Genomic DNA, 72,089 nt, shown 5'->3' with positions numbered 1-72,089 from the left:
AGCACAGGTGGTACATCGGTGGTAGTAGTCGATGCATGTTTGCTAGTCTTATGAAACTATAATCAATTATGGAACTCAGCAGTAACCTGTCTGCGGGTCGGATATTTAGACCGACCATCGTCTACCAGTGCCCAGATCTCCATGTAGCACAGGCGCCGTTGCCTAGAACTTTTCCTTCAACGTGCGGTATGTTCCTCTGCAGCGGCCTCCAGGCACCGCTCGAGAGCCCCTCGGCATGGTGGGCCCGGTCCCCGGAGAGTGTGTATGGCATGAGAAGCGACTACTACGATCCGCCGTCCTACATCACCTGCAATATGTGCCTGCCAAGGTTCGTCTCGGACATTTCTCTGAGTAAGGTTGAGCTATCGAGTCGAAGCAACCACCAGCACGTCGGACTGCCGCCGCCTTTCCACCACCGAGCACCGCCCGGCGGCAAGAACTTACCGCTGTTCGGCTCGGGCCTCTCGCTCGGCGCAGGCAACATGCTACCCAGCGGAGAGAACAAGTCGGACACGCTAGAAAGACTGAAAGAGTTCGTCAGTCACTCACAAAGCTCAGAACCGATATCTATAACAGAAATTGCAGCCGGTGACGCACTCGAAGAAAGCAAGCGGTGCAGAGAAGAGAAGAAATTGACCGAGAAGAAGAGACGTTTTCCCTGTCCTTTGTGTGACGTTTCCTGTTCAAATAATGGCCAACTACGTGGGCATATCAGAGTTCACACAGGTATGTTTCATTCGACACATTTTGTCAACTATATATGTTTCTAATAGGGCAGATGACGGGCGCGTTATCATTATCAATTCTTGTCTGTTGAAAACTCGGAGAAGCGTGTGAACCGACGTCCATGCTCGACCACCTGTTGATTCGCTCCAGCATTAGGCGAACATCGACGACGGTCTATCATAAGAGAAGCTGCAAACCTAAAATTACTAGGGTGCTACAATTTCCTCGATACTTACAAGTTGCCGATGAGATAAAATTGCTAGAGCGTTTAGAAGGTGTTCATCAGATCAGAGTAAGTTGTCCTTGATCTAATGGCAGAAATTGAGCAATAAAAATGTGATCGTTTGAGGAATAAAAATGTTTTTAATGTTTAGTTTTTCAGCTATGAATAAGTGTCGGGATCGGTAAAAACAGATCATTTCATGTAAGATCAGCCATATTATATAAATACAGGCATTTCACTTTTTTCACATTATTTACAAATTGAAATTTAATGCAACGCGACGCGACGCTATAAAATATGCATCACTTGTAAGACATAGAACTGCCATTGTTTAATTAAATTAAATTAAATTAAACTAAATTAAATTAAATTAAACGCTAAGTTCAATTAAAAGCTATCCCCAACACTATGCATGATTTGTGTACATTTCGCTAGATCGGTCAAGTGTTCACCTCCGCTGGTCGCGCAAATGGTGTTATGAAGGCTTCAACACTGAAAACCCGAGTTCGTGAGTCGTCGAGGATACATGGGGTAACAATGGCGACAATGCTGGGAGAGATGGGGGAAAGGTTGCCTGTTATTTTACACCTCCTTGACAATTGATTCCACAAAACAATGTTCAAGGAGGGGCCTCATGGCATGCTGTACGATTTTGCCATGTTTAAATTGTCGGCGAACGCTCTTTAGGCCAAGTGTCACTAACCGTCGTATCGATCAAATTCTCTATGTGGTTTGTGTTCTGCGTCTGTTTCGTCAAACTATGATAGGGCGAGCGCTGCAAATCTCCTCAGACAAACGGATAAATTAACTCACGATTGCACGATAGGCTGTGTATATCAGACCATTGTCTAAATGCGAGGCTTATGCCGGATCGTACGGCTGCTTCAATTCGCACGAGTGCTATACACCTTGTCTTTCAATGAGTTTTGCTTCGCTTGCCCCGCAACCGTGAAGGAACGCCCGACAGCCGGGCTCGATGTCAAGCCATGGCGGCGTTGCAACGGGTGCCGCAGCTATGCGACTGTGTCGTAATCCCAATAATATAATGGTAATATTGTAAATAGGTTTACCAACGCGCAACGACTAAGGACATTCCTCGGCTGGTATAATCAGGCCGTCAATCTCTGATGCTGGGCTGAGCTCTTTCCTCTCGTTGCTGTTTATCTTGCGCACGAGTGGCTGTTTGACCCGCCATTGCCGTACACAAAGTCTATATTTGTGGTCCGAGTTTATAAAGGCACACTCATTGAACGCAAGGCCTCCACATCAAGATTTGAAAAGCAAAGTTGTCCCCTTACCACGTCTTTTTTGTGTGTTCTTTCGGCAAACTCTATCGACTTAAGTGCTGAAAGCGCATTCGGATTTTTTTTCTGGGTTAGAGATATCGCCGACTGATTGGTGTATTCATCAATGTCCTGAACATAGACGCTCTCTAAATCCGATGGTTATGGACAACTGGAAGAGAGAACACGCCCAAAAATTGGATGCGCTTTATCTTCAATCATGGCCTCTTAGGGAACCAAGTACTACCATTCTCAGATGGAGAAACATAAAAAAGCATACTTGACTTTCCATATTCTAGTTACCTTAGAAGATGGGTGATATTTGAAAGGGCACCTGGATTGTTAAGACTGATATTGTTGTATTTTTTTTAGAAAAACGTGATGCAATGTAAGCCTGTATCTTGTATTGTAATGGTATTACTATCATCAGCACCGATTAAAACAACAATTTAGAAAATAACTTTCTTTAAATACACAATCAAGTAAACGCATCTGGAATGAACTTCAAAATTACTAGACAAGGCACCTCCCCCCCCCCCTTCCATCTATAAGTGTAACCGCTGGCATTGTACTCTAATCCCGGGCCAAATGACGTATTTCGGACTCAGTGTAAAACTTTATGTGGGTGTTTTAGGAGCCGTTTGATGTCCGTATAGCTGTTTGCTCTCGTTCGGAAGGCGATGAATGTGCTGGTGTTAGAGCAAACAAACTGTCAATGGTATGTCATCCAATAGTTACTGTTGACCCGCCGCCAGGCCCGGTCCGAAACCGCCGCTCAACCAGCCCGTTCTATGGCAACCACGCCAAGCTATGATACGCAGCAATTTGTAAAAGCCTTGGTTACGACTCGGCATGTATTAAACATCTTTGTGTAAAGTGTGTTTCCAAAACAAAACGAAGGGAACACATCGCCATTCCGCGCAAAGCTTTTTTTTTCTCTGAAAACCTCGGGTATATTATACTTTAATGTGTGTTTGCGATGTATATATGTTATGAAACTTTAATCGAAGCCGTGTTCTGCCCGGCAACGAGTTCTTTTCAACTCCGAAGCACTTTTGTCCGCCGGCGTATAAATGCCTCTTACTAATGCCTGACAGTTTTCGCTCTTCGTTCAACAGGAGAGCGACCTTTCAAGTGTGACCACCCGACCTGTGGCCGAGCTTTTGCCAGGAACGAAGAGTTGACCCGCCATCGGCGCATTCACACGGGCATGAGGCCGCACCGTTGCAGCATATGCGAGAAGAGGTTCGGACGAAAGGACCACCTGACGAAGCACATCAAGACCCACCTCAAGCCGGCCGAGAAAAAGACCTACGTCTGCAGCTTGTTCGGCTGTGGACAAAAATACAGCCGCTCCGACGCCCTGGCCAGGCATCAGTGGACTGCACATTCTATAAAGCCAAAGTCAAACTGTCGAAAGAAAGGCACTTCCCAGGGGTAGTCGATAACACAAGGACGAAATAAACTTTGGGAAAAAAACACGAAGCAATATGACAACTTTTCACAGTTCTGTCCAAGAGGAACTAAAGCGTAAAATTTTGACAACTCTCTGGGACGAGGAGATAAATGCGACTGTTTGTAAATTATCACCAATATATTATATTAACTCAGTCTGTAGCGTCCCCGTGTTTCTTTGACGCTGACAATGACGTAATGCGGGTACGTTCAATGTAAACGATAACCTTTTGGGTAGACTCTTATTCATTCAATCTCCAAGGTCAATCAAATGTGCAAAAATTCACTTTGAATTTGACTAAGTAATTGTTTTTTTCGTTTTAGAGATAATCTGATAAACTTACAGCTTTTCTTTTTGTGAGTTGCGTGCTCTTGGATTTCATGTTGTCGACGAGCGCTGCAAACATCTTTGCAGCTCTATGCGCATTGCAGTTATGAAATGCGGTTTGAACTGATTATACTGTAGGTTTAGCCTATTGGATTGTTGTACTTAATGAAAGAATAGAAAGAGCAATATGGATTCTAGAATATTTCACAATGCAAATGCTCAACACGACGGACTTTGCTTCAAAGTGGGCATCGTAGTGACTCTTTGCCCGTAAGGAGAAAAACACAGTCGTACGCCCACGCGCACGGCGGATGGACATACACAAACATTCTGCGCTTCCATACGGCCATGGACAGGAGGTACTGAGGGTCGTAGGAAGCTGATTCCAAACAGACACTCAGGTTAAAACAAGACTTTTACCCCATTTTATCATTTGTCATTTCGTAAAAATGCTGAAAATGCCTTTGAGAGTTATTCCATTTCGGCGGGGCAACTGATTAAATTTATTTCACTTTGTAACTTTATTATATGCATTTTTTGTACAAATAGATTTTTTTATAAGGATACCTCTCGTGTCAATTTATGTGTTTCAAATATGTTCCGCCGTGATTCATCAAATGATTATATTTTTCCTGTCACGACTTGCTAACTCATAGGTGGTGTATTGATTGTGGCGGATGAGCACACTACAGAGAACGGCACCAAAAGAATTTATAGAAACTTTTTAAGAGCATCGATATTTCACTGGATCGAGAATTCTACTAGTTTCTAGTTCAGTGAGATGAGAGTAGATTTCTCGGGGAAATCAATTCAAAATTTGGTTTTGATTGGACCAAGATTTGTAGTACACGGTCAAATATTCATTAGCCCGGCGATTTCCTCTCGCAAGCAATCTCATGAAAAACAAATCGGTCGGCAACACTGACAGGCAGTCTTTCGGTAGCCAGTGAGACATTTTTATCCACAGAGGATCGCATTCTTTCGGAGAGTCGCCTAAAGTACCGAGCAAAAAAGGCTTGGAATCAAAATGCCTGTGTATCTTTGCCAAAAGCGTCTCTTAAAGTGGGACAAAATCGCTTAGGCGTCCCGAAGTAAGTCTGGGATCACCATTTGCAACATGTTTAGCGCTTTACTCTTAAGTCCGCCGGAGCAACATCAACCTAGTAGAAATGAAAAAAATATTTGCAGCTCGAATGCCACTGACGTCTGCCATTGCCACACTGGTTATTGAGTATTGCGCACCTGGCACACCGTCCAATTGGATAGCTGTTTCAGAAAGGATATTCAATCGAGTGCTCGGGCGTTAGAACAATCGTTCCTTTATTCGACTCCTGTCAGCCAGAGAAGTCTGCCACCAGAATTTATGAAATTCAATACAATTTATGAGCATATGGGTGTAGCGATCTAAATACTTAAGTGCTGACCTTAGAAAAGTTTGAGTTTTAAACAACATGTGGCATTTCTCTAGCTTTTTCGAGATGGTCACTATTGTAACCAAGTATCATGAACCAAGTTACGGTATTTTAAGCCTTAATGTTTTGTATCGTTGGTAAGAACTGGTCGTACACTTGTTCTAAACATCGATGCATACACACTTTCAGAATTTCGAAGTCCGTAACCAACCACTTGTCGTTTGCTTTCAGCTCGAACAATCGTATCCAGCTGTGGGCCGATCATGCACTGCGAAAGACATGCAGTGCGGCGGTGGCCGTCGTTCTCAGTATACCTGCTGGTACATGGTTTCACTCTCCGCGCGGTTCTTCGATGTGGCTGCAGGGCTTTCCGCCCGCCCTGCGTAAAATACCGTGCGTATACGTGCGCACATCCAGTTCTCCATCTGCACCGTACGGGTCATTCATAAGACAGGTCAAAGGTCAGCATATATTTGGGTTTATGTGTCGCCTCGGCGAAAAGAAAAGATGCTTCCAGAAAATTGAAAAAGTTTTGCATTTTCGATCTGTGGGCGGAGAAGACCCTGCTAAACATGACATTTGACAGAGGTGCTTGCAACTTCAAACGTATTAAAATAAAAAACGAGGACGATTGTTGCTGAAAGAAAAGCTACTTAAATTTTCCGAAATAGCCAAAACACAGATATGTCAATAATTTTTTCTGATCACACATTTGTATTTTGAATCTAGATAGACGCTAAATCATAGTGTAGCTTAGTACTGTTTGAAGAATCTAGATATAGATGCTAACCAATTATGTAACTTGGTAGTATATCACAGTAAATTTGATACAGTAACACTCTGTCGGACTCTAGAATGGCCGCGGCATCAGTTGTAACAAATGCAAGCCTAGCGTTAAAGTTTAATCTGGGCAGGCTGAGTGAATGCTGTGAATCAGACACTCAAAGTCACTTTATTGGACTCGATAAGTCATGGCCTACAAACAGCGCGGAGCAAACTGCCATTCAACACTCCGGTCGTCGACAAGTGTCATTCTGTTCATTTGCGTCACCACGCTGCACTAGTAGTAGTTGTATTTTTTGAGGCCATGTTGGAGAGAAACATGGCGGACGTACGAGGAACTGACAAAAACCGATTCTCGTCAAATTTTTTAACAAAAACTCGTTCAACCTGACGCTTATCCGTTGAACATCTCCCGGTCAGATACATGAGTCGACTGAGGGAGTCCTGTGAAACAGCAATTCTGACGAGTTTTGTAATGTTGTCAGCTGTGAATTGTGCGTTGTAAAAATGATACCGTCATGTTGCACCACAATGTTGAGTCTGAACTAACGGTCTGAAAATGTACAAAGCGGTTATGTGAACTATAATGGTCGTAAAGGCAAACTGTGCCATTGCTCTTAAGGAACTGTTTAACCTCGTCCCATAAAAGATTGTTTTCTCGTTTGTAAAAAAAATGCACTAAGCTTGCCAACATCTACTGATGCCGTCGTCATCTACAATTTTAATAGTTGTGTGTATGGTATGCGTGCTCTGCAGGCCGATAAATTATCGGCCGTGAACCGCATTACGCAAACACATATATTCACGTCAATGTCAGCGAGAACTCCACATAAATTAATGGCGATACTGTATAAATATCGTAGGAATTGCGCGTCGACGACCTCCACACTAACGCCATATACGTGACGCACTCCCGGATCCCCCCTCACCCCCTCCACCAAGATAGACAGCACAACACCCCCTCTGTTACCCCTGAACGCCAAAGTACTGACATAAAAATGATGTATTAAATAAAGGAGTCATTTAGCGTGACTTGCACCTGGGTGTAATCCAGACGGGATCGACATATAAAGTTGTCCATAGAAACTATACTCAATAAAATCAAAACAATGACGTGAGCATTCCGTTTTAAATCTTAGAAACGGGCGTGAAGGTCAGGAAAGGTCACTGTTCCCCGGTAAATTATCTCAAATTAGCGTTAATTTGTTAAAAATGTTGACTGCCTGAGCCCCATGCCTTTTATCCGCGTACTTAAAAATCCTGCGATGCTGGGTAAGGGGGGATTAAAGTGAAACAGGTGGGATTCGACCGTGCAAATACTTTATTCACGGTGATAAAATGCGACTGGGGAATTTAAGCGGGAAAGTCGACACACGGGGGAATTTTTTGCTTGCTATTTTGCGTGTGGCATCGTCGAGATAGATATTAACACGCGAAGTGCAGTGGAAGGAATTTGCGAAGCTTAAATGGGGTTTCAACGACCGATACGTGTACAAGCGAGGCTGCCTGGCGAGCGTACAGGCCTTCCGTCGTATCTCGGTAAAATTGGTATTTCTGTTAGTGGTTCAAGTGCCCGGATCATGGAGTCGTTCACACGGCGAGGTCGCCGTCCATCTTCTCAAGTCGCAGCCCCTTTTTTGGTGCTGTAAAACCTGAACCAGCGTGAGCTCATGCGTCAGCCATGTTTTTCTCGGTGAGAATTCATTCAAAATTGAAAGACTGTGATTGTCTCTGTTTTACCTTGGATTTAATAAAAGGATATGTTTTTTAGGGATTTGATTTATCCCGAGGGTGCTTGATAGGCGTAGAGATTTATTGTGACTACCAGCCCGTCAGACTGGCTCCAAAGATAAGACTCGACCACAGGCGTTGCCCTGGCAACATCGACAGCATCGCTAACATTGCATATTCAAATCATGTACCCTGGTTACTCGCTATCCCAAAGCTTGGCTAGACTCTAGTGATAATACGCAATACTGAAAAATACATGTTTAAATTTATGTCTTTACGAGTATAAAAAGTGTGAAAAGGGGAAACGTTAGGTCTTCGGTCACGAAACCCGCAAAAATATATCTGCAAAATAAGTAGTGCGGTATCTGCAAACTTGCCACAAGACACATACGTTCTGACAGTCCTGACAGCCGTGAGCAAGTTTTGTGGCGACTGCATCATCAAAAATGGCTGAATGTTTCCAAGCGCTTTATTCCGTATCCGTCCCTTATATTAGGCACGTGTGTAACTGTGTAGGTGTGAATGCGTGTGATGTTCTGTGACCTGCCGTGCGTCAAACCGCACAGGTGGGCAGAAAATGGTGATATAGTTACAATTTCCGTAGATATGAAAAATGGCGGGAATGAGTCTCGCCCTACCGTGTGGTATCGTCCGCTATCAGCTGTACTTGCAATAATCATTTCTGTGGCGCAATCGCAGTTTGCGTCATTTTGTTGAGAACTGATTCGTCACCCTTTAATACGCGAAGCTGAACATTGTTTTGCTCATGGTTGCCAATCGAGCTGTCGCCGTCCATGGTACACGCTCTACCAACGCGCTACCTGATGCGCCAAATATCGATCGTGAATAAGGTTTGGGATGGCGATCTCAGATTTGTTCGATTTTGAGGTAGCTTGATGATGTCAGACACAGAAGCGACAATGTATACATGCACGGGGTGTGGTTGTGTACGTACTTCGGGGGCCAAGTGCTCCTGATAAGATGCTGTGCGGTGTGGTGTGGTACCATTCGTGAGCTCAAAATGTCAGTCATTTGAAGAGTTGACCGTGTTGATTGATGGCGTTAAGTTACTATTGGAGTTGATGATAAGTTGGTTAAGGGGAAGTTGTGATGCTGTTGATTGATGGAGTCGTCTTTTTCTAGTGTTGAAGTTAATAATAATTGGAGCTTGGGGAAGTTTATGAAAAGTATCTCTGGGAAATTCCATCGGTACTATAGATATCACAAGTAAACACGGAATGACTGTTTTAAAGCTCGATTCCAACGTGTCACAAGTTTGCATGAATGAGTGATATCAATGAAGCCGCGATGTGACCTCGTTCAAGGCAGTAATATTCATATTCTTATTTCCCGCGGCCGGGTTTCACATGTTGGTATTATGTTTACGACGTTTCTGTAATAATTGCCGTCGTCTAAATCATCATCATCATCATCATCATCATCATCATCATCATCATCATCGTCAGACAGACAACAGGGACAGGGACAGAGAGACAAACAGAGAGACATGACAGAGAGAGACACAGTGACAGAGACGGAGGCAGACAACAGACACAGAAAGGCAGAGAGAGACAGAAACAGACAGACGGACAGACAGATAGACAGAGACAAAGACAGACAGACAAAGAGAGAAAGAACGACAGACGAGACAGAGACAGAGAGGGAGACAATTTACTTCGTCTTTTGTTTCCCTGTTCGGGTTTCAATCGGTTTTTTGTTTGTTTTTGTTTGCAAATGCTGCCGTAGCATAATAATATGTTACAATATTTTCTAAGCATCTGAGGTCATCATTTCATAGAGACTTTCAGAAAAAAATAATGATTAAAGTCTCTATCATCATCATCATCATCATCATCGCCATCATCACCACAACCACCACCATCTTCGTCATCCCACTGACGTCATCCCATCGACATTCTGGTCGTCTTTTAAGACCGGTCTCTGTAACCCACATTCTTCCGTAAAATTTATCACTTTATCGTTTCTTTCGTTTGCACTGTGCGTATCACTCATTGCGTTTAATAAAGCTATAAACATCAACTGAATAAACAGATAAACCAAAAAGCAATATCACGCCCGCTTTCATAGGAAGAAAAGAAGACCTGTTTTGTAATCCAACTTTATTGAGGAAGTTCCGTTAAAAGACCGATTACCTGCCTTCTGATAACACCGATGGGGGTCTGGCCGCTTACAGGTCGCGATGATAGCCCCTAGCTGTCGACCTCCGATTCAGAGTACCTTGGTGGAACTAATGCTGATAAGAATCCAGACATAAAATGGAAATAAAACTCTGACAAAGGAGGCACGATTCTCCGACGTCACTTAAATGAAACCGATCTTGTCAAAGACCGAGAATATACGACGGTCAACGAGTCGGCGGCCGGCATGGCAGTGCCTCTGGCGGCAACAGAGCGATAGGCGAATCGGCTGACGAAAATTTACGAGTAAATACTGTTGCCCAACGTATTGACTCTTCAATGAGTAATCTGATTTCGGCTTCTCTTATCTCTCCAAATATTCGCTGTTGTTATTTTGGTCGGTAGGTGATGTAGCGGTATTGGTATGTCTCAGGGATTGAGCCTGTAATCGTAAAGGAGGCGCGATGTGCCTGTATAAGTTGTTTTTTTTTAAACGAATGGTTTCTTCAAGTAAGGTGTAGACAATCTTGACAAACCTGCGTCTGTATTCTACATCTGTTGTAATAAATGTTTATATTTCGAGAGGTTGATTTGTTTTGTGGTGTTTTTTTTTAATTAGCCTCATTCCAGCTCTTTCCTTACAATATTTTCGTACTGCCAATATAAAGAAAGTTAATATGTTTGAAAACAATAAAACAAAAATGAATGCTTGTTTATGTAATTGCTTGTTTATATTGGCAATACTCCAGTCGAGTTAAAATTGATATGTTTATTTGTTTATCTTATTTACTGTAAAGAAAAGGCTGAATATCTCACAATCATGACAAAATAATATATACGATAACTGTTCATTCTGAGTTTATAATTAACTGACAGACCGCGCAAGCTGACCAGCTGCGCAGGTCATCATTGGAATGGCCTCACGCCCTTAGGGGCAAAGACATTGTCTCGTCACCGAGAGTGGCTAAAATGGCGAACATGACTGGTTTGTGCATCCATGACCCGCGACCTGACGGTGATTCGAACTTTTTGATGAAACCTTTAAAAAATCCGGACACTTGGAGGTTTGGTATGTCGTTGGTATATCGAGATCTTGAAAAGGTTCAGTGCGGGTCACCGTTATCATGTTGTGACCATTAAGGCAAATACCAAATTGCAGTTTCGAGACTGATCATGATAGCAGCTTACAATGAATAATTAATCACAGTGAGAGCTTTGGCCGTTCAGTTTATGAAGCAAGAATCATTTCCATGACGCAATGTCAGAAAATAAACAACTGGGACGACTCGAAGAAATGAAGGGAACTTGAAAAGTACCCGGTGTGCTCAGAAAAAAGAGACTGGCGTTGGAAGATTGGTACCTTGCGTATGTCATGTGTGTGACACCTGCTTCAGACGACCTCAAATGTCACAATCAGTCCCCAGGGCTCGTTGACGTGTCATAACGATATCTCAGTATTTAACATCACAGTGATCAGGGATTTCCCATGGTCATATTAATGAATATATACCTAAAATGTGGATGCATGTTTTGCTCACTTTTCGTCGCTAACATATTTTGATTTGAACCGCCCTCCATTCGTGATTTGATAAAGAATTCCAAGATGATAAGTAGTTCATAGGGTCGCATAGTTTCCATACCTAAAAATATATAATATAATAGAGCTACTGTGTAGCTGTAACTCTGAAGATCTTTTCACCAATTTTGGGGGTGTTTTGTTTTTGTTTTTATGTCAACAATAGTTTCTTGTTCTACTCCCTGCAGCATGAATCCGGCTTGTTAATCCAGTGAATGTGTAAACTGCGTTGTTACTTTTGACATGTGAATTCTAATTCTGACTACATTCCATATGTCTACAACTGCTTTTACTCGCATACACGCTGCGTTTACGAGCTTAATAGCTAGTGTTCGAACATGCTTTGGGGAGTAGCTAGACTTGATTCAAGTCGGCGAATTTTTAAAAAATAAAACTCATTTGCAAAAGTTTCTCGTGCACCTTGCGATTGAACGCGTTACCTTTGAGTCTGCGCAGAAGTGAGTTAGTTTCTGCCGGATTCACATATTGCTCTCGTGAAGGAGCAAGCGCCTAGAAAGAGGACTGAAAGCTGTGTACATCAGCGATCAGAAAATTGATTCGACCTGGGCGTAGTGGAAGACTGGTTCAATTACTTTTTCGGTGATGAAAAGGGGTTGTGCTGACTTTGGTGGGAGTGGTGGCACTCAACATTTTATCAACAATACCATGTGAGTTTTATGCACATCTCTTGGGGAATCGAGAGGTAACTCCTCCCGGTATGCAAAATACGATGATGTCATCTTATGAATAATAGATCAGTCAATACAAACGTCATCTCATCAAGAATTTATAGCAATGCAGATCACACAAGACAGCTAAGTCTGTGATTCCGGGACAAACTCTCCTGTATAGCGTTCACCCAACTCATTGCGTTCACCCCACTCACCCGTTTCATATGAAAACAGAACACAAATCATCGCGTTTACCCCACTCAAACATTCACAAATCACAGACTTGAACCAAGTCTATAGGGAGTAGTAGCATACGATTGTGACAAGACCGTGACCAAAATTGTCGGGAGAAAAATTATAAAAGTTATAGCTTCGCACAATTTTAAGCCGGCCAGTGTTGGCCGTTAGTTTGTATAGAACACAAACAACACTGAAGAAATGAACGGACACACTTGAAATTGTTCTTAAAATCTTACAACATAGTACCTAGCTGTCATCTTACCTCGGATAATTTTGTTCCCACGGGCGCGATATTGTCAGTATTTCAGAAACCACCACATAAAATATCGATAAGCATTAGGTTTTTCAATATTCTGTATGATATTCGAGATTTGACAGAATGAACGATATTATAAAGTGTAAATTTCCTTCTTTATAGTAAGCTATTACTGAGACGAGCGTCCAAATCAGTGTTTGATTCGTAATATTATCTCTTTTGCGCAAACTATTTTATTTTCAGGTGTTTTTTGCTAAACTCAGTGTTCCTTGAGCATTGTAGAGTGAATTATTTCCAAGGCAAATCCATGGCAAGCATTCCGGCCTCAAGTCAAATTATACTTGTACTCAAGTTCGCTGACAAAAGGAATCACAAAAAATTCGTCGACGTTTAGTAATGTTCGTCCTCTAAATCGTTGCTTGGCAACTTGAATCTTTCGGTGTCTCATAAGGGAATTACGCTTGTCCACACATACATACATACATACATACATACATACATACATACATACATACATACATACATACATACATACATACATACATACATACATACATACATACATACATACATACATACATACATACATACATACACACACACATACATACATACATACATACATACATACATACATACATACATACATACATACATACATACAACAACATACATACATACACACACACACACACACACACACATACATACATACATACATACATACATACATACATACATACATACATACATACATACATACATACATACATACATACATATACATACATACGCATTGTAAATATTGACTTCATGAATAAGCTAATATTGAAATTGGAAGTTTACTTCAATGCCAGTTTCGCAAAGCGTGCATCACAAAGAAATACAATATTTTATGCCAGACTGCAAAGTAACTGTCCTGTAAAGGAATCCTTTAGCTAAGCCTGGGTACGAGAAAAAGTCTATATTCCTTTTTCTTACCATTCTGTAAGTGTTTAGCAATGAACGTCGATGAACGTTGTATGTCTATATCAATGACAAGATCGTTGTCAACTGTTGACCTTCCGATGCGACAGGTTCCTTCATATGACCCTGCAGTCTCTGCGCTGTTAGTTCAGCCATTTTCGAGGAAGTTGGAATGGGCGCGAGCAAGTGTTCAGAGCTTATAATCCAGATAGTATAGATAAGCTAATTGGAGCTGTCAAGTCGGATGATAGGGACGACTCGAAGATCAAATAATAATAGCGCTGTATGTTTTTTCCTGACTATTGCTAACACACATGCTGTCTATAGAGAATGCGGAATTGCACGCACTGTCGTAGTAAAAGCTGTAACTTTTGATAACACCTTCGATGGTTTTTCTACTGTACATGTACATTGTCTCGCAGTTCTTCTCACTGGGGTATGTTCAAACAAAAAGTTTAGACCTCGCTCACACGGCACTCTCTAGATTATGAATCTTTGTCCGGATTGAATTTTATCATCGAAAATAATCGGACCTATATGGGCAACTTGAACCTATGCTGACAAGCTGAAAACTGGGCAATATAATAAATTGAAAAAAGAAGCTGGTGTGAAATTAGAAGCAAAATCAAGAAATATACAGAAAAAGTCACAGGTAAAATTGAACTTTAAGAACTTGTTTTCCAGACGTACTTAGCTTGTACTAAGTGTTTAACATTCTATCAGTTAGAAGTTCACCAACAGTTAAGGCGGTGAATTCTATCGGGCAGAACTAACTTGTTTGGTAACTATTTGCCCTGGCAAAACTCACTATGTTTTGTCACAAACATGTCAGCGTCCTACGTCCGTGTGCCTGGTGTCAATCAATTTTCGTGTCATCTCGAGCACTGACCAAGTGGTGTCAGCTTGGTTGAACTTTGACCTAAGTTGATATCCATAATATCTGGACATAGTCCGGTTCTCATTTCAACATGTTGTGATCTTCCAGTGAGTACTTCCCTTTAATGAAGGGGTATGAATCTGAATAATACGCCAATTAAATGTCTAAGATAGCCACAGACACAGGTAGTTTCAACTATGAGGCTCTCTTTCCATGCGGCATTACTTTAAGCTGACTGTGATGTTGTTTAATGAGTGTTGTAAACGGAGGGATAAACTTTTATTCTGAGAAGAGTGTGTGGATAAAATCCCTCTCTCTCTCTCTCTCTCTCTCTCTCTCTCTCTCTCTCTCTCTCTGGAGGAGATGGCTTAAAGTATAATCCTGGCTTTGTCGATCAAGTGTATTTTTATGTTTTCACGTTTTTACTTCTACGTGCTAACTTAGGCAAAAAACCCCACTGGCTGGATACTTGAACAGGGGTGTGACAATAAATTAGACGCGCGCGCTCTCTCTCTCTCTCTCTCTCTCTCTCTCTCTCTCTCTCTCTCTCTCTCTCTCTCTCTCTCTCTCTCTCTCTCTCTCTCTCTCTCTCTCTCTGGAGGAGAGGGCTTAAAGTAAAATCCTGGCTTTGTCGATCAAGTGTATTTTTATGTTTTCACGTTTTTACTTGTACGTGCCAACTTAGGCAAAAAAACCACTGGCTGGACACTTGAACAGGGGTGTAACGATAAATTAGACGCGCGCTCTCTCTCTCTCTCTCTCTCTCTCTCTCTCTCTCTCTCTCTCTCTCTCTCTCTCTCTCTCTCTCTCTGTACAAAAGTGTGAAATTGTGTGTTTACAAGCCGTAATATACGTATTACTCTTTCTAATGCACAAATAATTTTGCTTCGAAACTATTTCTTAAGTAATATTAAGCTTTGTTGTTGACAAAATGTTGCAGAGAAGTTCAAATAACCGCCATAAACGTGTTTAAAGTTTTTTCATTTCTTTCAGGGAAACACGGACAGAGTCATGGTCAACTGTTTGTCTCTTTGTCTCATATTTATTATAATATCTGGGCCTGTCCAGCAGTTGTCTGGGATGATATGGATCTTGCGAGTCACGGTCATGCACGAACACATAAAAAAAAAGAGAACATTTGTCATCCACTCTGTGGAGGAGATGGCTTAAAGTATAATCCTGGCTTTGTCGATCAAGTGTATTTATATATTTTCACGTTTTTACTTGTACGTGCCAACTCGGGCAAAAAAAAAACACTCGCTTGACACTTGAACAGGTGTGTGACGATAAATTAGACGCAGGAAAAGCAGTGTTATATGTTATGGGGCATGATTCAACGCGCCGTACACATCGGGATTTACGCTGATCCGAGCAACAGGGTGATCGATATCGAAGCAAGCCCAAGGTCTCCGCTGAAGTTCAGCAACAGCTGACAACAATGGCCCATTGTTGCGAATTGGGGCCGAGCGCTCATCGCTATGGGCACTATCACATATTTTGACAGTATGAGTGGGGAAGCTGATCCCCGTCCAAGCCACGCTCTCTACCATCTCCGGGCAGGCCCTACCCTCACGACGGGGTATCCCAGAGATGCCGAGATTCGGACGAGTGGTGCCGCGTTTTGGCACAAGTGCATGTCATGTACCAACGGGACAACGGGGCTCATCTGTCAATCTCACACGTCAACGTCAAGTTGACGATGGAACTCATAACAATGGCAGTTAGCGGTGAAATTCCACGGCGCGGACCTGTTACCTTTCAACGCCACTTCATCCGCACGATTGCTTCGCAAACAATGCCATTGTTTACCGCCCTTGTTGCCGAAGAACCGTTACTCTTGCCCGGATACCTGTTCGAGAACTGATTTGATCGATTTGATAGTCTCTGTATTTCATACCATGGTAGTCTGTTCTTCCTGATTGACCGTACTTAATGGCAATTTCATGCAGCCTATCTATTGACAGGGAATACGAAAATGAAGATGTGAGTCTGTTAAGGTATATACATGTGCCTCGGGGCCAGATATTTGGACTCTCAAAACTTTTACAATATTATTTTGGTCTACCGCTTGCGGGGCTTATTTTAAAGTTTAAAGGATAATAAAAAATTTCACTGGCTTACTTTTGCGAAAATCGAAAATTTTCTCATATTCCATACAGTTAAAACAGGGATGGTGGCCATTTTGAATTTCAAGAGACGGTTAATGTTGGGTAATTTTTTTCTCTGGTATCAAATTTTGTGCGACGACCTCTATTTTTGAAAGGCAATGGTTTAAAGTTTCCTTACAGAAAGTTTGAGCAAAATTTTAAGTAATGCCTTAAAAAACTATTTCACCATGCCTATCTTGTATTGTGTTTAATGTTGTGACATGACTTTAAATATCGCACTAGAAGAAAAACAAACATCATGATCGTGGATTGCACTTTAATGAACGAGCAAATGTAAAAATTTGTGCAACTCTCGAACCACAGTGACTATCGGTTTGGTCCGTCAATTTTCTGTTATGTCAACAGCCTACAGAAAATAGGGTGGTGGTCTTGTCGTCTTAAATGGTTAAAAGACGCGGTAGAGGGGTCTGAGGTGCAAGTAAAAACACAACCACTGAGTCGGTGAGAACACTTAAACTTGGCCTCTGTGTAGATAGTATAATCACCTTTAGGGCGAAAATGAGGTCATTATGTGGAAAGAATGTTGCAACGTTCATAGTCTTGAAGTCTGGGAGTTACATTAATTTAGCATGGACCCAATTTTTAAGAAAATATTTTACAGATCTCGACAGTCTATGTGGATATAGCAACTGACAATTGCTACCTACCTATTTAGGGTTATGGGGTAAATCGCCAACGTATCTGAAAAGATGAACATTGTCAGAAAAAGTTGCGCCTGAGTATGTAAAAAAGACATACAAAAAGCACTCTAGCTCGGCGGCTTTCATGACATTTCCAGGACAAAAAAGATAGGCACTGCGTGTATTGAAAGGTCCCGGTCAGCCAAGGCATGTGCTTCGTGTGAAATCAGAGAGGGACCAACCGCGTGTGATACCTTTCGTTTATAGACCCTAGGCGGCTTCGTTTTCCCAGCTGGGACGATCAACAACCCGATGTACTGCCGCTGAACACGCTTGTAAAAAGGCGGCAAATCGGTTCGAAACGATTGGAGAAGATGAAGTGAAAAATCGGTTGGTCATTTCAAGGGGATAATGGAAAACCCCGATAGAATACCATTCCATGGTCATTTCACATACGGATCTGTTTTTCACAGATGAATTGTTATGTCAAATTCCCCTATTAAAAGAGAAATTTATAATATTTTCTTTTACTCAGATAAACAGTCAACCAAAGACATGCTTTTATTAAATTTAGCAGAATATTATGTCAATCTAACCTGCATACCTTCGTTATCCATTAAATTATACCATGCGCAAACAAGTACATTTTATACTTAATACTTCCTTTTCTCGTCAACGCTACCCTTGAAACATTTATTTTTACATCCTCAATTAATACAAAGTGGTATGGTCTAAAAGGACTATACACCAGGACTGGAGCGGAAATCAGTATTGACCGTACATTTCAAGGATTTCTTGACTTTTTGCTGTATCCGGTATTACTGGTCAAAAGTAGAATACCTGACTCGGAGATTCACGTTTCGTTTAGTTAAGGACGTAATATTGTTGTGATGGTTGATGTCGCTGCTGCTCTGTCGACGGTAGGGGTGGTGTAGTAATGCTATCGATGATGATGATGTAGATGCCAATGCGATATGACGATGATGATGATGATGATGATGATGATGATGATGATGATGATGATGATGATGATGATGCCGATGATGATGGTGGTGGTGGTGATGGCGGTGATGATGATGATGATGATGATGATTATGATGATGATGATGGTGATGGCGGTGATGATGATGATGATGATGATGATTATGATGATGATGATGATTGTGGTGATTGTTTTATAGATAAATCGGCAAGACAATTCGTATTAAATATATCGTGAGTAGGCGTCAATACGTTTATAGGGAACAAACATAACCTTATCTCTTAGGAAGAGATCTTATTATAATTTTAGACAGTTCCACACAACGCCTCCAGTCTGCTTGTTATCTTTTCAAAGGCGGCATACAATTTTTGCAGAGTGAACAGTTTTCTACGTCTGGACATTTGCGCACAGACGTGACGTCACGCTCATTATTTCGAAATTTCGAGCTTGTTTCGGCTCCTCGGTTTTGGCTTTTCAAGGTCATGTTAGCTATAAAAGAAACTAGCGTCTATCGTAGGGATTAGTCGAAATCCCTGGCTACCAAGGCCGTCGCAAGACTCTGTTGTTCAAATTAACCCCCTTCGCCGCTGCCACGATTTCGTTGAACCCCATTATGTTTCTAGTGTTGTGGTCGAAATGGGCGCTTTTGATGAGAACTTGGAACCCACGGATTAAAGAAAACGATTTGTTATACGATCAATCAAGTTTATATAGTACGGTCGGCAGACACTTATCTCGCCTCCTTAAGGTAAATCACAGAAACGGTGAGGTACCCTTGCCTTAAAGTTGTCAATTAAACAATGTGACATCAGTCTTTATGGATAGTTTCATTGATATGGACTGATTGTAGATGGTTCCCTGGGAAAATCTGGCTGTCATCCAATCCAATCGAGAAGGTGACTCGGCGGATCGTCTCCTTATGTTGTTTTTGTATTTAAGCGACGTAATACGACTTTTGAATTTTTGTCGGTTATATATCATGAGTGTCTGAGCCTGCTATCGTTTGGGTGATGTTTCTCTTGCCGACGACGACCTAAATATGGGAATTCTTTGGGGAAAACACGGGGACAGTGCAGTCGTCTTAGTGGTATCATGTTAAGGGAAACAAAATGTGGAAATCCGCGGTTAAATTTATGATAGAAAGAAGGAAGAAATCTTGCAATAGAAAGAGGACAAAGTTGCGTGTAGCCACATGTGTATGTTTGCCATCAACTAATTCTTTTTTAATTGCATGATTGTGTCTATGACTTTTATCGAATCAAAACTTTGAGCTTATCAGTTGTTTGTGTTTTAGGAGGTCAGGTTACACAATTATTTAGTACACTCCCTTCAACTCGTGCGATCATTGCCAACTTTTAAAAAGCTATTTGGTACGCTATACTCTCAGTCAACTTAAGCTTAGACTGCATAATTAGAGGGACAGAGGTCCCTTACCATTCTTAATCGTTTAAAGAAATCTTCTTATTCACTGTAGCGATGCATACTATGACAAGACTGACTTGACCTCGAAATGGCCAAGTGTGGCGGTGTCTTTTACATGTAAAAAACGCTGACTGTAGCAAGCAGTATCATGTCAGTAATAAATTCATACAATGACGATTACGGCCATTAAAAGGTCCAAGAATACGAATCACCGACACACACTATGCACTTATCCCGAGAAAGACCAGACTTTTATAGGTAAACTCGGTCACTAAAAGTGCTCCGCCATCTCGGCAACACGCTGCGATCAACTGTGAACGATCGCATTCTGACAATTGAAACTATATACAGGTATTACCGAAAGCTCTCGGAATCGCCATTCCTGCAGCCACAGTTCTGTTGAGATTTTTCTGTGATATAATCTACAGTAAAAGAGCGTCAATGTAACTTAGATTAAGATTTTTATTTATGAGTATATAAAACTAGAGTAATTTGCAGATCAAGCGAGTTCTACAGTGAATATATCTTTAGGTTATGAACTTCATTTGATAACCTATTGACCGATAATTGGCTATGACGAGAGCCGGGGAAAGGGTAAGACAGAAAAAAAAACGTATTTCCACATACAGTGACTATAGTTTTAACTGTTATGGATCATGCTTGTCGTTCGCCTTACTCTTCAAGTTCTCGTTTGGTGGATTCTTTCATAGATTGTCCATGACCTGTTTGCTTGATTGTGCATGTGTGATTTCACTTCAAATTCTCAGTTGTCAGTGGTGTAGCCAGCAGGTCACAACGATGGCGCCACCAACGTTCACAGCGAAACATTGAGCTCAACATCTATACTGTATTGTCCTGCGAGAGTTGGTACATTTTCAATGCGACATTTAATGGAAACTGTTCACTTTTTGGCTCGTCTCAACCATTTAGCGACCACTGCGCATTCATCGTTGTACAGAATGGCATAAAGATCTACACATAGGAAGAGATTTGAGCGGAGAGTGTGGACCGCGACGAGCATATTGGCCGCCCCGACCGCAGGTTTTAAACTCCCACCCTCTTTTCGCCTCGTAGGCTTTTGACCGAGAAATGGTTAATAAAATATAAATCTTTTGACCACTGTTGTTGTTACTGCTGCTGCTGCTGTTGTTGTTGTTGTTTTACCCATGAAGTACTTTTTACCCAAAATAAGCACTTTGGCCTATAATTATTCAGATAATGTAGTTCTGGTCAGACTCAATGTATTCGGCCAAAAATCATGTAAAATTTAGACGCCCCATTCGAGAAAATTGTAGAGTTTGAGCTTCGAAATTTGAACTCCCCAGGGTACATCTGTAACCATATCTGATATTATGAGTGCCCATCGGGAATTGGCCACTGATTATCTTTTCTCTCTTCAATTGCCTTTATTTAAAGACATACACCACAGACCAGACTGAAAGATCCGTCGCTCGAGGGCGCTCTCTACGCTCTCAGAAGAGGGGGGTCGGCGTAGGTTCTAGGACAGTTACCACCCGGACAAATACCCTCCAGACAATCACTACCAGACCTTACCATAGACCTAACCTTGACCCTAACACCAGGTAACTAATAATATTTGTCACTTTTTCCATATTTGTATTTTCTTAGTCAAAACCGGGTCGCTTCGAAAGTAACACCCAAGTTCAGTTTCATGTTTTACGGGTAGAATGTGTGTTAGATGTTTCATAAAATATTTTCTAATTCCTCCATCACCATCATATAAAATACACTCCATAAGGTTGTTTGAATCATAGACAGTGCCTATGCTATGTCAAACAAAGTTGAAACTGTTGGAAAATAAAGATAATGAATCAGACATCATTTAAAATTAATTTTTAAGAAAGATGGTAATTGTCCAGGTGGTAAATGTCTTGTGTGGTAAGTGTCCGAGTGGTAAGTGTCCGGTGGTAAATAGCCGGGGGGGGGGTAAATGGTACATGGTAGGTGACAAATGTCCGGGGACTAAATGTCCGGGGGGGTAACTGTCCTGTTACCGCGTAAAGAGCGCCCTCGAGCGACGGATCTTTCGGTCTAACCACATACCTCTCTTCCAATCGCGACATTTAAAGCCCTTTAAATTTACTTCTTCGACGTCAAAAGATCGGAAAAGGAACATAGGAAAATGTGATTACTGAAGGAAATGAGTCAGGAATGTGTCATGATTGTCGCAATGACATGTGTCATTGTGTGCGAAGTTCTCAGGTACTCTACATGCGCAAAGATAATGTTCCATGAAAGGTGAGAAATTACAAAAAGGGTAGATGAAGTCGGCAACATATTAAAGAAGTATACGTGTAGTCTTGCATGAATCCTGTTTAAAAATAGGAAAACATCTTTAATATTTGACAGATGGAAAGGGTATCCTCAGGCTTGCTTGTTATCTGTTCTAAGACCCCTGGTTCCCTCAGGACAGAAAGTGTTACAGCTAGGACCAAAGTTGCTGTATAACATCCGTTTTCTGTGCCTGAGAATCGACCATGGACCGAAACATGTTGACCAGACATGACGTTAGTATCAAGTGATACCGAGTTCTATATACTGTCAGAGCTGATCAGTTCGAAATCAGCTGCAAAGATGTACCCTTGGAAGAGTCACTCAGCTTCACTGTGCTGCAGTTTCTGGATTCTCTACTACCGATGCCGTCTGTCCCAGTCAAACAAGGTTGGTAGTATAAATCTTTATTGGCAATACATATCCTAGTCAAACAATAGCAACAAGAAAACTGTGCTGGGATCAAGACAACCGTACCCCCACCCCTGGGGACGGACTTTTCACCTGCCCCTATGATGACTCCCATGGTTAGACCACGCCAGGGGGCTACACATCAATACACTCGTAACATGTCCAGTTTTATTTGTTTTTCGTCGTTCGGCGTACTAGGTAATTTTGTATTCAAACTGCAAAATAATGATAAACATACAACTTTGTGATTTATCTTAGAGGTTAAATCAATGTAAATGTACAACTTTTAAACAGGGTAAAGCGACGGGGGTCACGTATGACAGCGTTCGAAAATGGTGTGAGGCAGTAAATGGTAGTCTAGTACCAATTTCTACCGCTGGCTGCGCTGAGAGACCCATTAGCCAGCGGTAGAAATGAGTCAGGGAACAAGACTAAGCAAAATGGAAGAGCGTCACGTGATTCGCTCGACAGTCCACAAAAATACACAAAATAATCATTAAATCTATAATTCCAGTTAGTAACCAACTGTCAGCAACCGCCGTGCAGGGATTCTCGAGTTTAAAATAGAACGCGCCTCGGGGGAAGATATTCAGACTCTCAAAGTTTTACAATTCTTTTCTGATATACCACTTGCAGGAGTTCACCTTTAAGCTCTTGATGTAAGAAAACTTTTTACTGGCTTAGTGTTTCAAAATTCTCCATAGAGTTAACACAGGGATGGCGGCCAATTTGAATTTTAAATATCTGTTTATCTTGAATTGGGCTATTTGTTTCTCTAGTACCAAAATTTGAACGGTGATCCGGATTTTTATTCTTGATTTTGAAAGAGAATGATTGAAAGATTCCTTACTTAAGGACAGTTTGAGCAAAAGTTGAAGTCTTTCACTTTTGAGGCGCATACTACCTTAAACGGTTTGCAGACCCGGACACAGTTTGGTGTTCTCTATCGATTTATCTATCTATCTATCTATCTATCTATCTATCTATCTATCTATCTATCTATCTATCTATCTATCTATCTATCTATCTATCTATCTATCTATCTATCTATCTATCTATCTATCTATCTATCTATCTATCCACACTAGTCTATAGACACACCCGATGCCTATAGCACTGTCATTCGTGCTTAAAACATTGAATCTTTTATCTACAAATACATGCCAATATATGAAATGTAAAAGATTTGATGAACAAATACTAAAATCTAGTGTAATACAATCAGGAAGTTACCGAATATTGTGATTTCTAAATCTCAGAAAGTTATGTGATTGAATGTATAAAGGTTGTAAATGATTTAGAAAAAAAATGACAAACAGTTTTTGTAGTCTAGAAATCTATGAACCAAAGTGCAAACTTGATTCATATAGAGGCTTAGTATGTGAAATCTGAAAATTGTTAACTGTCCACAACACAAAGGTTTCTGAATTAGCTGGGGATGAGCAGCCCTCTTTACATAGAGCCTGCAGAGCCTGCATGGCTCTTTTCATGAAGATGAATTCTGAAATACAGTGGTGTTTAAAATTTAATGGTGTTACAACATTGATGATGGACTTATGTGTCGTTTACAGTGAGAAACAAAAACCTTTGATCTACCAATTTATTTTTAGCATACGTCGTCATTACATGGTGCAACTGAATACTGTGAGAGGGTACTATTCAGCCTAGTGCATCAGAGTTCTATTGCAGCATCCAAAATGTAGCTTTCTCTGGAGTATGTAAGTTAAATCAGGAACTTTATGATCACTATTTTCTTATTTTACCTGTTAAATCATTGATAATGCACGGGATTCGGAAAACATTGAAAAGTTTACACATCAGAAATACTAGCGCTGTCAGATTATATCTTCTGTTATTCAACAATTAATGACGGTATATTTAATGGCATGTTTAACGCCAATTCGCTGATGCCATGCAATACTACTAGATGAAATCATTGCAAAAATATCAGAAACTTTATTAGCACACCACAATGTTTCTCAACTAATTGCCATTTCCAAGAAGCCACATCAAGTCAGAAATCTCTTCCATAAAACAAAATATCTGTGAAAATAAATCAAAAATCGATAAAGAGAACTACATTTCCAGCAGGATTCCTGCTTGGAAATGTAAAAGATTCCAATCCAACTTTGAAAATATAAAACTCATTGCAATTGATGAAGTTACATCACAAGGGGCTTTGATGCCTAGGAGGACCTGTTCATTTCAACAATTCTATATCTGTGTAACAAGAACAGTGGCAGATAGAAAATGAAGAATGTTTAGTTACTTCTTTATCATTAGTCTGAGTAGACAAGAAAGCCGTTAAAAATATTGCATTGAGATTTATAACAATAGTCAAAACGATTATCTGAACCTGAAATCAGCGCTAATTTGACTTGATCATCTTGGTTTAAATGTACCATACCACTCTGTGAAGCCATGAGATGTGACTGATAATAAGCAGGTGACTGATAATAAATTTTAAAAATTTGCTCATCATTTTTCTTTAGTGCGATATGCAACTAAGTTGGCCTCATCAGGTTGGGACAGGAATGCGAAGGAGAAGTAATAGATGCCAGGAACTTCACAAGTGAAGATACCGGTGTCGAGACTGATATTGGCATTAACATTGACTATGACGTCAGTATATGTGATAGTTTGTTCTGATCCGCTCCCGTACATATTTGACTTCCTTCCCACAGTGAATGCCACTTTGACTTGTTCATACTTTTCACCTTTCTGACCTTTAACCCCAGCTGCTCCAGTTTGACCCTTGGCTCCATCAGTCCCATCATGGCCACTTTCGCCCTTTAGACCTTGTGGGCCAACCTTCCCTGGAATGCCAGCTTGACCTTTGACACCAGAGGCACCTACAAGAGTTTGATATTAAAGGATTTCATCATTTAGGAATGGCGGGTCACCTGTTTGTTAATGTTGCATGTCTATCATCTGTCACACGATTGATCTATGAGTCAAGGTTCATGGAAATGCAATAGCATGTTGCATCTAGTAATTAACTAGAGTATTCCTCCATGTTGGTATACAATACCACAACTTGTAAATAAGCATGCTGTTTTTTTGAACTGAAATAACCAGAAGACTGTACCATGATAGTCAAAGTGACTGATTTAACGATTGTAACGCACAAGAAATCAAAGATGGGGAAAACACCTTAAACCTGCAGTCATGATGCAACGAAATATCGAAATTGGCATCTGTAAAGCAGCTTAGCAACTTAACAGTTACCTCGTTCTCCTTTGTCTCCTGCACCTCCCTCGATTCCCTTCTAACCAGGTTGACCTTTAACACCTTGAGTTCCCACCGGACCAATTACGCCAGGTTGGCCTACAAAAGCAAATCCAACCAATGAATAAACGGCATATTTAAATTAATTTGGATTATAATACTTTACATATATGTAGATTATAAATCACTTTTGACATATTTACTTTGAATGTCTATTCAATATTTTGAACATTTTGGATAAAAATCTTATATCTGTAATGGGAGGTTTCTTTACAGTAATGTCCCTTTTAGGGCCTTTATCAAAATCCATTAGACTATTTAGAAAACTAAAATGCAAAATGAAGAAACCATACACTATATTTTATTATTCACCAAATTTAACAGATGTGAAATGGACTTTCAGTACTTGATGTATATTTCACTTCTCCATACTTCCCTGGGAAAACAAACAAATAGTTCCGAGGCTCTTGTGCACTCCATACTATAGAAGGATCAAGGAGGGTACACTAAAATTTTCTGCATCTTCAGGATTCTAAAATTCACGTCAAATGTCGCAGTCAGAATTCGAAAAATTGTAACAACTTTATAGCTCGGTTATCGAACCACTCTCTTTTAAGGGTGGGAATGACTGAGTTCGAATCCGAGTGAAAATCTACTGAATTATATGTCTTTCAGCTCAGCATGATTCTGCTGCTTTATTTTTCATACCTTCCCTATCAGAGAAATGTTGATGTAGTAATCACGATGATGATCAGAGACAGCATTTTTGAATCATATTTCAAATTCAAATCACAAAAATTTTCAAGTCTCAAATTGGTCTGGTAGAGGGCATTCGTTACCTTGTCTTCCTACAGGCACAGAAACGCCAGGTGCACCAGGTGGTCCAGGAGGTCCAATAGGACCTCCTGTATCAGGCCAAGATTCTGCACAAATGCTAAGACATCCTGAGTTGCCACTTTCACCAACTTGTCCCGTGGAGGTGTGGATCAAAAAGACCAAAGTTAGAAAAGACATAATGTGGTCCATTCTGGAAATAGAAAATAAATGTACCAAATACAAACAAGCTGGCTGGCTGCACCCGTGCAATTTATTGAAAAATCTGAAATTTGAATTAGTTGATGTGTACTCCATCCATTTCTGCGGTTGTGTGATGAACTGCAACCATGATAGCATAGACGTATCATGATGAGTACCACGTACGTCACATGAGCATTTCAATGACACTGGAAGTCCCACAAATCCGTCCCTGCCCCCATTACCATGCCCTTTGCCACTGAAGTCTCGATGAAGATAATGAGCTGAGTCGGTGATATATGTGTGACCTGTTTTCTTTTTTATCTCAATACTTGAAAACAAATTGACAGCTCTGAAAAATTATGTTTGTTAACATGTTGTGTTATTAACATCCTGTTTGGAAATTGCACTTCACTTCCTCATACTGACAAAAAATAAGACTAATATGTACCAAACATAAATTTCCCCTGTCACATCATAGAGAGTCGAGAAACTTTCTCTACTGTCTGTGGTCACGTCAACTTATTACGGTAGTTGAAACGTTTTGTTTACCTGGAACGATGTTGTCAATTCTTCTGGTTTCAGACTTGGCTTTCACTCTGGTTGCAACGCCTGCATTGCTCTTCTGATCTCATCTGTTCTTTGTTGTGAAGATGGGTGTGTTTATACAGATGGTAGAAACTCATCAAATATTGGAATGCAGTAAATTTGAATACTGCATTTTTTACACCAACACTTTGTTTGGGGGTGATCTAATTGTTGAAAACTGAGCCATGGCCTTCAGAACCCACAATATTGGCCATTGTATCCTTTAAGCTGTCACATTATACGCATTTTTGAGCCTATTACCCTTCAACTATTGTATTGTTCATCCTGTTGTTTAATATTATTTAGATGGGAAGTGCACCCATCCCTGGCAATCATGGATAATTCCGCATGAGTTGAATGTTTTCCTCTGTATCTCCATATATAGTAAGAAAGCAGATCTCCATCGTGGTATGTAAAGTCATTATGTTTATCTATTTTGATGTTTTTCCAGAGTTATCTTGGACTCAGTCCTTTGGATAATTATAGCAAAGAATGGAAAAGAGGTCAAAGGATTTCGGATTAAGACCTCTACATGTCTTTCAGGTCCTCATCCCATACCGGGTAAAATTCTGAACCCCTTCGACATTGCACAAGTACTTCATTTGACCTTTCTTATCACCAGCACCCTTATGTCAACATAAATTAATAACTGTCTTATTATATACTGATATGGGCTACTTGATTTAAAATTTAACCACAGAAAAGGTGGAAATATTTCTCAACCATAAGACAATCATTCAACTAAAACGGTGTATAAAATTGAATGAAGACAATACATGTATATCGATGTTTATGCTTCACTAGGGGTAGTTGTTATGAAATAGCACCTTTCCATTTTCTATAGTCACTTACAATTATAGAATTGTATAACATTTATCATATGCTGTCAAGAAAACATGTTCATATCTAGTAAATTAGCAATTTTCAGATAAATGACATTAGTCTATATTGTACTGACAACTACTTTACTCACCTGTCAACTGACCATCAAAATTTAGAGTTTCCGAGGCAAGTAAATTAGCAATTTTCAGAAATTTAACATTAGTTTATATTGTACTGACAACTACTTTACTCATCCGTCAACTGACCAACAAAAAATTTAGGCATTACAGGCTGGCTTTGTCAGCTTAATAAAAAACAGCGTTTGTTTCCCATCCTGTAAACTTTCAACCGTGTGGGGGCGTTCCATCTTCCATCTTACTGTTTGAGATAAATCACATAGAAATACATCTTAACTTTTGATATATGCATCTCATACAACTTTAAGGAAAGTAAAGTATCATTTTCTCTCTGCATAAATTTCTAAAGCTCCCCCAGTCTTTACAGTGGCTTCTGAAGGTAAAATTGGGGTTACTGAGACCAAGCAATGCAAATTTACCTAGAATAATTGTTTCAAAAACACTGCGAATAAATTCCTGAGTCAGCATCTTTCGACATTTTTATTTGCTCTCAAAGGGACACTCACCCCTGGGTTAGATGTACACTGGAGAGTTTAAATTACAAACTTTGAATATGGCGTGCGTTGAGTGTGTCCGAAGGGAATGCATTTTGGTGTCAAACATTGTGCTGGAACAGGGGTAAACAGTCTACATGATCAATATTTTCATCTTTAAAAAAGTCTTCACGGGCCAAAGAAACCATGTACGTATAGCCTTCCTATGGCAGCCCTGCCGCTACTTTAACTTTTCTTTAGTAAACAAGAAACATTTCTTCCATTTCTACATTCACGTCTATTGAATTTGCCAAACGGCACTACCAATCGTCATTTAGCTTACAGTAATAGAGGTCCTCAAGTTTTGCCGCAATGCCATTTACTTCTTTTCTTCTAACTTTCTCTTTTTCCAGCCCCAACTTATTTATCTAAATGCTTTCCATCGACACAAAATGTTCACAACGTAACATAATACTATTAGAAATAAAGTATAAGTACATTTTTTTAAAATCCCGTATCAACAGTCGGAAGAGGGCTAGCTATGCGTGGCAGGGCTGTGTGTGTTACCGGCTTTAGGACTCCCTCCACAGCCCTGCTGACTGCCACAGACAACACCGCTGAAAGCGCCACAGGGAAGTCAGAAATATGGTTGTTGTTGTTGTTTGTGTTGTTCTTTATGTTTATTTTAATTAGTCTTGTGGTTTTTGTTGTTCTTCTTCTTCTTCTTTCGGTTGTGTGGTTTGCTTTCTCCTATTCAGTGGAGATTTTTCATGCACCTCGCATCTTGCCTTTTGTCATTAACAAAATTTTGCTTTTTTTCAGATTTAATTGGTTTCTTCCCATGTTGTAAGTGATATAGCTACCTGTTTGCCTTTCACCGTTTCTCTCTGTCTCGCTCAAGCATCAGTGTCATAGCCATTTCGCAGTTTTTGCTGATTTATTAGTCCAGCTTTGCCTAGTATTTTCAGTATTTGAACATCATTTGCCATTCGCATTTGTCTGATTTCATTTTGCTTTTCGTCTCAAATTTGAATTGTTTTGATATGTACTTTTCTGTACAAGAGATTAATTTTAGTAATAAACGTTCATTTGAAAAATCAAAATCTTCTTCTTCTTCTTGTTGACCAATAAAATTCAACGACCATAACTATTGTGTTGTTGTTTCAAACGTAATGTTGATGCAATAAGAAACACTACAAGGACACTATCATTATTTGACGAAGTATAGGTGGGAAGTGTACGTTTGGAGAGAGTTCTGTCTATGCGCAGTAAGCAGGGCCGGGCAGGGCCGAGGTGGGAGGCCTACAGTCGGTAGGACACATCCCATGCAGAATCGATCATGCCGCCGAGAGCAACATAGTACTTGGTAGAGGGCCGCCCTCAACGTGGGAAGGGACAAAAAATCGTGACGTCACTAGATGGCGCCCTGGCCTAACTCAATGATTTGCTCATCTCTCTGTTTTCAGGTAGTAATCGGTGGAATAGTATGTTTACTAAGCAATTACTATCGTTCTAAGCGCTACAAACTTGAAACAATAAGCATGGGGAAACATCCGATCTACGGAGAATATTTTCCATGATTAATTTACAATGAGAAAAGAAGACAAAATAAGACATTTGGTCTATATCTCTGATAAGGCGATTTTAGTAAGATAAGCACGATTTCTCAGGTAGTCGCTTACATACGTGCGTTTTCTCTCTTCTTTTACTTTTGTAATAAAGATCCTTTTATTCATTTTCAAACTTGAAAAATAATGAATAGCAACATCTTTTCAAATACGGAGAAGAAAAACAACCCTGAAATAGAATATTACGTATTCTCAGTTCTTGTCTAAATAACATTTCAGTATTTGCAGCGTAAAGACTTAAACATCGACTTTTGTGAATTGACCATTTTGCTATCAACACAATTAAGTGAATTCTGCTAATGACATCTACATTGGTATGTATGCGTTATCTTTCTACAAGTTAATCGTCTTTCCTTTCCGCGATATTGAAAGGTAGCACGTACGAAAATCTCCAACGCTGAGGTTAAAGTGTGAAGTTGAAGATGTTGGCGCAATGCCAACCAACTACATCTTAGATTTTGTCATTATCATTATGACTAATTAAATAATGTGAACGAGTTGCGACGGCTAGAAGGGCTATTTAAACTACCGGTATGTTTCTAAGAAACGAATCAAGGACAAAAACATGGGCGAAGTTACCAAATTATAATGTTTTGTTTTTCATGCATTTGACTGAGGCAACTGAGAAAGAGTCAAGCTATCGAAGCACGCCACTTTGAGAATCTCAGTACGGGTTCTATGTACATTTGTATGCCTCCGAGGTTTAGGTTCGAAATAGGTGTTGAAAGCCCAAAGCACCCTGAGACAAGACCTTTAGTACAACGTTATTCAAAACATACAAATATGATATGTCGCTAGTAGATTTCATATCTCTCTGTGATATTAATATGCAGCAATGAAGTTGATTTACGCGAACTCATGACGAAAATATGAACATCTCGTTACTATATTTCCACTTATTTCAAGACCGCCCAAAGAGTTATGCGTAAATCACCATAGATATTGCTAAGGCTTGGCGCCAGCCTGGGCCAGACCCCAACCCCGGTCTCAAATACATTGTATTAGAGTTGAAATAGGTCATGCGTCAAATTTTTCATGTAATATGATTATTCAATGTTTGACATATTCACCATGTGATAGATTCTCTTGTCTTTGAAACAATATCAAAGTCATATTGCGTGTTCAGTCAGTGAAACCGACAGCGGAATTTTGCGGTACCTTACATCACACAAAGCCCGCCACGTTGACTCGGTCAGGTGGTGACAAGTACGCCACCAACGGCAAGATCGTCTTTACGGTCGCTAACAGAGCAGGTAAGAATCGTTTGTACATGTGTGTCTCAGTTGATAACGCTTTTCTGGGTGTGTACCTGCCGATGCACATCACAGAAATGCCACTACCTGTTTCAACGTCCCGCCGTTCAACAGATAAGCGTTAAGCGGCAATTTATCATTTGGTTCCGCCTTACGCAGATTTTCCTCATTCGCCGCAAAAATATCTCAGTAGGCTATTTTGTGCTGCTGTTGATTAGCATCTTTCAAATGAGGAACGAACACATTTCTGGTCGACAAATTTGTACCACTGGAAACAAACCCAGTCAAAGACTGACGTTCTGTGATTTTATTATCATTGTCGGTGTGTTGCTAGTGTAATTATATTTCACGGGTAATTTTCGACAAAGGAACCCGAAGAAAATATCAGTAGTGATGTACTTAACTTTATATAACTTGTCACCTTTTTGCATTAAAATCGTCTTTTCACAGCAAATCGTCAAATATATCAATAAGATGGAGGGTAATTGCGGTACATCGCTGTACATGTGTACAAATACCGGTTCGCGGCTTCGCTTTGCTAGGAATATCGCCTTCAAATTCAGTCAGTCGATTGACCCCTGGCTAATAAACAACGTTTGCAAAAAGCAAATGTGGCCTAGTATTTCATATAATCGACCTCAAACTCCATATAGTAAAAATGCATCGCTAGACGGTGTTCAGAGCTACACGTATAGTATAGTACCACATACAAAAGATTTCCTCCGTGGCTTTGTGACATGACCATAAAGTCAAAATATAATGAAGGACAAAGTTTAGTAGAAATACAAATTCACTTACTTTGTAGTAACTACAGTGTCCCGGTTTTAAAATTCATACGCTGTACATGATGCGTGTATAATTTGTCTATCTATGTGTTTTGGTTATAAAATGGCTGTCCTGAGGTAAAATGTGTAGGATACCTAAAATGGCAACGATCTCCCGATGGATATCGTTTTGCTTCTAGATTGTTTAAACGTTCATCGATAGTGTTTACACATGTATTTTAAAAATATTTAGGACATTGAAGTCATATATTACATTAAATGGCTGTGAGTGGGCCAGGAATTCGGAAAATGAAAGTTAAACAAGCTATGATTATTTATAGAGACTAAAATAGGCCCAAACACGTACGTCTGTACGTCTGTACGTCTGTACGTATGTATGTATGTATGTATGTATGTATGTATGTATGTATGTATGTATGTATGTATGTATGTATGTATGTATGTATGTATGTATGTATGTATGTATGTATGTATGTATGTATGTATGTATGTAGATAGGTAGGTAGGTAGGTAGGTAGGTACGTGTAGGTATGGATGTATGGATGTATGTATGTCTGGATGTATCTACTTTATGTATGTACTTTATTTGTATACTTTATTTATCTACTGTATATATACTATATGTATATATATATATATATATATAATATATATATATATATATATTATTCTATCTATTAATATTAATACTATCTATTAATAATCGATACAAACCTAAAACGCGTCGATTATTCACGACTCTGAGGCTCAGGCTAAAAGACTCAGATTGAGCAAGGAATTCTCAATTGTAATCTAAACAGGCCGTTTTTTAATTATGGTGCCATTAAGTAGGTAGGTAGGTAAGAGGTAGGTAGGTAGGTAGGTAAGTAGGTAGGTACGTAGGTATGTAGGTAGGTAGGTAGGTTGGTTGGTTTATGGTGCTAACTCATAATGCCATCAAAACTACAACCTGCGATGTGTAGCAGTGATACTTTTTCATGCCATATGTATTAAGTTGCTTGAGTCCATAAATTATTTCCGAAAGTGCGCCGCACAGGACTACTGCCCCTGTAATTTGACATATCAGCGGTTGTAAAACAATTCGACAGTATGTGTCGGCCTGAAAGCGTTTTTTTTTATTTTGTTTGTTTTGCTTTGATTTCGTGTTTTGTGGGGTTGTTTTATATTTTGTTTACACGAATGATACGGAGGTAGCATTAAGTTACAATCGGCGGACAGGAAAAGTCTGAAATTTCAAGCAAGAAATACGTATCGGTAAAGCAGCGACAATATTGACCGATTTATTTGGATAGTTTGGCCCGGGAGTTTGGCCTCAACTGACGATCTACTTTGAAGATTAATGGGCACTTCTGACGTCAGGACACAACTAAAACAGAGTTCTGCATGCAGCTACATAGACTTCAAAACCTTTCTGGCACATTCGTTTCACGGAGGATCTTAGGGACCGAGAATCCGGGGATAATTTATGGGGACTCTTATCGAATACTCCCCTAAACAAGTCAGAAAGGTCCCTAAGTGACAAGCAGGGAAGTAGACAGTAATCGCGAGAGTTGTCCACGGAATGCGATAATCCGAAAACGACTTTAGACAGTGTTTGACAGGACTATAAACACAATGTGAGATGTTTTTTTGGACCTAAGCCTACAAACTGTGAGACGGAAACTTAAGAGACTGGTCCAACGCAGACGTAAAGTAACAGTCTTGTCGCACAGTGTGTGTTGATCACCAGCCGAGAAGTGAAGGTAGGCGAGCAATGTTTCATGGGAAAAAACGATGAATATTGTAACAATATACAGAAACAGAAATACAGGGAAATGGTAGAAGCTTTACGTCAGGTGTCAAATATTAACATGGTTGGCGAATGCCCCCTCCCCCTTGATCTATGCTAAATGTTGAAATAAGAATCTGGTATAAAATCGTTATTTTCCCCGCATTTACGCGAGCAAAACCAGCCTATGTTGACTCGAAAGCGCGACTGGTTTACGTAACACTGAGCCACAGCACTGGTTTTCTTCAAGATGCGCATCAGCAGCCAACACAGACAATTTCCACGGTACCCAACCAGCGTAAACATCGTAAAAAACGGCATTCCATCGGCAACTAGCAGTGAAGACACTGATTGTCCCTGTCACTAAAAAGCGGCCTTTCACACGTTGAAAAATTGGATCACCGAGCCAAATGGCGTTAACCATGGACAGACCCGGCCTACACTCTGCATTTGGGTCATCACATGCACATTATGAAGAAGTTTTTTATATTTATTGGGACTCGGTGACCTTTTAAACAAACAAGAAAGGGTCAGCACGAATGTTCGCATTCAAACAGTACTTAAGTGGAACACAGCATTATGTATAGACACCGCAAATTGATGAAGTCTCGTGAACTTAGATCATTGAGACGGACACGCAACTCCTTTAAAATGACGTTAATGGGGCAATCTCTGAAAAGTGTGTACGATCGTTTCGTATACAATTCGATATGAATGCTGAATACAACTCGGAGGCAGACGTCATCAGCCATAGATCACTGAAGTTAACAATATACACATGTAAGAAAGCACAATTTATGTTACAGTCACGCCATTCGTACTCCGTAACTTGAGCACAAACTAAGTTCCAATCACCTTGGCGAAGAAAATTAAATCACGTCATCGTTAGGCTGCGTTCAAAAATAATCGTTAGGGGCTGGAGAAATGGCGATTGAAATCATATCTTTTCAGATCCCTTGTAAATATCCTTAAAATTTTTTCAAACTCCCCATTTATTTGATCATTTGTTTTCAAGTCCCCTCCCCAAATTATCACAGTAGCCACATATTATCAGGGATGTACGCACAGAAATAATGAACATACATTACGTAGTTCTGCTCGCAGATGTTCGACATTACCTATTATCAGCGGTTTTTAAGCCACATTCATAAGACAAGTTCTTAGATTGATTCATTTCTAAACGCATCGGTGGACTTTTGGATTTATCAGTCTAAAGCCGACTTGAGTTAATCCAACTCTGGCCAGGTAATTATAAATGGCACTTGCTGAAAAGCACACATGTGATGATCATGAGAGAGTTTGCAAATTCTGAGTTCTGGCTACATTTGGCAAATTGTGATGAAAAACAGAGCACAGTGACCTGCCGATTTTTTTTTCAAAGGTACAAGACATATATGATTTAAATGCTACTTTGGAAAGGTTTACAAAATTGACAATACTGGATGGTTAAATATTCCATCAAATAAACATTTTAATCTTCGACATTTTGGGTGTAATAATGGCAAATTTGGTAAACAATAAATAATTCCATTTAATCACACAATTTTCAATATAGATTAGAGTCCGCTGCCCATCCCCTCACCAGTACTTGTGAATACCGCCTTAGATTGCCAATAAACGTAGGCATCATTCAGTGTGTGGCGACTTGTCCACCTATACATGTACGGCGCTTACGTCAGATCGAATGACGTATAAATTACTCGAGGGTGCATAGCCTACCGAGTGTCCAGCTGCACATTGGTCCGTACAAAAATTGGGACAAGGCCGGTGCGACACAATGGTTTGGCACAAATCTGTTGAAAAGGAAATATCATTAGATGACGCAAAGAAAATGTCTGTCACTATGATCGTGAGTTGAAGTATTGACTCACCGAGCAAATTTACTAAAAAGTGCATATAAGGTTCCCATCACACAGACGTATAAGTAGAAATGTACTATCTGTCAAAAACATTATTGGTGTGAAATACTAAAATTTTCATAATCGCTTAATAAGCATAATTACGCGAGAGCTTGCTCACCATGAAGTACTGAATCCCTTTGCAGTCCAACTTCAGGGATAAGATCCGAAACGATGACCGTTCGTACCTTGTCACAGAGTTGACTCGAATCAAAGTTTAAGTATGCGTGTGAATTATTTTGCAAAACTCGAAGTCCTTACATAAGCCGTCCTGATTTATCTATTTGAATGCAAGAACGATTATTTCAGGGAAAGTGTCCTATTTGGATTGAAATGCTAAACTTTTGAAATTTACTGCGATTTAAGCACAAAGTACGTCTATGTTGTGACGGAAACCTCGCTCAACACAAAATACCGTTTGTGGTACTTGGACAACAATTAAGTATGATTGTTATACAAACACTGTTGAAGTGGATATGTTCGACAAATTCTTACTCCTTGATTAATTAAAACATTGAATATTAACAACCCCTCGTTCAAGGTACAGTACGCCAAGCTGTTAATTTAATTTGTGAAAAGTCCTGTCTAACCAAAATTTCATCGTCGCTATTTATGCTTGTTGCACGGTGACCAAAATGTAATATGCCGGGAAAACCCCAGCGTTACGTCGCGAGAATCGATGGAAAATATTTCGGTCGAGACAACAGAGGCGGAAAGCGACTTTATTATGTTAATTCTCCAGAACGAATAAGAACATTTTGAATGACTCGTCACAGCGATTGTAATTTTGATAATGCCCAAGGACAAAAAATATGCAACATAATCGTTTGCAACTCGCGTTCTGACGTAACAACAAGACCCAAGGTCGATGATTGAGTACTCAGTACAGAAAGAATTTCCAGCTTATTTGGAACATTGATGGGGGGGGAACATGAAAATATACGAAATAAGAAGAGTGGTGATTCTTGGGAATAGTATTTACAATCTTTTTAGTCTGAGTAGTACCGTCAGTGACGCGTCTCCAGTATTTCAAAGCTACCATCGCCGCGTTTATATCAAGGGTTACTTGCCAACGCTTTCAGCTGGTTGACAACAATCGGACGAGCATGCCAACAATAACAGTTATTGTTCCTATAGATAGTGACGTCACAGATCATTTCATCTTGTACGTAGGAGGGAATAAATGTGGGTTGCCCTTTCACAACACTGACTTAAACCTAGGTGGGGTAGAGTAACAGTGCTTAACCTACCAAGTTCATTAAAACTACCCATTGATTTTCTTCGCCTCCACTTTTAAGTCCATTCCAGACCTTTGTTGATGTTCGCTCTCTCGAGTAACTCTTTGACACTCTTCCGTTTACAGATATTAAATAGGGTCATGATTTTTCAGAAATGTGTATCGCACATGAATCGTTGCGCTGGGTCCAAAGTTGTTCAGTGTTTGGTACGGTGCCAAAGGATTGTCTCAATGTAAGTCAATGCACGCTTTTGTCGCTATTGAAAATAATAATGGTTAAAGATCGAAAAGGGGACAATTCTTCGACCGAAAATAGATACTGTCCGTTGTTGCTGTTGTTGCTTCGCCAGTGTCGTTCTATTCGCCTGTGACTGGCCGATCTTTTGAAATGGTCACTTCTGAAGTTGGGTCAGTTTGTGCAACCCCTATTGGGTAGAATTCAAATTAATCATTTTCTTACCCCGGGTTTAACCTAACACGCCATAAAACAAGCCCACAGCTCAAGCCGAGCGTACCTTGTTCTTTAAGTGTGTGTCGTAGCAGCGTTCTGTCACACTTTGAGCTACTGATTCCGAACACGACGGGCTGGCTTTCGTACTGTCACAATAGCCGAGTTCCTGCAGGTGAGTGATATTTTCACGGTGACTCTCAGGCCGGTATCGAAGTGTACTAGAGCGTAAGCGTAAACTGGTACACGGCGAAGGTCGATTTTACAGCAACTGTAAAACGTTTTGCACTGATCGACGTGGAATCAATGGGACATGGCGACCTAAATATTCAAAAAGAAATTGGGCGCATTCCCCGTTGTGCCACGATCGAAGACCTAACCCTGTCTCATCCAACGATGCGGGTACCGGGCTTGTATCCTAACAGCGGCAGCCTTAATCCCTGCATGGTACTTGGATTAGTGCTTGTTGACATTGCCTATATACGTGATGTTTGTCCTCCTTTGAACGTTGTGCCCAGTTAAACAATTTGTTCCAGGGATGAAGTTTATAAAAAATCCTGTCCCTTTAAACGTGAATATGGGATGAAGGTCATCTGCCTTCTTAGAGTATCCCAAATATCATAAGATATTGAAGTTTTAATGACTATAACTTAACCACTTGGAAAAAAAGGCGTCTTTCAAGGGATATCTTTAAACCAAATCTAAGTCCAATGTCTGTGAGGGGAATACTCTCTTGGGCCACTAAGCGTTCAAGGTCCATTTTTCACGTACCAGTATGGTAAATAGACTGACATAGCCAATAGGGTACGACTCTGTATAGAACATTCATGCCACATGATTGGTTGTCATGTTGTATGGTTTCAATATGCTGTTGCTTATACGTACAACCACCGCAGGACGTAATTTATAACAGAGACATCACTTCACACGGTACCCATTCGGGTGGGCATCGTAGTGGCTCGTGTTTTCGCTCTTGAAGTTTTTCAAGCAAAATGCGTATGCTATAAACCTGTAGTATATGCCTTCTAAAATAGAACACTTCACAACATACAGCAACAATCTCTTCAAATACGATGGTTTCGGGCGCGACGAATGCTGAAATTAGGTATTTTGTTAGTGTTTCAAATTTATCTTGAGTTTCGATACGTGGATGGTTCTAATCCTTAAGATCAGGACAGAATGACAGGTCTATTACTGTGATGTTGTGAGAACAATAATTTGTCATAAAATATATTTGTCAGGGCCAATGAATGCTAAGCTACACGAAGTAAAATTTGGCAGAACAGCAGTCTTTTCAAGCCAATCGTCACCAGATTTATCTTTCAAGCTTCTTTCAAACTGTCAACACTGGACCAATATCGACTTGTGCTCACTGAACGATTTTAATCACCGGAAGCACCGTATCTTCGGAGGAGCGATCACGAGCGATGTCATATCTCTTGTTAGAAAGCAATTTCAATGAAGACGTGCGTCTCAAAGTCAGAAGTTATCACACGAGAACCGTGATAAAAAAAGTTTAACGAACGTTGGCCAAAAAACCTCTTTCCTATAGTTAGTCTGTTAGATTGCTAGTACTGTGATATGGTAGAAGTAAAACTGCCTTCACGATAAACCCTTGCACTTGTTTTTTGACGATGTGAAATTTATTGACTCGACTGAAACTGATGATTACCTATCCAGAATGTGTTTCAGCAGACTATATTGAGTTGTTGCGATCCGTGGCGTTTTGGTTCTGAAGAAACTTACAGAGGTGGCTAAATGCAGCTCTTAAAGCACAGGGAAAAAAGTAATTTATTTTCAATATAGGATTATTGATTTTGAATATCCCACGGTGAATGATGACATCATGGGTAGCATTTATCATTATTGACTAAAATTGAAGGAGGCGAAATAAGAGCATTATGTGTGGAGAGAGAGAGAGAGAGAGAGAGAGAGAGAGAGAGAGAGAGAGAGAGAGAGAGAGAGAGAGAGAGAGAGAGAGAACTTGTTAACATGTAGACATTGTCTACATCGGCACGTGAGACTGGAATGTCGGTGTGGTGTTTTTTTCATTCTTTCGCTGTAATGGTAGGTTAGAGGTCGTAACCTGCGCTTGTAGCGATCTTGTAGTGTTCGTTGTCAGGTGAATACGAACCAATTTTTCACAGGTTCCACACAAATGACATACATCCTACGTCACAATGTAAGTTCAAATGCCTTATGTTGTATCGTTGCGTTCAACGGAATGTGTACCGGAATGTGTACCTCGACAACTAATGCGACGTTGATCAACCTGCCGCGAATGAGTGAATATCAGGCCTAGAATAAATAGTCGTTTTTTTAGTACCGAACATCAATCAACGGTCCGCGCTGGAAGACCGGCTAGGTACCGGATCACGTGACGGTTCAATAGAGCAAAGGATCGGAACGATTTGACCGCACCAATCCTTGCGTACCCGCCAGCAGAATTCCACGTGCATGATAAGGCTAACAGGGTGTTCTTTGACTGAAGGACATCAATTAAAATCAGATCGAACTTCGAATTTTTTGTGCTATCCCTCCAGCGACAGGGTTACATGCTTTCCATCCGACCGGAAAACTACTTAGATGTGCCTGAATTGTCACAACTACACACTTCTCTGTGGGGCAACATTTGCAAATCAATATTGGCTTCCAGTTAACACCCGGATACCAATCCAGGGAAGCAAATGATGTACGGTTTACATACCCATGCGAGTTTCGCTGTATACAAACGCCTCATCTTAAGATAAACTGAAGGGATTTGAATTCAATGTATTATAGACGTCGGTCTGGAAAGGTTACAACGGAACTTGTTTCTTGTGGTTATGGCCTGTAAAATTATTAGATGACGTAATTGATTATTCAGACATCAGACGTTCTGTTATTGGCTGTTCCATATTTGAAGATGTTAATGCAATGCGGTGCAATGTGAGGACGTTCAGTGTAGCTTTGCTTTTTGACGAAAGAGCTGAGTTGCATATTGAACGGACTGTCATAGTTTGTATATTTATTTGAAATAAATGCGTCTTGCATGGAACCTGGAAGAATAATGAGTCAAACATAGTATGATTGCACCGTGACTGAAAAGGACCAAAGGCAATCGACTGCTGATTTGCACATTTACAAGTAGTTTCATATGATTAAAAGATATTAAAATGATCAGTGACTAGAGCTTCTTATCGACATGTGAAACACTCAATCGATTAAACTTGCTACATTATTGGCCATGCGCACAGGTATCTCGCAATCAGTTTTTATCGAGTCAATCGGTTGCTGATTTGCATATGTAACAAACTTTTCCGGAGAGTGAGTGTTGAGATGGTTGTGTCGAATTGATAGTTCGTGCAAAGCTGAGACAGTATTAACAGATGTTAAGAAACTAGTTCATTTTTGTTGCAAATACTTAGCGATGAATATACTGCTCTATAAATTCGCTGGATGTGTTATCGAATGGTCGGAGGATAATTTCATCGTATGTTTGCAGTGCCAGTTTAATAACTAGTTAGATATACCTCCTGAGAGATCAAGGTGGCTGTTGAAGCACCAGCATGCAGTGGGCAATAGTGGTGGAAAACGCCTCCCAACCCCAGAGCAGTGAGATTTGACTTCGAAAGATTTTGCTACTAAGAGTACAGCTGTGGTTTATCAGTGTTATGTAGAGCACAGCGGCACCTTTCCTTCTCTCTTAATGATATAAAAAATATGAATAGGCCCGCTTTCGAGTTTGGATAGACGCCAAATAAGATCTCACCAGCTGTACTGGCTGCCTGCCAAGATCTATGGCCACCGCTTTTGGTGGCGATAGATCTAACCATAATGCGATGACGATGCAGATTCCCCCTGCTTTGAAATAATGTTGAAGCCTGGTCATTTTTACACGCGCTATGACCCGTGGAAATTCACTTGAGCGTAGAAAATGCAGAATGTGAACTCTATAACTGGTGACAAAATGGCAACATAAAAACCCGGCGTTGAGGTTGGTCGGCGGCTTATCTCATATTACGCTGTCACAAGAGCCCTACATCTTGTCAGTCTGAGCGCTCAGTAAATTCTCTGTGATTTTGCTGACATTGATAAGGCTATCACTCAAACCAAAATGAGAAGAGGAACAAAACCATAGCAATACATTATAGCTGATATAAAGTTGGGTAGGATAGCAATGCCCACAAGATATTTTTGCCGTTTTTTGTGACCACATTAAACGATAGATTGCCATTGCAAATCACCCCCTCAAGTAGAAAAGTTATAAACGAGCAGTAATGTTCACAACAAGTGGTCACCTTACGACTCTTTGCAATCATAACCCCCTCCACCAACGAGTATAGCTTGAACCGCCCCATGAATCACAGTTTTGTGACACAAAATTGAAGTGGTGTGACGGAAAGTCTATGCAAAGAAAATCATGTTCGGGACAAAGTTATGCACATTACATGTAAGGGCAAGTCTCGAAACTTTACCACAGTAAGATTAAAGATAAAGCATGATTTGTCGGCACACAGTCATTCAAATTATCGTCTTTTCCTTTCTATAATAAATTTACATTGTTTATTGGGTTTGAGCCTTTTATGGCGGATCCAATAAATAATATTTGTCCAATTATTAAGTGCAGTGATGCTGGTCATAAATACTTACATCATGATTATTTTGCTAATCCCCTGTCTGGCACCTGTTGGATTGCGCCATGGACCCTATGATTGCGCTTACTTTGATTAATTTCAAGCCACAGAAAAAAAAGTTTATAGAGATCATTTCAAAATACACTAATGGTCAACTTTTCCTGGTCTGTCTCAGCAGACGACAGGGAGTCTCACAAACCTGTCATTTTCCGATGACAAAGAAGTCAGAGCGCGCGCAATACAGTAGTGCATAAATTTGTACAAATCGCCGCAAGCAAAAGGCTATTCCAATGCGATTTTTGTTTCTTGAACTTACTATGTGTGACTTTGAAATTGGAAAGCACTATTGCATACTAGTAAGACAGCATTTTGAAATTTCCTGCGGACGGCGTTAGCTGCCCATAATGTATCGATAAACCCCTTTAATGTGTGGATTTTGTGAAACCGTTTACGGTTTGAATAAAAACTCGACATACAGGGAATCGATGGTGATATAAGAATGTGTATTATTCTCGAGAAATCTTTAAGGGGAAAGGTTAACATGCGAGATTCCCAAGGCGTTCACTATTTCCGCTTTCCAGTCACGTGCTTGACTACTTTCAGAAACTACAGCAAAACACGTCAGACTCTGTATTTACGAAAAGTAACAAGACGCAACCTTCATTCCTTCGTTCCTTCGTTCCTTCGTTCGTTCATTTATTCTTCACGACGAAGTCAAACCCCAAGGTCCTTTCCCTGAAGGACCGACCGATATATTTATTTGTTTATTTGCTTATTTATTTAGTCTGTCTGTCTGTCTGTCTGTCTGTCTGTTTGTTTGTTTGTTTTTTGGTACCGAAGTTGTCTGAAGCTGAAGGATAAATTTCTACCCAATATATATATATATATATATATATATATATATATATATATATATATATATATATATATATATATATATATATATATATATATACACTCTCGAAACCAGAAACACGTGATACACCAAAACAGCAATGGCGATATGACCTTATGGAAAAAAGTTATGCACATATACACGACGTAGGATTCATTGTAAACAGAAAGATTTTGTAACACAACTTTTATACATATTATTCTTGCACGTTTTACACATTCTGCACTACCGCTAGCCATTGGAGAAGAGAAACAACACAACATCGACTCAACACAGAGAATTGTCAGCATTTTTTTAAGCAAGGCGTTGAAGATAAATACTATTTCTTTGATTTGAAAACAGCTCTGTTTCCACAAAAAGCTATCTACTATGTAACCAAACGTTTTACAGTTTTCAGAATCTAATATGGACATTCCATCGTACTCTGTACCCCTGCTGAATCGTTGTCACTTCGTGTACAGACCGTTTATTGAAATGACAAGACAACAATGCACTAAAGAATGTCTTTGTCTTGTAATATTATACTACACACATTTCGTTATTTGCATGTGTGGCTATTTGTTTCGGCATAACTGTCCCTCTTAGTTACTTGTGTCGACTCGTTTATTTATACGTGCATATACTCTTTTGTGTATAGCCTCCATGTATATTGGGTTAAGAGACCCTAAATACAGTATTAAACTTTTCATCGGCACGATCCGCGCACACTTATAAAAGGAAAAGCAAATCGGCCCGGGCACAAAGAAACGCCAATCAAAATTCTTCAGAAAAGTCAAGGTCCTACCGAAACCGCGGTCCAGCTACGTCCGTATCGGAATGTAACAACGTCATCAACCCCGAACACTTTCTTTATGAAACAAACGAGCAATAATGTTTATTCCTCATATGCAAAAACGCTGTGTTATTTTCAGTGTTGTGTAAGTGTCAAAAAACTGGGTTAGGGGGTCATCAGACAGTATTGTTGGCAAAAAATGATTTACTTTAATGGTGTAAGGTCAAATATTGATGGTGACGTTGTCTGCTTCAAGTAAAAAAAATCACTATTTTGAAAAGAAAGTGCACACAAACCTTAATATCGAGAGCTAAGCTTTGTGGCATCTGAAGTAAATAATATTTAAAGCACAAAATTGAAGTCAACTGAACGCTTAACCACGGTGTCACTTATGTTTACGCTTTTAATCGTAAACACCTGAGTGTTGGCCCGTTATGTAAAGCCTTTGACCGGATTGACGTTTTGAATAGTCTGTCCAATGAGATCTGTCCATGCACGACGTCGACCTCGCACAGTTCGCGCAAGCATCTCGTCAGCCGAGGCCGCTCCACTCTGGTCCGCAGCGTAGAGTTACAAAACACACAGACCACTCCCCTGAAAACTCGAACTGAACGCAGGTATACGGGTGTGTTCCCATGAGCTCCCTGTTCACCTTAAACTTTCCAAGACCGGTTTCCGAAATACTTGGTGCTTACAAATTCGAATATTGTTGCGAAGTGAATTCACTGTCTGCTGGTGAGTATATTTTCCGTTAGTCCTTTTGCAGAGCGGTGTTTTCTCGAGGCGGTGCGCACACTGAGGTTGAGCCGCTTATGATATGTAGTCCAATCTTTGCGGACAGTACGTAGATAATTTGTCGGTTTCCTAAAGTCGCTTCAAACACGAGAGCAAACGATTCACAACATCCGGGCCTACTTTGTTTATGAGACAGGGTAAGTTCAACGACATGACACATTTATTTTCAGTTCACTCCGAGGGCACAGTACATCTCCTTGAAGGGCATCGAACATTGTTCAAAGGTCGTTGCTTGACCAAAAGGCAAAATGTTGGGGGCACAATAACAACAATAAACACACAACAAGAGGATCGACGAGTGAAAGCTCCCTGGTAAACAAGCCCTTTCGTCGAATGGCCGCAGCGGGACCCTGTTTGTCGATCCAGCGAAGGCAACACAGGTGTTGGCACTACCTGTGTAGGTTAATCGCCAGTACCCGTATCAGAGAATGTTTCTTGCTGCCAAGGCCTGTTCTTACTTATTAATTTCGACAAATCGACGAATATCGACTTGAGTTCAAAGAGTTCGACTATCGATCACGGTCCTGCCATTTCCTCTTCATTTGACAAGCAAGCGCTCAGCTTCTGCCCGCAATTTTCTTCAACACTCTTTATGCCATTCAAATTCTTACCCCTTTCCGTGGTCTTGGATCACGTGAGCAACCATAGAACTCTACAGTAAACAAGCAATTTTCGAACTTCGCCTCGCGGTTACCTAGAGGTCACCGTGACCTCCAAGGTCGCATCACACTACGAAGTATGAAAAACCGAGTCACTCGCGTACAACAACTGTAAAGTGGAAGGTGTTAAAGACTAGGGAAATCATCGACTCCATACAGCACGGATGTATGAGTCCAGAGAATCGGTCTACCGGGCAGCTAATCAGGCGTGAGCACTTTTTATTGCTTGTTGACGACCGATCACATCACAGAACGATTAGAAGTTTTGGCAGTAGCATAGCAGATATGAAGCAAATACACCAGTAAACTAAAAACAAGATTTTGCCTCGAAATGGCCATTCAACTCATATTTTGTACGTACACTGGCATCGGCCTGTTGCCGTTTTGTGTGCAAAAACATCGTCCTCTGGCTTGTATCATTTGACCATTATAAGGGATATTTATCTGTGAAGGCCAAACATGTGTGGATTAGTTCCATCGCCCCACCACATTAAACCTCAATCCGAGAACGCTTATCATTGCCGTGATAAAAGTAATGCGCTCAGGATGAAACCGATGACGTCATCTACGTGTCCATAAACGCTGGCAACACGTTAGTACATGGCAATGCGTGTGCTTGATATCAGATACATTTAAATCAATCGGAACTTATAGCGTATCACATTTACAGTTTTATGCTCTGCAGATAAAGAAACCGCGAACACTCGGCGTGCATCGTACATCCGTTCCCATGTGCCGATGTTCCCTTACAGGACATCGTGGGTGGTGGAGACTGAGCATAAATCGAGGGTAATCTGACAGTTTGAAGGCCGGATCACGCAACATTACTTGTACGTTATCTATCAGTGAGCGTCTAACAAAACGGCAATTTACTGATAAACAGACCAGATCGAGACATCGGTATGGTTATGGGTGGTTTTTCTTTGGTATCGGGGATATCTCTATCTTCAGCAGTTGTCACCAAGCATCGTCTGGTCATTTCTCGTTCGCTTTGCTTCTGGGCTAGTCAATGGAAGGGACTAGGAATTCCTTGACCGGGGTCTATTCAAATTTCACTGTACTTCTGAAGATCGCTTGAAAAACTACACACGCCGACCGACCGACTTTCCGGTTTGAAGTATGGCAATGAAGCGTTTCGAGGTGGAAACAATCAATTAATCTTCCCCCTGTTGATTCAAAGCTGTCGTCCAGGACTGACGTTGAACATCTCGTCCTCTGTGCTACAAGTTCAAAGTAAAGTTATCAAAAAACATCTACCTTGCGTGGTAAAGGGTCACGCTGTCTTTTGAGGATTCTACTCTAAATATCGTACAATAGCATTGATGGATAAGTCTATATAAATCGATCTGAACCATGTAATTTGTTGAAAGACTGTCGGCAAAGTACACCTCTTATAACCTTCTCCAAGATGGAACGGATGAGAATGAAAGCGACTGCGTCATTCTTGTGAACCCGAATAACACTGGGTCTACACTAACAATTTTACCAAGCATCATCAATCAATTATGTCCATTTACTCTACATAGTTATGAGAGCCCCCCCCCCCCCAAAAATAAATCAGTTTGTCTTCATAGGGAAGGTTGGGTCCATTTTTCTACAGTTGCGTCCATAATTCAGAAATCCTTCCTCAATGTATGTGTTGATGGTCAATCTCGCCATGTGCAAATGTAATTTACGGTAAGAGTTCAACTGTCATACCATGATTGATCCTTATTATTCAATGTTATTGCTGTTTTTTCTTGAAGACTTTTGTAAATCGACAAACGATTAAAATATATCGATTCGCAAAAGAGCACATAAACTACTTTCGCTCAAACGCTTGAGTTTTAAAATAGGATTCGCCTGCGGTAATACACATGTACACGCCTCCATACAGATACTTCTGCACAAACTTACTTCAAGGATAATTAAAACCATTCTTTCGCTACCAGGAATGAAAATCATGGTTACTACACAAAGTTTGAATTTAGGATACAAATGGTCACTGAAGCCTGTGTTAACTCTATGGAGGAAATCTGATTTTCGATTTTCCACAAAAAAAAACAAGACGGCAGTCACTCCACGGGCTTCAAATTGAGTACAAACAAACCAGAATTGTAAACTTTGCGAGTCCGAATTTTATTCCCCGAGGCGCGTTTTACATTAAAGGGATATAGTCGTCGGAACTGCGCTCAAAGGTCGTATGGGACCCGTATGGCACCCATACGACCAATATACACACTGTGTCAAAGGTACGGTGGTGGTTGAGGGAAGTTAAAACATGACGTAATCTCGTATAATTTACACGTTGCAGCTATAATGATGAGGTGCATCTAGATATCGCGCACGAAATACATTTTTTGTAGACTAGAAACTCGCACAAGCGCAGTTCCGATGACTGTTTCCCTTTAACTAGACAAGGTCGCTGTCTTTGAAACGACTTCGTAATGTTATATTTGACACGTGGCCTGTTTTTCATATCGCTTTGAAATGTGCTGAAAGAGTGGTCGATAAAAATGGCTTCAGTATAGAACAGACTAGAGAGGAATTTACACCATAGATTTCTAGTGTCCGCGACTGAGAAAAATGGACAAACCGCTAATCTGGCAAACTGCAAATCTTGCCATACAGTTGCCTATGAAAGTCACATTTTGCTCAAATTTGATTTTCAGTCGGCCGAATATTTCTAGAGCTACCAACAAAACACGAAAAAAGTTGTTGTTTTAACATAATTTACGACAGTACAAATCAAGTGTATTTTTAAAAAGGGGATTATGCAGAACTTTAGATTGACCACTTCGAGTAGACGGTGACATGACAGGTCACGTGCATCGTCAATCCTTGTTACATCAACGTCAATACGTTACGATATTTCGCGCCTTCAATGGCTGTCTAAAGAAAAAAATTACCTCTGTGTGAACTTTTCATGAGGACAAACAGTGTGCGCCTTAATGTGATAAGAATGGCCCTATAAATATGTCATTTATTTCAATTTCAGGAAACGTTAAACATCCGTGAGAATTAGGTTGCGCGTGATTAATGCCAAATTACGGCCTTCGTGGAGGTAACTCCTGACAGGCGTTGTTTTTCTTGTTCGGTTTCAAAGGAATTCGCGATCGATTGGAGTTTATCTAAAGGGTTATCCCGCCGATTTGCCTGGTTGGGCATGATCTGCCGTGGAGACCGCAAAGTTCGTCGGCTAGACCACAGAGTTCGGCGGCTAGGCGCCACTGGGTGTCAGGATGTGACCACCCTAATACTGTCAAAATATGAAATGTGCTGCTTACGATTTATCCATCCAGAAGAAAGTTTGACATGAATATAATACTTTACGAATGCGCTTTATTTTATTAATCAACATGTTTATTCTTATATAGCACATTGCTTTTGTTAACTTTACAAAATGCTCCCGAAGGACGAGTCTCGAGTGATGTCATTTTTAAAAAAGATTTTGACTCGAGTGTTCACAGAGTACGTAAGTCTGAACGATTTTTTTGAATTAAAATATAAACTTGTCAACAAAATCAATAATGTTATCATTTTATCATAAATGTGCAGCCACTGTCTTTTAAAGCCGCTTAAGAGTGGGCAAAAATTACGGGGGTTGTTTTTCGGAACGACATAATGTTTCCAAGAAAAAAGAGACACTCCCTAATTTTCGTATATAAAAAGAGTTACCCCCTGCATATCAGTCCATATCAATAATATCTTAATTGTCACATATAATTTCCTGCGTGACCTTTGACCTTTTAAAGAATATATTTGGACCTTTAGAAATAATCATTTGTACGCAATGTTTCAATTAAAATGATGAAAAGGAGATTGCTTTCAACAATTGATACTTCAGTTAATACTTGAAGCATGATTGTTGTTCCAAGTTAAAGGGATGATAGCTGTCATGTTTACATTCATTTATAGTTTGGCTTGTAGTTTAACAGAAAGCTCTATTACCGTTCATCAAGAAAGTCAGTAAGCCTAAATGTAAACATTTAACAATATATACATTAAATGCACTAACATAGCTAACTTTGTAAGGGGAAACTGTAGATAGTTTACTCCACTGATTCCATGTATAGTGAATTTTATCGTGACTGAGTGACTCAATATATTCTCTATGCAACATATGCATTGGAAATACATGTTGAGCTTGATGCAAAACGCGGATCCTGGAGCGGACCAATCACAGGTTACATGGACCAATCAGGTTACATTATGTAGTCGCTTGAGGACCAATCAGAGCGAAGCTGTTATCTTTGTAGCAATTTTCTCATGTTGTTTTGGCTACGATTTCCCCGCCTGACGGGTACTGTAGTTTTAGAGAATTCAGTCTCAACTTTGGGGAGTTCAGAGTACCAGTGTTCTGTTTGTCGTTTTTCTATGCAATGAAACCTGAAGTGTTTTATATGCTTTACTTCTACTGCTGGTGTCCGAGACTCGTGCCTGCTACCAAAGAACCTGCTTCAACACTCCCAACAAATTTATATTTTGGATGAAATTCCATATTCATATTTGTTGTACATATACGCTATTTCGATCACCCTCTTCTAGTCAAGTATATTTATATCAAATGCAGACATCTATATATGCACAGATACAGCTAGTTTTGGATTAGAAAAAAACTGTACATAGTTAGCCCCCGACTCCATGTATAGGGAATTAACATTTTTCAGTAAAATGTTAGTATCAAATTTCTTTTACGCATACATGTATGACCTTCTAACCACCGTATTCTAGTAAAATACATTGATATCAAACTGCAAACATATGTAAAGACCTAGATATTGCGATTTTGAGGGGAAAAGTTTCTGATAGTTTACCTCACAGACTGTCATATATAGTAAATATTCTTTTTCCGAAGTAACTTTTCTTGTACACATATGCACTTATGACCAACCTATTCTAGGAAAGTACATTTATATTACTTGTCAAACATCGTATAAATGAATAGATATAGCTAGTTTCGCAGGGGACACTTCTTGATAGTTTACCAAGTGAACATCTATGTAGAGTGATCTAATATTTTTCAGTGAAATTCCAAAATCAAATTGCTTACACATATGCACTTTCGATTACGCTACCCTAGTCAACACATTTATCTTAAAATTAGAGATGCGTAGCGGTTCACTTCATAAGTGTACGCATAGCCTTTATTAGCTCCTATTTGTTGTACATGTGTGTATACATACAAAGATACATAAATTTTAGATAGATACATATAAATGGGTCTTCAAATAATCTTTACACATACATGCACGTAAGACTGGAGTTATATGTTGTGCAAAATACAGGGAAATCTTTTTGAAATTTTCATCCAGGAAGCCGTTATTTGAACCGTATTGGCCATATCTTGCCTTCGTATTGAAGCAAAAATGGCGACCCTCCCCAATATGCATGGACAAAATGACCCTGCAAAAAATTCTTGCGCGAAAAGTAACGATTAACCCCAAAACACATCGCCCCTTCCTTATCCGCCCAGTCCCCTACGCCCAATGTGTGGAAACGACATACTGATGTTAATTTATACACGTACGTTAAAACATTCTCAACAGAAATCGGTTTCAAAACCCTTGATATATGTACGTTTAGTAGCTGGTCGAAAAGATCAAAGATTTTCTAAGCTTCCAAAATCAGAGATGCCGAAAAAACAAGTTTTGTTATGTATTTCCTCACTTTACGTGGATACTACCACAAATAGTTTCATTGGGCGATCTGCTAGAATTCTCAATGAGTAAGAAATTAGACATTTTGTTTTTGTTTTGTTTTTTAATTTAGTTCCTCTTCAGGTATCTCTTTATCGATATCTTTATCACAGTGCACATATGTGCCAGTCAGCTGATTTCATTTACTTATCATAAAGTTATTAACAGTTTTAACTCGACCTAGGGGGCTGTGACGGGAGCTGAGAATCAGGTCACAGAAGTGTGACTTAAATGTAGCTTTAGTGTACCTTTTTCTCCCTGGAATAGCTGAACACATTTGTTAGCTTTTATGCTGTACTGATTCCTACTTTGAGAATTCTTCTCAACTTGGATTCAGGTTTTTGATCTTGATAGTTATCGGTGACAGTATTATTTTTCATGCGGCACTGTAGACATGCCTGCTGAAGTGTGGATTTGTGGATTGCATGACGACAACGACGAAAAATTCAGATTTGATTTTTTTCTCAGAATTGAGAGGTTTCCGTTCGGGTAAAGAAATAATTAAGGATAGGGGTTCGAACCGGACTATGTTTGGTTGGTTCCCGGAAACATGTATCTTTGTTTCAGTGACCTCGGATTGGAAGATAACGTAATCTGTAGTTTCGCTCAGAAGTGACCAAAACAATATTCATCTGCGTCAAACTTGAGTGTATTAGTGATAGCGCCTGGCTTCTCGAAAAATAAGGGCGGAAATATACACCATTGATAATAAGTCAAGCACCGTTTATCACATTCAATTGACACTTTTCTCAACTTGCGTGGGTGCACAGACAGAGGAGCGTCGCTCCACTGTTTATGGTGGGTGCAAGCGTTTCCATTGATCATTTCTCCCACTCAGCTTTATAAAAGACACGACGGGTGTGCCATATGCGTCTTTTTCCTCTGATTATGTGATTACGACCATCTCTTTACAGAAAGTTTTCATAGTGCGTGATTCCACCCTGCCAGACCAATCACACGTAATGAAAAATGAGTGACACGGAAGCCCAGATGGAGCTAAACGATGTCCGTAACCACCTGGCGAACAACTGCGTCGACCATGACGCTAGCAAAACCATGGAATTTGGCGACGCCTCCCAAGATCTCAAGAAGGAAGACGATGAAGATCGTGAAGACAAAGGCAAAGATGGCTTGAACTTGAAGTACGCAATCGATGATATACCACCCTGGTACTCGTGCCTTGCTTTCGGTTTACAGGTAAACGCATCTTTATTTTGTTTTTAAAGCGTACAAGAGACAAAACACATATTTTCTGTAGACGGGCTTTTTGAATTACCAATGATAATGCGTGACATGGAAGTCTTGAAATTAAATATTACATCAAAGGATTTTTAAATCAGCAAACCCTCTCGTCATTTTTGTAACCTTTGTAAAGCTGTCTACCAGAAAGAAAACCTTATTTTTCGATGGGTGAGAATGTTCGATGCCACTTTCCAGAGAATAACGTCTTGGCACAAGGTAGTCTTTCGCTTGATACAGTAGAAATGTGGTGTTAATACAGTAAAAAGAAATGCAGTACAGCACAGTGCGGCAAAGTACAGTACAGTACAGTGCAGTGCAGTGCAGTGCAGTGCAGTGCTGTGCAGTGCAGTACAGTACAGTGCAGTACAGTACAGTACAGTGCAGTGCAGTACACAACGCTACACTACACTACACTACAATTTAGTGCAATGCAGTGCAGCGCACTGCAATTCAACGCAGCACAGCACATTACATCACAACACAGTATGGTAAAAAATAGTACAGTATCGAATAGAACAAAATAGATGCTGTGCATGACAGTACATTGTAGTTCCATGCAGTGCAGTTTAACACAGCACAGTACAGTAGAGTCAAGTATAGTCGAGTAGAATAGAGTATAGTATAATACAGTACAGTACAGTACAGTACAGTACAGTACAGTACAGTACAGTACAGTACAGTACAGTACAGTACAGTACAGTACAGTACAGTACAGTAGAGTACAGTACAGTACCGCTTAGTGCAGTGCAGTGCAGTACAGTGCAGTGCACGGTATCGTACAGTTCAGTACTCCGTTATGCTATATTCTGTTAAATAATTCAGAGTTCTCATTTTCTGGTCTCAGCAACACCTTACGATGTTTAGCAGCTGCCTTGTGTATCCCGTCCTCATGATAAACATGTTCTGCGTGTCCAAGGAAGACGAGAGCCTCGTTATGGGTCAACTCTTCAGCGCCGTTGTATTTTCCGAGGCCGTGGGCACTTTTCTACAATCTACGTTCGGATCAAGGTATGTTGCCAATTCTGGAGAAGTCATAACCATATAATTACTGCCAAACATAAGGCTGCCGTTGTCTGTTTTTAAAGTAGGTGAAATTTAAGTAGCATGCGCCTCGGGGACAGATAATCGGAACCTTAAATTTTAACAGTACTTTTCTGGTCTACAGCTTATACAGGCTCATTTCAAAACTCTTGGAGCAAGAAAAATTTTCACCTTCACAATTTTTCAAAAACCAAAAATTTTATTTTTTGGTGCATTTCGAATACAGCATTTTAGCGTCGACTTCATTGGTGTTTACTTTGTGTAGGATGATAAACACATTTAATACGCAGTAGAACAGACACTGAGAAAATTCTCATGTTTACAGTTAAAGTAAAATATATTATCATCTCAACGACTAAGTTGTAAATGCAAACTGAAACAATAAATGAAAGTCATATATCCAAATGCAGACCCAAGGAAAATAACTTTTGAAAGTCTTCATACCAAATCCTCGCGACTGATTACGCGTCGCCGAGAGACCCGACCTAGATACCAATTCTTCAGAAATACCACAGCATAAAGCGGCAAACATGTTTACCTTAAAGATTATGAATGACCCCGGGTTACTTTTTGTCAGTAGCTCCAACACAGGATGTTGGAGTGTGTACAATGAAAAGGTGTTTAAATATAAACAACGTGACTGCGTTGTTTATAACGGCGAAAGTATTTTGAGTCCGACATTTGGGGCAAGGGTCTCCAGTGCGCAGTTTAAATGCACTACAAGTCATGCTTGAAAAATTGTACGATTTTCGTCCAAAAAGGTTTTTCCCGTTTGCATCTACAGCAGACTAAACATTGACTTCGTTTGCCATGAGTCGCACACGTGGGGGGATCACTTGCAGAATAGTGCTTGCTTTAGACCCGCATTGATGTGTTCAGGATTAAAAAGAGGTAATACGCGCTTGAACGTACTTTTTTTGTCACCGTAATAAATATTGTTGAGTGTGACTCAGAATATCAACAAACGACATACTTGTGAAAACAAATCTTCAAAATCTGACGTATTTCTGGCGAAAATCATGCGGGTCTTCGATAATCCGATGAGAAAAGCAAACAAACGGATATGTCAAATTGAAACTTCTTGTTTTTTTTACTTGATCCTAATTTACAGGTTACCTATTATCCAAGGAGTGGCTGTTTCTCTCTACATTCCAGCAACGATAATCATGAAAATGCCACAGTGGCAATGTCGTGATCTCAACCAGACAGAAATATACACAGGTAAAAATCAAAGAGAATCTCTCAACGTAGTTATTCTTCCATGACACAGTGATATTCAAATATGTATGTATGTATGTATGTATGTATGTATGTATGTATGTATGTATGTATGTATGTATGTATGTATGTATGTATGTATGTATGTATGTATGTATGTATGTATGTATGTATGTATGTATGTATGTATGTATGTATGTGTGTGTATGTATGTGTGTATGTATGTGTGTATGTATGTGTGTATGTATGTATGTATGTTGTATGTATGTATATATGTATGTATGTATGTATGTATGTATGTATGTATGTATGTATGTATGTATGTATGTATGTATGTATGTATACACGTATGTATGTACACACGTATGTATGTATGTATGTATGTATGTATGTATGTATGTATGTATGTATGTATGTATGTATGTATGTATGTATGTGTATGTATGTAACTTGTATGTATGTATGGATGGATGGATGGATGGATGGATGGATGGATGGATGGATGGATGTATGGATGGATGGATGGATGGATAGATGGATGGATGGATGTATGGATGGATGGATGGATGTATCTATGTATCTATATATCTATGGATCTATGGATCTATGTAACATGGATGTATGTAATCTAAAGGAATATTTGCAATTCAAGTTTCAGTAAACGACACGTCGAATCCAGAGTATAACGATCCATCGAATGAAGTCACTTACTCACAAAGGATAAGAGAGGTATGGCATTAATCTTTCACGTCTTTGACCGGAAAGTATATATATTAGGTTATCTTCTGTACGGCAGAGAGACATGAGACATTTATGTGCCTAAAAAGCGGGACAAGATCCATAAATTATTCCGAAACAAACTGCGAATGACGAAGTCAAATCATTGGGTTGGTACCATGTACCATACCATTTTTTTCCGGGAATGCCAAGGCGTATATATCCTGTCGTTTGACGGCTCGCCAAACGACTTTCACTTCCTACCCACTCGTTTCCATTTACATGCATGCATGGCCATTGGGCGTACAACAGTAATTTAAACCAAGCAGTTTCCTCTTCATGAAATAAAACTTCTTATTGCCTTGGTGCAGCCGCTAGCCCCTGTCCTACTTTGCGCTGCACTTTGAATGTCATTGCTCTTTCTGCCCTCCAGACGGCCAGTGAGGTTACACACCCAGTGGTATAATGATAGTTTGGCTGGTTGAGCTCAATACTTACCCCACATGATTTTGGCCTAAACGCTACAAACCTATGTCTGAAAGTCTTTTTTTACATTGAAAGAGACAGTAGCTCTAACTTTTGATGAGTTTTTTTACTTTATTTTTTTATTTACTGTCAGCTACAGGTTTTGTTCTTGTCCCTAAGGTATTTTGTGGTACACGGTATTTAGTTTGTCGGCTCAGCCTGTGTACACTGCGTTATAATTGTTGACAAGTGAATTGTGGTCCCGACTAGAATTCACATTTAAACAATAATATTGCATTTTTACACGTATTGATGTTGTTTTTCCGAGCTAAATAACCAATCTTTCAACATGCTTTGGGTATGAGAGCTTTGGTATAAGACATGTAGTGTGATGAAATAACGAACACACTAAGCCATGCTCATGCTGTTGGCTGTCACAGGTGATTTTCATCAAATTTACAGTAATCATTTATATACGCTCAATTACCAATTGCACTGTTTTGTATAGCGTGTTGTCGTCGAGAGTAAAAACAGTTTATGTCCAAGCAAAGAACTCATTATTTAACTTTCAGCGAAGAAGTACTTTTTTCACGGCCACATCCGCAGCTGTTAACTTACATATACAACACCATAGGGATGAAATATGAAACCATCCTCAATAAAGAATGTTTGTGTTTGCGTCATGATATCTTGATCCTGTTTTTATTCTTGGAAAGGGTGCAAACGTACAATATCCGAAAATAGAAGCGTGCTTCTAATTTGATCGATGTACACAAAAGTACATGATGCAGTAACAGTTGCTTGTTTACTCATTGCGTCGGCGTTGCTCATTAATGTCTAGATCCAGGGAGCGACCTTGGTTGCATCTTGTTTTCAACTCTTGCTCGGCTTCTCCGGGGTGATTGGTCTTCTCCTACGCTACATTGGACCGCTGACGGTGGCTCCGACATTGATGATGATTGGCCTAGGTCTCAGCTATCTTGCATTGATGAATGCCAGCGACCATTGGGGGATCGCATTCATGTGAGTCAATATTTTAACTTTTGGAGATTTTTTTCTAAGGCGGGTGGTATTTTACTCTGCCTCAGTATACACCCTCTCCCCTCGTGTCCACGAGATATGTTGCCGAGTTCTCGGTACTTCGTTGATTCGACATACCATCACGGAACAAGAGAAAAGTCAAACAAACAAACAGAGGCAGAAATGTTACAAACTATATACAGACTTACCGCTGACATCCTGGCAAATATCCATCGCGCACTGTTTTTCAGTCGAAAACTCTTCTAAATTATGGCAACCGCATAACGCGGTCGCTCCCGCGCAGTCATAAACAACACAGGCGGAGACAGTTTGTATATTTTGACGATGAAACTGTTATGAATTTGTGCTTTCTGGTATGTTCTCTCATCATCCTAACTTTTATCTCTTACGCTCTCACAGGACTATGGGCCTTGTGGTGGTATTTTCACAGTATCTTCGCAATATCAATGTTCTTTATCCTTGGTGCAAATTCAAAGAGAGAAAGTGCTACACAGATAGCTCAAAGGTTTTTGCATTGTTTCCAGTAAGTACACGGCTTGTTGTTTCGGGAGGTCGGAGACAGAATTGTAACCTGGGATTCAAGGCCTATCGCCAGAATAGACTTGGCAAGCGATTTGATGTAGTTATACTTTCACAAAAGTACATTTGGTGCCCAGTCACAGAGAGTTCATGTTATAGAACAGCAACAATTACAAATGCTGAGAATATGTCATCTCATAAATATATTAACTCTTTCATAAAAACTTGTGGAACAACCACAGGGTCAGCAATGATGGCTATACTGAAGAAATTGCATTTTCAGTAGATTTTTGAGACATTGAATAAAACAAAGAGCAGCAAATAGCAGAGAATATTGGAATGGATCCGACGAACATTTTCTGGACATTACGGTAGTACTTTCCTGAAAAATCACATTCTTTAGAAATCAAGATATGAAATTCATATTGCAGATTTTCAGCTTTTCAAGCACAGCCGTTATACTGGTATAACACAAATACGGTAAACCGGATGAAAGCCACAAACAGTTTCTTTTTTTTTCGAACAAGCCAGCTTATAGACCTTGCACATGACTGTAATATGACAGAAAGCAATTGACCTGACCTTCAGACCAGACTCTGCTTAAAAATCCTCTAACATCAATGAAAATAATACATGTTTTTGAGTTTTAATGGAAGTACGCTTTCGTTATTCAAAATCCTTCGTCATCACTTTTGGTTGTTTTGTGTTATTATCAAAAATCGGTAGAACGTACAGGGAACGATGTACTATTATAGAAAGTATCAACCAAGTAAGGAATGGGACAATTCAAAGGTACGGGATGTAGAACTCAAGACAATAAAAAGGTTGTGTTACCTCTTGCAGGTCCTGTTTTCAATCATAATCACGTGGTTATTTTGTTTAATACTTACCATCGCTGATGTCTTCCCTGACGACCCGAACGAAACAGGCTACCGGGCGAGAACAGATGTCAACTCTAAAGCTGTTGCAGACTTTCCGTGGTTCTGGTTTCCCGTTCCATGTGAGTATGGTTTAAGTTTTTAAGAAAATTTTCGTCGCAATGATTGTGTGGATTGGGAAAGTGTGAAGAATACCCCGTTTTGGTCCGTATTTACGAAGTGTATGTATTTACTAACGGCACAATCTTTTCTACCTATCCACTTTCTTGTTAGTCAGGTGGGGTATGCCGACGGTCAGCGTAGCGGCCATCATTGGTATGAGCGCAGGTGTGATCGCGTCGGTCATCGAATCCATCGGCGATTACCACGCGTGCGCCATGATGAGTGGCGCGCCCCCTATTCCGGATCACGCGATAAACCGAGGGATCGGCATGGAAGGCGTCGCCTGCATGGTAGCTGGGATGTGGGGATCCATAGGAGTGACATCGTACTCTGGCAACATTGGTGCTATAGCCATTACTAAGGTATGAAAACCTCATACGATACCCAAACACCATATATATATATATATATATATATATATATATATATATATATATATATATATATATATATATATATATATATATATATATATATATATATATATATATATATGAGCCACTTATACACAAGTAGCATATCCGCGTGTGTTTGTAAGAATCTTTTATGAAATTGACTGGGAGTGCAAATTCACAATTGTAGCCAAATGCTGATGGCAAGTTCTTCATTCACTACAAAACGATTTACTAAAGTGTCCGACTACGCCAAAAACCTACTTGTGCTAGAGAAAAAAAAATGAAGGACGAAAAGTGACATGATAAATGAAAAAGCAAATATGGTTACGATATGAAAGAATGAAATTATTTTCTTTTCTATGATAGGTTGGCAGCCGTCGGGTCATTCAGTGGACGAGCTTCATATTGATTGTTTTTGCCTTTGTCGGCAAAATTGGCGCACTCGTAGTTTCGCTACCATCGCCAATAGTTGGAGGAGTGTTCTGGATTTTGGCAGGTATGGTAGTTTACATAAGATCCGCGTAATTGAACGTAGGATGCGTTACGCTGAACGCGTCAGGGTATAGTGATCGCATGATCTCGCATAAAATATACCCGTCTTTCTTGACTACATCCCTTTGCACAGATAACGTTTTCATTGAGGGAGGATGCACCTTTAGAACAGATAATATCGGACTGTCAAATTTTAAGCAATGTCTTTTGGGTCTACCACTTGTGGGTGCTGATTTTTAAGCTTACTGAATGACTAAAGTTTTCATCGATTAATTTTTGTGAAAAAACAAAAAAACAAAAAAAAAATTATATTCCGCATAGTGTTAACACGAGAATGGCGGCCATTTTGAATTTTAAGTGTCGGGCGATATTAGGTAATTTGTTTCTGTAGTGCCTAATTATGCATGGTGACTCTCCCCTGATTTTTATTACTGATTTCGAAAAGGAAGGATTTAAAGTTCTCTGAAGGAAAGTTTGAGCAAAAGTTTAAGTCTTTCACAGTTCCGTGGAGCATGCTACCTTAACAAGACTGTCTTCCACTTAGGATTTTGAAATTCTTTAACGTTAAGTGCAAAACGTATAGATTGACAATAATTGTTTCCGTGCTTTCAGGCCAAGCCACACAATATTTGACGGAGAACGATGCATAGGGAGATCTTAGAGCTGTAAAATTTTCCGAGAGCGCCGTAATCCTAGGTTCTAGGGTGTAGAAAATTTCATGATTTATCAGTATTGTCGTACTCAGAGTTTTGAGATCCTTTTCCTGGGTCAAGACAGAGGTCACCGGGAACGACAGAATAATTAACTTGCCACTTTCCCCTTTCAACCGTAAATCACAGCTTCTTTCAGCAGCTCCCTCGCTCTTCAATACGATGGTCTATACAATTATATTTACCCTAATCTTAGACTTGTATGCGACAGCATTAAAACCACCACACTGGAATGTGGTAAATAACACAAAAATGCGACACTATAATCGTGATCATGTCGACGCAATATTGAAAGTCATTTCAGTCGGAAGGGAAATCCTTCACACTTGTTACATTAATTTAATCCTTTAAAATGTGTGCCATTGTTTCAAAATATTTATTCTTCTAGTGGCGAACGTAAGTTACTGGGTTTGATTTACATAAGTGGCAAACATTCCGACGTTCCTCGTAACTGACATTGGAGGGGGTACTGACAGAGCCTATAAGTACCTATGTACTTGTCAGCCTGAACAGAGACGGGAAAAGTAATCGGTCTCCAACATTACAGTTTTTTGTCATTTTGCAGTGAAAAAAAGGTACAGAATAACTATAGTGAATTTCAACTTATCCGAATTTCAGATGTTCCCTTCGGGGAGGCACTACTATAAGCCTACAAGTAAATTTCTGTACATGTATTTATGGACAGAAAATGAAATTATATTTGGATTGAATTGAATCAAATTGAATCGAATCGAATGTATAATTGCAATTGTTCTTACAACGGGAATGTTAGACCTGCAGGAATTAATGCTATTCGCGACACGCCATTCCATCCCCATCTTCCATAGTGTATTATTAGACTGCGCAGTTTTCCCGTATCTGCCTCCATGGATCATTTTATGAAATTAGTGATAGCGGCACCTGTGTTGTTGAATGTGTAAAAGTTTCATGTATGCATCAGCCATGGCCGACCAAGGACAAATTGAAATCACATTGTCAATAATATAATTATATTGTTTGTCTCACATTGTACAGTATAGAGTTACACGTGATCATATCGAGGTGGTTCTATTTTTACAGGTCTTATTCTATCCGTCGGCGTGTCTAATCTACAGTATGTAAACATGAACTCTACGAGAAACCTCTGCATTCTCGGATTGTCTATAGCCTCTGGAGTGATTATACCGGAGTACTTTGAACGAAATCCGGATGCCATCAACACAGGTAGGTTCTAACTTTTGTTCCGAGCTTACAACCGAGATTTGAGCGAAGTAGTCCCGTTCGTTGAGATTTGAGGTGTAAATTTTGAAGCAACACTTTTCATATCACATGCCTTTGTATCAAAACTTACCCGTTAGATAACTCAATTTTAATGTACAAATTTACACATGCCTTTGTTCAGTGTTTTCTTTAGTATATTATTAAAGAAAAACTCTACAAAGGCATGCGTAATGAATGTTATCGACAACAGTCGTATAATACAACTGTGCTTAGCACAATTTCTTTTCAGTTTCTGTAGATTCAAATTCAGGTTCTAGTTTTCCTCTCACTTCCAAAATTCAAAGGCTCGCCGTACATGGTATTATACCAATTTTGCCAGCACAAATGATATCATTTCCTCTTTCATACATACATACATACATACATACCTAATCATTCGGGTTGGCAGTAGGGCAAACGAATCACTTTCATTGTTGTGGCGAGATTTTAATTCCGATGAACTTTGTCTGTGTGACACGTTGCAGGCAGCGTTGAAGGAGATCAGATTTTAACAATAGTTGGCAAAACCGGCATGCTCATCGCCGGCTTGACAGGATTCATCCTGGACAACACGGTTCCAGGTAGGCCGAATTTGATTCCAATCAAGTGCTTTGTTTTTTCTGGGTTTTAAACCATCATTGTAAAAGTTATACATTTTATAGGGGACAAATAACAATGCAATACATTTGCCTCCACGGTAACTTTATAAAGATAACAATGTAAACAGTGAAATTTCTCCATTAAGGTAGAGTACGCCCTCAGGGACAGAAAATATAAGTCCAAAATTCTTACAATGCTTTACTGATAAAACGTTTGTAGGGGCTGTACTTGGATCTCTTGAGTAAATGAAGTTTTCATCACTTTATTTTTGTGAAAGGAGACAGTGATTGTTCCAAATAGTCTTAACACAAAAATGGCAGCCATTTTGAATTTCAAATATCGGTAAACCATAGGTAATTTGCTTCTGTAGTGCATGGTTGCCCCTGATTTTATTCTTGATTTCGAAAGAGAATGGTTGAAATTTTCGATTAGGAAAGTTTGAACGAAGATTAAGTATTTCAGTTTAGAAGCATATATTACGTAAAGGGCCCCACTGAAAACATCAAACGTGCCCTTGATAGCGAATATTCAAACATGTAACTTTGGTCGACATCCTTTGTTTCAAACGATTTGGGTTAAACAAAATCACGAGAATGAAGTTGGGTTTGACTGAATATAGCAGAAATAGACAATACTTCTTTCGTTTGTTTGTTCAGGTTCGTTGGAGGAAAGAGGCATGACCGAATGGCGTAATCGGCACAAGCAAAAACAGAAGAAGAATTACGACACTAATAGGCCGCGCAAACAGACCTATGATCTACCCTTTTGCATGCCTTGTATTCGCAAAGTGAAGTTTTTCCGCTATTTGCCCTTTTGTCCGACGTTTAGGGAAAAAACCCGCGAAGAGCAAACGGCAGTCTGAAGGGCTCACATCAGGTTTACGGTCAAATATCCGCGCCGTTTCATCATTCTTTGGTGACTGCTGCTTCGCATACAAGCTCGTCGCTGATAACTAGCGACAGTGATCACAGAAATTTACGTTTTGGCTATTTTGGAGATATTTTTATTACCACTTTCCGTTTTTAACAACTTTATCAAAACAAAGACAAGCCCATCGGCCCAAGGCCGGAAAATGTTCCATATGTTTCCGGCAGGCAGACTGACCTCAGAGTCATATAAAACCTTCCTACGCAAATTGTTTTTTTCAAGGGTTTAATGAGAAAACGGTCTTGCCAGATCTGACATGCAAAGTTTATTTGAATGGTGTGAAATTTTATCTTTATATTTTAATGGACTATAGCCAGAAAAACCTCAACGCGAGAAACGATAGAAATTACACATCGGTCATGTGGTCGACCGACACATATATCAATTTGTACAGATACCTTTAAAAGAGCAACAGTTTTGTTTTTGTTCAGTTTTGTGTTGACACAAGTGGTCTTTCGTTGCCACTGTTTTTGTGTGTTTTGTAAAACGATTTATTTTAAGCAAGACCGTACCATTGTGATGGCCTCTGTGCCTGAGCGATGATTTGCGTGACTACATTGTGTTCAACTTAGCTTTCTTTAAACTTTGTAAGAATTGAATCCATGTTTGTTATTTCTTTCCCTCTGGTGTTGTTATCCGCCCAGCTTCAACAAACTCCCCTTCCCAGACTAAACTGAAATAACTTCTGATATATTAAGTTAGAATGCACCTTTAGGACAGCTATACAGACTCTCAAACTTTACAATTCTCTTCTGACCTACTTTTTGTGGGGGTTCATTTTAAAGTCCTTGGAGTAAGAATAAAATGTTTCCGTCTTTTTCGAAAATCGAAAATCTCATTTTTGTCCATATTTAGTTTACACAGGTGTGGCAGCTATTCTGAATTTCAAATATCTGTAAATTTTATATAACTTTTTTCTCTAGTACCCATGATTTTTATTGTTGATTTGGTGAGAGAACTGTTGAAGGCTTTCTTGAGCAAAGTTTGAGTCTTTCACTTTCGAGGCGCATATACTACCGTAATGTTTACCCTTCATATCGATGGCCCTGTGTGAAAGGTAGACATTTTCCACATTTTCATTTTAAGAGAAAGGTAAAATAGGCTTGAAAATCATATAATACTGTTTTTTGACGTTAACTCTAAACGTCGGTATTGAATCATGCCCCGTATTCAAAAGTATTTTCTAAAGGGAACGGATGCGAAGTTAGTAAATAAATTGAAAAAACGCGTTTTATCTGAATAAGTTGTTATTTTCAGTTGTTTTATCACTTGCATTGAGCCATTGATAGGTTAGATTCGAAACCTTGTAACACAGGCGTTGGAATTTCAATTCTGCACGCTGACAGTGTGTATATTAATACTTTAAGATAAGGTTTAAGGTATAATAATACAAACAATTGTGTTCCCGTTAACAAGTTCTTAGAAAATAGACTACGTCGGTCGAAAACATTTTTTTATTTTTTATTGTGATCTGTCAAAAAACGCAAAATTCGGCGAATTCATGCGGGCTTTTTGAGAATGAGGAAAAAAAAGTTTAGGGCGGAGGGTCACCGGATATATTTCTTAATTGGTCTAAACAAAGATATCGAAAAAATGCTCTGTTTTCTAAGTGAAAGACTTGCCACTTGACAGATACAGTGGAGGCGTTTCTCCGAACATTCAAGGCGGTGTGAAGGTATAATCGAGAGCGATGTTTCCGTTAATTTTGTTTGAAACTGAAAAACAAGAAAGCAAAAAAGACACGACATACATCTCATCATTAGAAAGCCGTATTCAGTTCAGAGTAGGCATACGTTATCTTAACATCCAATGAGTCAGAATGTAGTTACTTGTCGGCTTCAAAGTATTCGACCGCAAGTACAGATGAATGAGACTGACAACTTATACACCATTGGAAAGATATAAATCAGATTAAATAGCAATTAGGCAAAGTACGATGGGAAGGGACACATATGTTATTTCTTAAGGGTTACCAAAGCTAGTGTGAATGAAATCTACTTTTGTTTGAAGTCGCGCGACGATTGGAAAATTTATTTGAATGTTATCGTATGATAAAAGATGCCTCGAGATGCCTTAACCGCGCCTGGTTGTGAACAACTCAAAATTAGGGGACACTTGAAATAAGATAAGGATCATTGTTTGATATGTTTGTACAAGATGACTTTTGACGATATACGTTGTCCACTCTGATTTTTTATGTACATTTCACGTGTAAAATATTCTTACATCTTGTCATATTTCATGAAGTTAGTCAACTTTCACGAGGTTTTGTCTTGTAATATGCCAGTTATAATAACAGTATTAACCTCAAAGTATTCCTAGAACCAAAGATTGTTTTCAAATTCCATCAACTCGATGTCAAAAATTATACATATTTTTTACGACTTTTACGTACGTTTTACTCAATTTTATTTTTTTCGATTGCCGATTGCCAAGTTTAATTGTCAATTTATGTTAAATGCACTTCCTTTGAAAATTGGGATAAGCAGAGGGAGTGTTGGCAAGTATACAGCACTTAAGTTGACGCAACATTTTGGACCAAGCCTCCCCCGGCGACTGAGAGTTCAGAACCAGCTTTGAAAGCGTAAGAAAAATTTTTTTCACGGGTTACAATTTTAAGAATGTGGTCGTGACAAAACAACACAGTATGAGTTTATGTTTATGAGTATGAGTTATAGTCAGTGTGTTTTATATAAGAGTTAGTATCGCAATCATTAATATTATAGTTTCCAGAAAAAAATATATCACCAAAGATATTCATGTATTTCCTTTCACAGTGAGATATTACCCGTACACTTGCTTCTTCTCAATTTAGTCTTAATTTTTATCTCTTCCTTTTTTTATATAAATGTACGAAATTATTTGCCTTGTAACCTTGCCGCTGCGTGTGACCTTAGATATATTGATGTAATGAGCTGATACTTATAAGTAGTCGTTATCGCCAACGAGGGATATCGTCGACAACGAAAAGACACTTTAGTCGCTTGCTGGCGTTCTGCTCACGAGCCACGTGAATTTGATTAGTAGTGATACACAGACGGGCAACCGCGATTCAAGATTTGTGTAACATTCCTCAGTACATCAAAAAGCTGTTTAACAATAAACAGTAAGCATTGTCAGATGGTTGGTGACAACGTGGTTCCAGGTCACTACTAACCGCATCTCTGTACATATACACTTGCAATTTACCACGAATAAACATGTTTTTAAATAACTATTGTCTGATTTTTTTACTTGATTATGTTTAACGCACACACACATACATAATACACATATGCCTCCACGTATATTTTAAACACACATATCATGACACAAACACACGCACACACACACACACACACACACACACACACACACACACACACACACATATATATATATATATATATATATATATATATATATATATATATATATATATATATATATATATATATACACACATATGAGCACACATGCACCTATGATTAATATACATATACCATTCTCTATATATAATATGTATATATATATATATATATATATATATATATATATATATATATATATATATATATATATATATGCATAATTACGTACATGTATAATTACGTACATGTATAATTACGTACATGTATAATTGCGTACATATACAATATGTACATATAAAAACGTCATTGGCATAATCATTTCTGAAATCATACTGTGTTCCTGTCTATATAGGCTAGGTATCACGTGGCTTTAGCATGAAACTGCAGCTGGTATTCAACCAGAATTACAAGAAACTTGTCAGTCTTTATAACGTGTCACTGCATTCCCTTCATCGAAAATCTGAAGAAAACGTTTGTACTGAAATTCCTCTCTTTTAACGTAGGTGGCGCCATGCGAATGGAGTACTTTATAGTTATGCAGTCGCCATAATAATGAGTCTGTCTAATAATCAGTTTTATAATGTTTTGCATTCTTTTATCGTTTTAAATTTGCTTGAATGAATTTTTCCATAATGTTGACCGAAATATCATTACCTCATATGCTCTATCCGACAAAATATGAAGATGCTACTCTGAAAGAGGGTGTTAAATCATTATTATGGACTGCAGATAGGGAAATAAGTCCTACAGAATACGTCAACTAAGGAAAGAAGTTTCAGTTACGAGTGAAGTTAGTGTGCAAAAACCTTTGTATATCCTTAAGACTCCCTCGGTGATACATTACAACGTGAAACACTCTGCCTCTCCACTCATCTTTACCCTTGCCTCTAGAACGAGACACCACACCCGTTTCCACTTGACTGAAACACCGGTCATATACTTTGCAATAAACTGCTTGCTGTATTGCAGCCAGCTGTTGCTTGCTCCTACTTTAGCTCTCGATGACGGTCTTTCGAGCAAATACGTGATAAAGAAGTCAATTTATGAGACAAGTACCGTGGACGAAAACGACAATTCTTCGCACTATTTTAAATTTCTCTCTACTGTTAGAAATTTCTCTCTACTGTTTTGCAATTTCGCTCCAAGATGGAGCAGAAATGCCGTTTGAAACCCACATCAGGAACAATATGACTCGAACAAAAAAGCCCGCTCTGAATAATGTCCAAAAACAAACAAATCACAATAAAGGCCTTCGATAAAGGAAGATTAAGAAGCATTATGTAGAAATTGTGAATACGACATATTACATTAAAGAAAGTAATAGACGGCTGCAACATGCGAACTATTACTTTAAAAGAACACAGGGCGACATAACCGTACGGTGGATTTAGTTTACGATACCATTAAAACAACTAGGGGATTTGCAGCTTCCTCAATCTTAAACCAAACATTAACGCACACCACGATGGTATCTCCAACCAAAAATACACAAAATCCTACCGGAAGGAATATTGTTTGTCGGACGCCCGATTATTAGTGGCAGCTTCTGCCCCACAAACCAAATCTCGGAATTTGTAGACTACTTTATAGGCAAATCGTCCAAAGGCAAACGTCAGGGACACAAAAGACTTCATTAACAAGCTAGAATCAATAAAAATACCAGAAAACTCTATTCTGGTAACACTAGACGTGCTATCTATGTACACAAACATGCCTCAAAATGAAGCCGTAAAGGCAGTAACCATAGTGCTGGGCGATGAAATTCTACCTGGCGATATATACTATATCCAAAAATCACCAACAAGGTACACGAAAACCCTATTGCCGCTTATTCTGAAACACAACATATTTGAATTCAACGGAGAATACTAATACAAATCTGTTGATGCAGCATGGGCTCACCAGCCACATCAGAAATAGCTAACATCACATTCCATGAAACGGAGAAAATTAATTTTAATCTTTGATCAAGAATTCCTTCGAGTTTCAGTCCGTATATTAACATTTCAGAGATGACATTTTTATGATTTACACAGGAACAGAACGTGAACTTCAAACATTTGCCGAGGAGTGCAACACCCTGCACCCCACGTTCAAATTCACATTTGAACGCTCTATCGACAAAATCCCATACATTGACTTTGTGGTCTTCAAAGATCAAAGAAAAATTTCAAACAGTAGAAAAATTTCAAACAGCGCGGAGGATTTTAAGCAGTAGAGAGACATTTCAAACAGCGCGGAGAATTTTAAACAGTAGAGAGACATTTTAAACAGTAGAGAGAAATTTCAAACAGTAGGGAATTTTCGTTTTCGTAAATGGTAGACGGGAGTGAAAATACTCACCCAGTAGTGAAAATGATTGCCAAATTAGTCTTGTGACGATCATTATTTGTGTGTATTTTAGCGCAACGATTTACCGAAACTGAACAAGGGCCCTGACTTGAGACTATTTTATATGTTGAAACATGAATTCTTTCCTTTATGAAGGTTGAGTTACTTCTAACGTTTTTGCCGCATTACAAATAAACCAGGTACATCAACCCTGTATTTGGGTAAAAGGTGAGTAAGTCTGCAGTGACATCTTTGGAGAGTGCGACTGTGTATTTTTTCTGCGTTTATTATAAGACCTGGTATTTCTCGAAAAGGTCAGTCTGCTTAAAGGTATTCGGTCACCTGTTTTTTGAAAGCCAATCACAGATTTTACGCGGGTGGCCGCTTTTTAAAAAGGGCGCCCCACACGACAAACCATGGCATACTTAGCAGCGTCGTCTGCATGAGCTTTCACGTATCGAATATGGAGGATTGACAGCTACAGGTGTTACGAGGTAGTACGCTAAGCCCCGACCCTTTACCATATATGGAATATGCAAATTTACGGTGACCGTGTACCTTTAAGGTCATGAGATGTGAAAAATAGTTGACAAGACCCATCTGCTACTATACAATAGATGTTTATTCTTCCTAACGTTTCGGACGTGCACGGACGACCTTCGTCAGAGGCTATACAGACACAATGGAAAAAAAGGACGAAAGTTACATTTTGTTCTACACGGTCAAAGAATATGAGAACAAATACGCAGATATTTAGCGTATATTAGACAATGCAGTTACGGTTTGGTAGCATGTAAAGTCTATAGTAGAAATGTGACCACTGTAAAGAAGGAACAAACAAAAATTGAAATAGCTGAAAACGGCAATGAAGTTGAGAAGGAAAATTACACAATGCAATGTATTGAAAGGTGGATACTGTAATTCCTAAAAGAAACCAGGAAGAAAAAAATTACAAGTTTGTGGAACAAGTCTGTTCGGTTAGAGCTGTGACAGTGAACAAAGAAAAATGGGATTCCTAGGTTTCAGATTGATGGTGGGGCCCCTTAACAGGTGAGGTAAGTGTTAACTACCAGTCGTTTTAAACTCACGTGTGTAAACACGTGGGCTAATGTCATAGCGATGTCTGTCTGTCTGTCCGTGTGTGTGTGTGTGTGTGTGTGTGTGTGTGTGTGTGTGTGTGTGTATGTTAGTCTGTCTGTCTGTGTACACGATAACTCAAAAACGCCTGAACGGATTCAAGTAAGATTTGGTAGACAGGTACCATATGCTACTTGCAAGAACTGATTAGATTTTGGTTAGTGTGGTTTGCATATAAATGAAGTTATGCAATATTGTTTTTTTCCGTACAATGCTTTCCCTATGGAGACGGTAATGACAGTGTAGACATATATCAAAAAAATACTGCACCAAATTTCATGAAACTTTTTACAGATGACAGTCTCAGAAGATTATGATGATACTGTGAGCGTCATGTCAATTATCTTCTTATTTGCATATTTAATGAACTTTTGTTTTTAGTGAGATAACTCTGAAATTACTGCACGAAACTTGATGATACTTGCAACAAATATTGATCTGATATATATCTAATTATACTTTGAAGCATTGGGCAGTGTCAAGTTTAAAAATAGCTCATTTGCATATTTTATGAAGTTTTGTAATTAGTCATATAACTCCGATATAACTCAACCAAATGTGATGAAATCTGCTGCAGATACTGATCTGACTGATATCTAACTGTAGTGTAAAGCATTTAGTAGTGTGAAATTAATTAGAGTTCATTTGCATATTTAATGAACTTTGTAATTAGTGATATTACTCCAAAATTACAGCGTTAAATTTGATGAAACTTGCTACAGATGTTGATCTGATAAATATCCAATTGTATTGAGAAGCATTGAGCAGTGTCAGGTTAATAAATAGCTCATTTGCATATTTCATGAAGTTTTATAATTAGTCATATAACTCCGAAATAACTGTATCAAACGTCATGAAAACTGCTGCATATACTGATCTGACAGATATCTAACTGTGTTGTAAAGCATTTAGTAGTGTAAAGTTAATTAAGGGTTCATTTCATATTTAATAAACTTTGTAATTAGGTATATAACTCTGAAATTACGGCACCAAATTTTGTGAAACGTGCTACAGAAATTGATTTGATAAATATTTAATTGTGTTATGAATCATTGAAAAGTGTCAAGTTAATTTAGGGTTTATCTGCATATTTAATGAACTTTGTAATTAGTGAAATTGCTCTAAAATTACAGCACTACATTAAATAAAACGTAATACAAATGTTGATCTGATGGATATCTAGTTGTCCCATGAAGCATTGAGCAGTGTCAAGTAAATTAACAGCTCATTTGCATAAAATATAAAGTTTTGTAATTAGCGATTAAACTCTGAGAGTACTGTGCGAAGTTGAAAAAACCTGCTACATATAGTGATGACATATATCTTATTGTTCTGTGAAGGGTACTATTCATGAAACTGTTGTAAAACACGTGAGCATATTCAGTTCATATCTGGTTGTTAATTCCTTTAGGATGGATGGTGCCCAGATAATAAATATATTTTATTTCCATTTGTTTTTTTGATTTTTGTTTGTGTTGATGATATTTTGCAGATTCCAAATATTGTGAAATTGTTAATATTATGGTCCTTCACGTTGAAGTGTTCGCTTACGAGTGTGTCTTTTTTTTGTTTTGATATTATATACATGTTCGTATGTCCGTGTTTTTCAGTAAATTGGGTAGGGACAAGAAAAAAGTATTATACTAATCGAGTTCAGCCCCCTGCAATTCACTATCGTTGAATGTACTATCATTTTGCCATAGATCGCCCTGTTGAACATTTAGCCTGGCTATTGAAATAAATTTTATGTCAATGGAAGTACGTAAATTATAAAAAAAAATGATGACGTTTTTGGTCTCTTCAAAGTTTAATTTTGCCTTGGATTTTACAGATCTTAAAATACTTTCTGGGATAATAATTTGGTTCCAGAATTCAGAAAAAAATTTTTTTTTCAAACATCGTAAATATTAATGTATTTCTCTAGTACCAAACTTTGCACGGTGATCCCTGAATTTTACTTTTGATTGTTTTTAAGAAAATGGTTGAAAATTTCACGAATGTAATTGAAGATAAGTACCACATTAAATTTTCCCAGAGAGTTAACACAGAATATAGCGACCATTCATTAATATAAATTTATATCAGTAATTGTGTTCGTTTGTTTCTCTCATCCCAAACTTTGCGAAGTTGCCCTTGATTTTACTCTTAATTATAAAAGAGAAACGTGTGAAGTTGAGGGAAAATTATGCAAAAATTTAAAGCCTCCTCTTTCAAGGTGCGTATCCCTGTAAATACCATGCAATAGAAGACAACCTTAGACTTCAAGTTTTGGTATGAGCATACCAGGGGCTGGAAAAGGAATGCGCAGTTCTGTCTGCATCTATGATATATACACAGAGAAATCCCTGAAATGCATTTGATTGGAGTTGAT

The 72,089-nt window shown here is 39.3% G+C and overlaps 2 protein-coding genes across 5 annotated transcripts in view; both read left to right on the top strand.

The window, feature by feature from the left end:
• LOC139120218 (zinc finger protein 70-like) overlaps window positions 1–4,579 on the top strand; it is a 4,954-nt gene extending 375 nt beyond the window's left edge. The window contains exons 1-2 of the mRNA XM_070684422.1: window positions 1–726; window positions 3,351–4,579. The exon at window positions 1–726 is cut by the window's left edge and continues 375 nt beyond it. Coding sequence (XP_070540523.1) covers window positions 69–726; window positions 3,351–3,673 — 981 coding nt within the window. The 5' untranslated portion in view covers window positions 1–68 and the 3' untranslated portion in view covers window positions 3,674–4,579. The remainder of the gene's footprint in view (window positions 727–3,350) is intronic.
• A 29,429-nt stretch (window positions 4,580–34,008) lies between these two features.
• Window positions 34,009–66,114, top strand: LOC139120217 (solute carrier family 23 member 1-like). Of its 4 annotated transcripts, none has more exons than XM_070684420.1 (13): window positions 34,009–34,230; window positions 52,169–52,451; window positions 53,341–53,504; window positions 54,649–54,758; window positions 55,408–55,484; window positions 56,779–56,960; window positions 57,378–57,501; window positions 58,341–58,497; window positions 58,649–58,899; window positions 59,299–59,428; window positions 61,194–61,337; window positions 61,859–61,954; window positions 62,630–66,114. In XM_070684420.1, exons 2-13 carry the CDS (start codon window positions 52,224–52,226, stop codon window positions 62,833–62,835), a joined length of 1,869 nt encoding a protein of 622 aa, XP_070540521.1. In that variant the 5' UTR covers window positions 34,009–34,230; window positions 52,169–52,223; the 3' UTR covers window positions 62,836–66,114. The 4 variants fall into 4 exon arrangements, with proteins under 4 accessions (XP_070540521.1, XP_070540520.1, XP_070540518.1 ...); XM_070684419.1 differs by lacking the exon at window positions 34,009–34,230 and adding an exon at window positions 37,751–38,014; XM_070684417.1 differs by lacking the exon at window positions 34,009–34,230 and adding an exon at window positions 44,582–44,857.
• Window positions 66,115–72,089: the final 5,975 nt, after the last annotated feature.

Source organism: Ptychodera flava, chromosome 20 (genome assembly GCF_041260155.1).
Source record: "Ptychodera flava strain L36383 chromosome 20, AS_Pfla_20210202, whole genome shotgun sequence".
Lineage (NCBI taxonomy): Eukaryota > Metazoa > Hemichordata > Enteropneusta > Ptychoderidae > Ptychodera > Ptychodera flava.
The sequence above is the reverse complement of the archived record's forward strand: the minus strand, read 5'-3'. Positions and strand labels throughout refer to the sequence as shown.

What these genes read in the sequence shown, in the direction of transcription:
- LOC139120217 (XM_070684420.1), top strand. Translation starts at nt 52,224, where the DNA reads ATGAGTGACACGGAAGCCCAGATGGAGCTAAACGATGTCCGTAACCAC. An exon ending in ACTCACAAAGGATAAGAGAG is followed by an intron (nt 55,485 to 56,778) that starts GTATGGCATTAA and finishes ATTAATGTCTAG; the next exon opens with ATCCAGGGAGCGACCTTGGT. An exon ending in GTTCTGGTTTCCCGTTCCAT is followed by an intron (nt 58,498 to 58,648) that starts GTGAGTATGGTT and finishes CTTTCTTGTTAG; the next exon opens with TCAGGTGGGGTATGCCGACG.